This window comes from Erythrolamprus reginae, unplaced genomic scaffold (genome assembly GCF_031021105.1).
Source record: "Erythrolamprus reginae isolate rEryReg1 unplaced genomic scaffold, rEryReg1.hap1 H_24, whole genome shotgun sequence".
NCBI lineage: Eukaryota > Metazoa > Chordata > Lepidosauria > Squamata > Dipsadidae > Erythrolamprus > Erythrolamprus reginae.
The window spans coordinates 515384-579254 of NW_027248478.1; the positions used below are offsets into that span (position 1 = coordinate 515384).

The 63871-nt window shown below is 42.2% G+C and overlaps 2 protein-coding genes across 2 annotated transcripts; one reads left to right on the forward strand and one right to left on the reverse strand.

Annotated features, from left to right (window-relative positions):
* The first annotated feature begins 467 nt into the window (after positions 1 to 467).
* LOC139155503 (acid-sensing ion channel 5-like) lies at positions 468 to 23735 on the forward strand. The gene is made up of 11 exons (XM_070730655.1): positions 468 to 499; positions 2734 to 2798; positions 4732 to 5038; positions 5292 to 5523; positions 6961 to 7083; positions 10770 to 10919; positions 14528 to 14675; positions 15205 to 15261; positions 17000 to 17168; positions 21408 to 21499; positions 23545 to 23735. Exons 1-11 carry the CDS (start codon positions 468 to 470, stop codon positions 23733 to 23735), a joined length of 1566 nt encoding a protein of 521 aa, XP_070586756.1.
* An 8113-nt stretch (positions 23736 to 31848) lies between these two features.
* Positions 31849 to 60629, reverse strand: LOC139155504 (guanylate cyclase soluble subunit beta-1-like). The gene is made up of 6 exons (XM_070730656.1): positions 60622 to 60629; positions 57234 to 57471; positions 53507 to 53647; positions 51463 to 51617; positions 36608 to 36728; positions 31849 to 33991 (listed from the first exon to the last, which is right to left on the reverse strand). Exons 1-6 carry the CDS (start codon positions 60627 to 60629, stop codon positions 33968 to 33970), a joined length of 687 nt encoding a protein of 228 aa, XP_070586757.1. The 3' UTR covers positions 31849 to 33967.
* Positions 60630 to 63871: the final 3242 nt, after the last annotated feature.

Genomic DNA, 63871 nt, shown 5'->3' on the forward strand with positions numbered 1-63871 from the left:
AGCATATATAAAAGACATAACAATACAGTTTATCCAATCAATATACTTAAAAGATCCTTAATTCTAACTTTAAAACATTCATTAACATTCACTCAATAAATCACACTAAAGACATTCGTTGCTCACGGGAAGATCTAATTGTCCCCAGGCCTGGTGGCAAAGATGCGTTTTTAAGCTCTTTCGGAAAGCAAGGAGGGTGGGGGGAAATCTCCAGGGTGAGCTGATTTCAGAGGGCCAGGCCCCCACAGAGAAGGCTCTTCCCCTAGGCCCCGCCAGCTGACATTGTTTGGTCAACGGGACCCTAAGGAGACCAACTCTGTGGGACCTCACCGGATGCTGGGATTTGTGTGGCAGAAGGCAGTCTCGGAGATAACCTGGCCCTATGTCATGTAGGGCTTTATAGGTCATAACCAATACTTTGAATTGTGTCCGGAAACCGATCAGCAGCCAATGCAGTCCATGGAGTGATGACGAAATATGGGGATGCTTTGGAAGGCCTGTAACCATTCATGCGGCTGCATTTTGGATTATTTGAAGTTTCTGAACACTCTTCAAAGGTAGTCCCATGTAGAGAGCACTGCAGTTGTCAAACCTCGAGGTGATAAGGGCATGAGTGACCGTGAGCAAAGACTCCCTGTTCAAATATGGCTGCAACTGATGCACCAGGCGACCCTGGGCAAATGCCCCCCTTGCCACAGCCGAAAGATGGTGTTCTAAAGTCAGCTGTGGATCGAGGAGGACACCCAAGTTGCAACCCTCTCTGAGGGGGTCAATAATTACCCCCCAGGATAATAGATGGACAGATGGATGTGTCCTTGGGAGGCAGTACCCACAGCCACTCTGTCTTGTCTGGATTGAGCTTGAGCCTGTTGGCACCCATCCAGACCCTGAAAGCCTCCAGACACTGGCACATCACTTTCATTGCTTCACTGAGTGGACACGAGGTGGAGATGTACAGCTGAGTATCATCAGTGTACTGGTGGTAACTCACTCCATGCCCTTGGATGATCTCACCCAGCGGTTTCATGTAGATATTAAACAGCGGGGGGTAAGGACCTAGGAGTCAACCTCTGACCCCCTGCTAACACTGACTGTGACCGACCAGAGAGGTAGGAGGAGAACCACCATAGAATGGTGCCTCCCACTCCCAACCCCTCCAGTCGGCGCAGAAGGATACCATGATTGATGGTATTAAAAGCCACTGAGAGGTCAAGTAGCACCAGGACAGATGATAAACCCCTGTCCTGGGCCCAACAGAGATCAACCATCAGCCAAACAAAGCAGTTTCCTTGCTGTAGCCGGGTCTGAATCCTCACTGCTGTGGGCCTAGATAATCAGCTTCTTCCAAGGACCACTGGAGCTGGAGCAACACCACTTTCTCAACAACCTTCCCCATAAAGGGAAGGTTGGAGACAAGACAATAATTGTTAAATATGGCTGGGTCGAGGGAAGGCTTCTTGAGGATGGGACGCACAAATGCCTCCTTGCAGGGAGCCGGGAAGGACCCCTCCCTCAGAGAAGTGTTGATAATCTCCTGGACCCAGCTCTGTGTCACCTCCTTGCTGGCTGAGACCAGACAGGAGGGACACGGGTCCAACAAGCAGGTGGCGGAACTCACAGTTCCAATGGCCTTGTCCACTTCATCAGGTGTCACCAGGTCAAACTCGCTCCAAACAGGTGGACTAAGATGGGCCCATCACCTCGACTGACTTGTTGTCAGCCGACTCTGCATTCCAATTGGAGTCAAGAGCAGTCTGGATCTGAGCGATTTTATCTGCAAAAAACTTGTTAAATGCCTCAGCACTACCCTGCAAGGGTTCCTCAACTCCCCCTTGATTAAGGAGGGAGCGAGTCACCCTAAACAAGGCGACTTTACTTATTATTTAAAACTGGCTTTATTACTAAATAGTAATGATAATATATAACATTCATTAATTTCATTGTAATCTTCAGCATGAACTTTACTCAATTACAGATATTAAGAATTTTCATAATTTTTTAATGCAATGCTCCTCTCACCTTTCCATGTTTACTTTGTAAATTAAGAAGAGCAATTGTGATATCACTGCATACTGGCAGGCTTCTTCTTGTATAATAAACAGCCCTGTTTTACAGAATATTGTAACTCTATTCAGATTTGCTATGTATTTTCTCCCAATTGTATTTTACACATTCTATTACTACTACATATGTTTTTGAGTAGATTCTGAACATTAGAATACATGAAAATTACTTCAAAACACAAAACTTTGATAGAACTGTAACATGGATCCCTTGTGAAGAATAATGTGTGTGAATCAAATTATCAATCTGGATATTAATTGCAATAGCTGAGCATTCTGCTTTCACAGGAAAGTCTGTCAGCTAATGCAGTGAAATCACACAAAGCCTTCTATTCAACTGCATTAAAAAGTTTCCAAAAGAAAAAATATGAAAAGGCAAAGCCTTTTGCTTGATTATAACTACTAAGTTTTACTCAAAATCTGTCATTGCCTTTTTGTTTTATTCTAATAATTATCATTTAGTTCATTAATTATTATTATTTAGTGTTTTTTAAAAGTGGTCACTCATATTTTGTATGCTTAAATGCATGCATTTAGTCTTCTTGTCTGTGTATATATGTGTGTGAGAAAGAGTAGCAACAGGGATAGGCAAATTGCACGTTGCTGTGTATTTAATAGAATCCCACCCATTTCCTGATGTTATAAAAGCAATTAACTCTCCATGTTTTAGAGATGAATCTTCTAGTACTTGTCTAATGGAGAAGCTTAGAAAATTAAGGAACTTTCATGGCAAAGGTATGCCACGATTATTATTACACTGAGTTGGCTGTTATATTAGCATTATTTATTTTTATGGACATATTGAAAATTGTAAACTTTTGTTGTTGAGAATATACTGAATAGTTAATTCTTTTGAATACAATATGCAGGTAAACTGCAGTTGTAATTTTTCATATACTTAGAAAAAAACCATGTTACTTAAATCTGATTAACCAGGTATAGGCTTGGGCTGCTGCTTGTGGAGGAGATTAAGGAGAAAACTGAAATAATAGAAAAACAACTATATTCATAGGAAAATATTTCTGAATACATCTTATATACACTGCTCAACAAAATTAAGGGAATACTCAAATAACACATCCTAGATCTGAATGAATGAAATATTCTCACTGAATACTTTGTTCTGTACAAAATTGAATGTGCTGACAACAAAATGAAATTGATTGTCAATCAGTGTTGCTTCCTAAGTGGACAGTTTGATTTCACAGACGTTTGATTTACTTGGTGTTATATTCTGTTGTTTAAGTGTTCCCTTTATTATTATTTTTGAGCAGTATATTTGCATTATAATGCCATCCTTTATTATTGATATTTTTTAAAAGTAGCATAAACTATCTTCAGATAATTTTTCATGATTTTTTTGGCAAAACATTTGAATGGATTCTTTCTCTCTAATCTCTGCTTCCTTTTTTCTTAATATTTGTTTGTAAATACAGTGATCCCCCGGTTATTGCGTCCCCAACCATTGCGAACAGGGTAATTTGCGATTTTTGAACCCGGAAGTCAAAACACCATCTACGCATGCGTGCCCCTTTTTTCTATGGGCACGCATGCGTAGATGGGGCCCGGCAGATCAGCTGCTGGGGGGCTTCCCTGGGTCTTCCCCCTCTTGCTGGCGGGAGGGCGAGCAGCGGGCATCAGCAAGGAGTTTCCCCACCGCCCACGCAAACTCCTCGCTGCCGCCCGCCCTTCGTCCGCCCACGCCGTTCATTCTCGGCGCTTTCGAGCTGAGTCCTGAAGCGAATTCGCTCCCGGACTCAGCTCGAAAGCGCCGAGAGACAGCGTGGACAAGCCGTTCGCTGGCGCTGTCTCTCGCTGCTTTTGAGCTGAGTCCGGAAGCGAATTCGCTCCCGGACTCAGCTCGAAAGCGCCGAGAGACAGCATGGACAAGCCGTTCGCTGGCGCTGTCTCTCGCCGCTTTTGAGCTGAGTCCGGAAGCGAATTCGCTCCCGGACTCAGCTCGAAAGCGCCGAGAGACAGCGTGGACAAGCCGTTCGCTGGCGCTGTCTCTCGCCGCTTTTGAGCTGAGTCCGGAAGCGAATTCGCTCCCGGACTCAGCTCGAAAGCGCCGAGAGACAGCGTGGACAAGCCGTTCGCTGGCGCTGTCTCTCACTGCTTTTGAGCTGAGTCCGGAAGCGAATTCGCTCCCGGACTCAGCTCGAAAGCGCCGAGAGACAGCGCCAGCGAACGGCTTGTCCGCCGCCTGCCTGCCCGCTAGCGAGGAGCCGAAGATTGGGGGCGGCGCGGCTATTTTAAAATGTCGCCGCCGGCATGGGGGGCTTGCCAGCACCCCCCGGACCCCCAAGCCGGGTTTGGGGGGCTGCTAGGAAGCCCCCCATGCCGGCGGCAAACAGCCGCGCCGCCCCCAATCTTCGGCTCCTCGCTAGCGCTGTGGGAGTAAAAACACCATCTGCACATGCGCAGATGGTGTTTTTACTTCCGCAGCGCTACTTCGCGAAAACCCGCTCGTTGCGGGGGGTCCTGGAACGGAACCCTCGCAACGAGCGGGGGATCACTGTACATGCCAAATAAGTAGACAGCAAGAATAAATACATAAAATAATTGAAAATTGACATACTATGTTTTTATTAAGACGGGGGGTTAATGTATTCTTTGTCCAGCTGAACTCATTCTGAGTGGACCTTTTCATTATTTGTTAAATGTTAAGGAATTCTGGAAAAATCCAGGCTCTATTTCACAAGAAAGACTTTGCCATCTTTGGAAGAAAGGAAGAAATACGACAATGAGTTTGCAACTTCAACTTCCTTCCATGGGGTGCATAATATTATTCTTACCAAGAGCAAGACACGCAAGATTTTATGGATGGTAGTAGTCTTGGGCTCCATTGTCCTAGTTGCCTGGCAGGTTTATTGTCGCTTCATCAATTATTTCAGCTGGCCCACCACAACTTCAGTGGTCGTTCAATATGTGGAGAAGATTGAATTTCCTGCTGTAACATTTTGTAATCTGAACAGGTAAGACATTTTTTCTTCCATGTGTCCTATATTACTTTAAGCTCTGAAGATTACAATTCAGCAACCATCAAGGCTCACCATGTCAGCATTTTATAGTATGCATTTATATGAGTTAAAGGTTACAATATTATAGCCAATGTAAAATTAAATAACCTCTTTGTAATTCATCTTTGCTTTGGGAAAAAAATATAGACAGTCTTGGGCTACTCAAACATTCAGAACTTATATTTGCATTTCTGATTTATGTCTATAGGTTCCAAACTCAAGCAGTAGCTAACCTGAGCATCGTTTTCTTCTTATGGAGCATAGTGTCAGGAGTTCTTCGTATGTTCAGTACTGATGATAAGTTTAGTCAAGAACTACAAGATTTTTTGCAAGGGAATCAAAATTTCAGCATCAAAGAATTTACAAGAGATAATGGTTTCTATCTGAACAGCAGCACATTGCTGAGTTGTGAATTTTTTGGGAAAAAATGCCACCCAAAGGTAACATTTTTGTTTTTATAAAACATGTATTAGCTAAATGCTGAAATAAATACAGTCTTTATCTAACAATCCAAAAGGCAATATTGTCAGAAAAAATATTGTCTGAAAACTGAAAAACAGTTTTTCTATCAGGATAAGAGAAAGCATCTTTAGCTGTCAGAATGCATATTTTGATTTTTAGCAAAGAGCTATACAGTGATACCTTGTCTTACAAACTTAATTGGTTCTGGGACGAGGTTCGTAAAGTGAAAAGTTCATAAGACGAAACAATGTTTCCCATAGGAATCAATGGAAAAGCAATTAATGCATGTAAACCCAAAATTCACCCCTTTTGCCAGCCGAAGTACCCATTTTTGCGCTAGTTGGATTCCCCTTAGGCTCCCCTCCATGGGAAACCCCACCTCCAGACTTCCATGTTTTTGCAATGCTGCAGGGGAATCCCAGCAGGGGATCCCAGCATCGGAAAAACTGGTGCTTCACTGGCAACGGAAGTCCAGAGGTGGGGTTTCCCAGCGAGGGGAGCTTCAGTTGAGATTTTGCTGAGGCTCCCTTCGCTGGGAAACCCCACCTCCAGACTTCCGTTGCCAGCGAAGCGCCCATTTTTGTGATGCTGGGATTCCTCTGGGATTCCCCTGCAGCATCGCAAAAACACTTAAGTCTGGAGAGGAGGCTCAGGGGAATCCCACCAGCGCAAAAACAGGTGCTACACTGGCAACGGAATCAGAAGGTTTCAGGGGGGTGAGGGAAGCTGTTTTTGCTCTCCCCGTGCATTGAATTATGGGTGTGGGCACTCGTGCATGCATGATAGTGCACATGTATGCCCTTTTGGCACCCAAGGAAAAAAAAGGTTTGCCATCACTGCCCTAGACCAACCAGGCTCACAATACATCTTTTATTTTATTTTTTTTATATATATTTGTCATGCAAGTATAGAATTATAGTTTGTATTATAGTTTGTACAGTTAGTTTGTAGGTGATAAAAAGGATAATAGGACAGAAGGACAGGGACGGTAGGTTGAAAAACTGTTTCTCAGTGTCCCAAACAGCTCCCACAAACAAACAGCTCTCACAAACATATTTCACTGGTTTTATTTATACTAAATGAAAGCATTGTGTCTGAAAACTCCCTAATTAAAGTCTATTGATTTCACTGACGGGACCTTACTGAAAGCTGAAGCATGATGAGACTTGCACTGATTGCCTATTTTCAACAGTGAACTTTAGCCAGAGCTGAAATTCTGAGGGTTTTTTAAATTAGAAATTCTGAGGGTTTTTTAAATTAGAAATTCTGAGGGTTTTTTAAATTAGAAATAAGATACTTGCAAATCTGTGTAATACAAACCTCTTCATTAACTGATACTAAAATGCCACCTGACACCTAAAATATCTGTGAGAAAATACTAACTCAATTTTTCATTTGTTTTTTCTTTATGGAAGGACTTTGCACATGTCTTTACTGAATATGGGAACTGCTTTACTTTTAATCATATTAACCTTCCTACAAGAAGAAGAATTAGCCTTTCTGGAAGAGGCCTCAGTTTGATTTTTGATGTCAAACAGGTAGAGATATACTCATGATGTACTATTTTTGAAACTCCACTGGTTAGTGAATTGCTATAATTTGTTTGCTATTTCCTTGTCAAAGGTAGAAAGTCATAAGGAGAAAAAAACAAAGCTGGTATCTGGGATGTAAACTATCTGCTGTTTTTATGACTTTCTATCTACTGGAATGAAATTTAATGAGGATGGTTGAATTTGGGACAACTAACTTGAGGGGCAACTCCAATGGGGCAAAATGTTATAGCGATAGTACTTAGACTTATATACCACTTTACAGTGCTTTATAGCCCTCTCTAAGCAGTATTGTAGAGTCAGCATATTGCCCCCACCAATCTGGGTCCACATTTTACCAACATCAGAAGGACAGAAGGCTGAGAATTGAACTGTCAAATTGATATCAGTTGGCAATCAAAAGAATTAGCATGCAACACTTCATGCAACAGTGCGCCACCACAGCTATTGCTTATGTAGTTACATTTGGTATGATTAGCACAGTGTTTCTCAACCACAGCAACTGCTAGATCAGCAGTGTGGGTTGCTCCCAATTCAAACCGGTACTTAGAACCAGTAGTGCTGGCAGCAGGAGGCTCTGCTCAGACACTTCTGTACATGTGCAAAAGCTTCTGTGCATGCACAGGAGCATCATGCAAGTGTGCACATGAGCACACACATGAACCGATGGCAAAATTATTTTAAACCCACCACTGTCCTAGATATGTGGAATTTGACATGGCTGGTTGGGGAATTCTGGTAGCTGAAGTCTATATATTTAAAAGTTGCCAAGGTGGAGAAACACTGACTTAGCCCGAATAAAAAGTGGAGATGAGATAAAAATCTTTCCGTACATGAAGTGATGTCACAGGGTATAAGGCAGGAACTAATGAGTTGAAGCTGAAAGGGAAAGATCCAAATGTGGAATAAGAAGGAAATTCCTCATTATGTGAGCTAAATTATAGTTATTACTTCACTCCATGTCTTCAAGGAAGATTGAATACCCATTTGTCTACGATAAGGTGTGGCAATCTAGGCAGATGTTTAACTTCACCACTAGTCCTAACCACTAGTTTTATAATAGGTTAAACATAGGAAATTAACTAAAAAATTTCCTCAAATTAGACAAAATAAACAGAATAAAACTAAAATAATAGCTGGTGAATTATGTCTAACTCATCAAAAGGAACAGTGCTTTTCTGAGCAAAATTATACCATAAACCCACGAGGAACAATAAAGCAGCAACAACAACAACAAAGCAGCTGACTTCGCAAGAATCCAAAGCTACAAGACTTCTAGTTGAGGTACGTCCTTTTCCGGAATAGAGGCAGAGATTATATCCCAACAGGAGGGTGGGAGAAGATACAGCAAAGTGCAAACAGCTCTGAAAGAGACCTGAATCCATCTTGTCCCTGAATAATTCTTAATAACTCAACTCTTCTGACTCGAAGGGAGAGGAATCTTGCAGAAAGCGCAGCTAGCCCCCCAATCCTTCAATTTAACCTGGGTGGGTGGAAAAGCAAACCGTGAAGAGCTTCATTTCCTCCCTGATACTACACAGCCCTTTCAAAGTACCTTAGAGCTTTCAAAGAAGCACAGTCGATCCCCCCAGCCCGGCAAACTGACCTGAGTGGATGGAAGACGTAAAGAAAGCCTCCTGCAGATCATAACACCTCTGTACCTTCCCAAAGCTGGAAAGCTGATCCCAAAGGACTCTGAAGCAGCATCAATAGGAGTCCAACACCAAAATCCCAACTGCCTCCACACATAAACAGGGGATAGCCATCGCCATTACCATGTGGATAATTTAACAAAGACCCTGAGCTTCTACTTTCAAAACCACTCATCCAGCAGTGATGCTACATCTCCCCCAGTGGCTGTCAAGGAACCCAGCAGTCACATCTAAAAAAGCCTCCCTGTTTCAACAACTTTAAGATCACTACAGGACACTCCAACCACCACCCCCTTAGTGGCTGCAAAGGAACCCAGCAGTCACATCTAAACTTTCCTTACTCAAATCTCATATCAACATACATCCTAGTCAAACAATCAATAATCAACAAATAGATTATTAAGACTCACCCCAGCTATGCCAAGCAAGAAGAAACCCCAAGTAGATAATTCTGATAACTTCAACAACATTTGCTTTATATGCAACAACAATATTAATATACAAGAAGGATTTATAAAATGTCACTCATGCAAAAAATCAGCTCACCATACCTGCCTTAACATAAATAAACATGTTGCCACTTAACTTCAACAACATTTGCTTTATATGCAACAACAATATTAATATACAAGAAGGATTTATAAAATGTCACTCATGCAAATAATCAGCTCACCATACCTGCCTTAACATAAATAAACATGTCGCCACTTTTCTTCAAGATAATCCCTCATTCTACTATTTCTGCCCATCTTGTACTCCCAAACCAGACTCCTTTAGCAATTTGTCTGATATAATCCTAACAGCAGTCTATAAAACTCAACAATCATACACAGAAAGCATGGAACCACAGCTTGCCTCCATGGAAAAAAACATCCAAGATCTGATAAATGCTAAAACTCCAAAACAAGTACCCTACACCACCCCACCACCACCACTTTATACTCCACCTAGGCCACCACAACCTGTACCTCCAAACCCAACTACAGACATCCCCACTCTAGTTAAAGATACCATGGAGCGTGAACAAAAGCGTCAGAATGCCATCCTATTTGGCCTGGAGGAAAATGGGGAAACTGATTTAACAAATGTACGTAATATCATCCACAATCAGGATCCTCTAAAAATAGCCCCTGATGACATCTTAGAGGTCACTAGAAGCGGCCCTGTACTGAGGTACAGTGATGGATCAAAGGCTCCCAGATTTTGCAGAATAGTCTGCAAAAGTGAAACTACCAAACAACATTTCATCAAGACAATGGACTCCATCGCCAGAAATAACACCAAATACAACAAATTCAGATCCAGACCAGATCTAACTCTACTTCAACGCATCCGCTCTTGTGAACTACGGGCCGAACTTAAGCGATGTCGTGATCATGGGGAAACTAACTTATACATAGACTACCACCCTGAATGCATCAGAACCAAAATCCACAACCCTCCCTTCATCTCCCAACCCACCACCCCTCCTCAGCCATCCTACACTTCTCTACCTACCATCCCTCACCAACAAATGGACTTGGCTATTTGCTGGTGTTCTGTCTTAGTTATTCTTCCTTTTTCCACAGTTTATACTTGTCCTTTTTGTCTTTCAATTTGTCAGAGAGTTCTTTATGCAACCATGCTGGTTTCTTTTGTGACCTATTATTTTTCTTGCATTTGTTTTTGTTTGAACTTTTGGTCAGTGACCATAGTAAAAACTATTGGGATTTATACTGAGATTAATAAAATCATTTAAATAATTATTTAAAATGCATGAGTGCTCCGATCTAATGGGACCTGCTGTCCAACACATGTCAAGTGTGTATAGAATGGCAATCTTAACCAGTATGGTTGAAGGATAATTAATAATAAAAATGACATATTAACATAACTTAGCAATACTTCATACCAATACAATTTATGTTTGTTTCATTTTAATTCATCAACACTGTAGATCATTTTGAAGGAGAGCAATTAATAGATCACTCACATGGAATTTATCTCATCTATTTTACTATGTCTTTCTTTAAATCTTATTAGGGTCAATTCACCGATGATCCTAGTCTTGGTTTTGTTGATGCTGGCATAACCTTTGCTATCCATTCACCCAAAGAACCTCCCCGATTTGATGGTTTAGGTGTTTTTTCACCAGTGGGAATGCATGCCCATGCTGCAATCCAACAAGTAAAAGTAAGTATTAGCATTCAATATGCAAAATGGGGTTCAAAATAATTTTATTTCTCACATTTTAAACCAATCAATAATAAAATGTATGATTTGCATAGCTATAACAAACATATTTTAAAGATATTACAGAGCTTTAGGATTTATAAACAATAATAATTGTTTATCTGCATTGGTAAATCCTGATAATGAACTAATTTAGAAAAAATTAGGAACAAATAAGATTAGGGGATTAAGGGTGTTCTGCCTGGCCTCTAGCCAGGTAATGGTAATGGCCTGTTATGTCAGACTCTCTAGTCTTCGCACTCTTCGCACTTTATTTCTCAAATATTATTACTTGAACTGCACCAACATTGGACTATTATCTACTTTCTACTCTAGTACTTTGTCATCCCTCCTTATTAAAGGAGAGAGGATGCCTTTGGAAGAAGAAGGGAGAGGGGCAATATATATAAGTTTTAATTTAATATCTTTGGGGAATAGTAATTGTATTAATTAATTCATAGGAATTTTTAAATGTAGTTTAATTAAGGAAGAAAGGTGTGTGAATTAGATGAATGGATAGGGTGGATGCTAGTATAATATTAATATATATATTTATTTTTATTACTGTATTTTTAAGTAAATTAATTAATTCAAATTTATTAATTAACAAGACTGTTTTTAACTTGGATAAATGTATATGATTGGAAGTGTGAATGTTTGAACTGTATGGGATGAGCGAAATGTATAGGATGAAGGGAAGGGCCAGCTTACCTGGTGGCCTGAGGGCAGGAGGAGTGGGGGAGCCCATCTCTGGAGTGGTAGAGGGTCGAAATATCCCGGTCTTGCTGGGGAGAGGCAGATATGGTGGGAGACATGGGGTAGGTCGCTCTCGGGAAAGAAGGGACTGCTGCTTGAAAGCGGTTTATTTATTTATTTATTTTATTTGTCAAACAAATATAGTATTATAGCACATATTAACATAACATAACATAAGTAGAACATAGTAATAGAAAGGATAATAAGACAGTAGGACAGGGACATTAGGCACAAAAGTGCACTTATGCACACCCCTTACAGACCTCTTAGAAAAGGGGAGAGGTCAATTGTAGATAATATAAGGTTGAAGATTTTGGGGTTGGGGGAAGCAACAACAGAGTCAGGTAATGAGTTCCAGGCGGTGACCATTCTATTGTTGAAATCGTATTTTCTGCAATCAAATTTGGAGTGATTTACATTCAGTACATTCTATTACGTGCTCTTGCGTTGTTGTTGTTAAAGGTGAAGTAGTCACTGACAGGGAGTACATTATGATGTATGATTTTATGAACAGTTAGATCAGTTCGGAGACAACGTAGTTGTAAATTTTCTAGATGTAGTATTTGAAGTCTGGAGGAGTAGGGTAATTTCTTTCATGAGGAGGAGTGGAGGACTCTTCTTGTGAAGTATTTCCAGACTCCTTCAATTGTATTAATGTCTGATATGCAGTGTGAATTCCATACAGGTGAGCTGTATTCTAGAATAGGTCTGACGAATGTTTTTTATGCTCTGGTTAATAAATCAGTGTTTCTAGAGAAGAAGCTACGTAAGATTAGGTTTACAATTCTTAATGCTTTTTTGGCAATGTTGTTACAGTGGGCTCTAGCACTTAGGTCATTGGAAATGAGTACTCCAAGGTCTTTGACTGAGTGAGGGTCCTCTGTGAGTTCAGTTTTACCAAATATGTATTTAGTATTCGGATTCTTTTTACCAATGTGTAGCATGGAGCATTTATTGGTAGAGATTTGAAGTTGCCAGTTGTTAGACCATTCAGCTACATGGTCAAGGTCCTTTTGAAGGGTAGAAGTATTGTCAAAGGTATTAAATAGTTTAACATCATCAGCAAAGAGAACACAATTGCTTGTGATATTGTCACAGAGATCGTTTATGTAGAATATAAAGAGAGTAGGTCCTAAAACACTGCCTTGTGGGATGCCACTGTTAACTGGAGCAGGATTAGATATGGCATTACCTATCACCTCGAGGTTCAACTACTGCAATGCTCTCTACATGGGGCTACCTTTGAAGAGTGTCCAGAAACTTCAGATCGTTCAAAATGCAGCCACTCAAGTGGTTTAGGGCCTGCCAAGTCATGCCCATATATCGTCATCACTCTGCGGACTGCACTGGCTGCCAATCTGCTTCCGGACACAATTCAAACTGTTGGTTATGACCTCTAAAGCCCTAGATGGCATAAGACCAGACTTCCTCCGAGACCGTCTTCTGCTGCACAAATCCCAGTAACCGGTGAGGTCCCACAAAGTTGGTCTCCTTAGGGTCCCGTTGACAAAACAATGCCAGCTGGCGGGACCTACGGGAAGAGCCTTCTCTGTGGGGGGGCCGGCCCTCTGGAATCAACTCCCCACAGAGATTCGTACTGCCACCACCCTCCTTGCCTTTCAGAAGAGTTTAAAAACTCATTTTTGCTGCCAGGCCTGGGGTTTTTAGATCTTCCCCCCTGACCAATGAATGTTTTATTATGATTGTCGAATGAATGGTAATGGTAGCATTTTTAAAATTAGAATTTTTAAATGAATTGTTTTAAATGTATTATTAATTGGATTGCTTACTATTGTTCTCTGTTTTTTGTATATGCTGTGAGCCATCCCAAGTCCCCGGAGAGGGGCATCTTACAAATCCAATTAAATAAATAAATACATAAATAAACAGAGGGCTGTAAGCCTTCATGAATGCAAATGCAATGCTGAGTTATTCATCCAGAAGGTCAGAGCTACTCACTCAAGCCCACACAGTATTTTCAGGCTTGTGCAAGAGCAATGCTGAGTTGTTAGTCCAGAAGGTCAGAGTTACTCACTCAAGTCCACATGGTACTTTCAGCTTGAGTGTCAGAAAGTTCACAGAAATCCAAAAAACAAAACAAAACCACGACGCATCAATGTCTTTCTCCAAAGCTCAAATGATAATCGCCCACACAGCAAACTCTGACCCTCCCTTTTTTATCAAGGTTGCAACAGCGTCACTAAGTCATATCAGCTGTGTTCTATCATTTGTTTCTACACTTACGCAGCTGCTCCTGCCTTCCCAACATTCTCCACACCTGAGCATTCAGAATAGGGTTACTCATTAATTCTTCCCCTTCTGAGTCCGAGGAACCTCTGTCTGGAGGGCTGGCTGAATCAATTCCTCTCTCTGTCTCTGCTGTCCCTTCCTGCTCCCTGTCTCTTCCTGTCTCTGCTTCTGATTCCCTGTCTGACTTGTCTGACTCATGCTGCAGCCAGACTGGTCTTCTGTAAACAGACGACTCCCACTGCCCTTCGTCAAAATCCCCAGCCACAGGAGGCAAAAGGGATACAAAGGGGGTAAAAGGGATACAAAAAGGGATCCCTTAAAAGTTACATTGAGGTAGGACCTTGATTCTGCCATAAAACAAAATGTTTTTATTTATTTCAACCCAAGAATATAATCCACAGTATACACAGTTGTGTTTTGTATTTGAAGATGATTTCTGCTGAAAATGTTCATTTTACAGTGATTAATTTTCTGGGCTTAATTTTTAAAAGTTGTCCCGTCAATACTTTGCCATTGAAATTGATGCCATTTGTTCAAAATAAAACTTCCTTTTTTCACATCAGACAATTATCCAAGAATACCCTTGGGGAGAATGCAACCCAAACATTAAGCTTCAGCATCATCAAATCTATAGTACATATGGATGTCTACAAGAATGCAAGGGCCACCTTATACAAAAACACTGTGGATGTTTACCTTTTATGCTGCCAGGTACAATAAGCACATGTACTTTTTATTTTGCAAAGTCTGGGTTAAAAAAATCCAATAATACTGTAGGAATCATGATTGGAGAACAAAAGCTATCAAGATATTAAAAAGCATGGGTTCCAAATAGATATATGTAAATGTGACAAATCACAAGTAATGCAACAACGATGTATAAGAATATCTCTGCTATGGAAAAAGTAGACATTCTGTTTTTACTTCATATAGATGTTCTCTGTATACCATTGTCAGGCAAAACTTAAAAGGAGATACAAATACTGGAAATAATGGCTGAAATTGCTATTTCTTTCATAAAAAGAATAAGTCAATATTATTACTGTTATTTTCTTTCTTTCTCTCATATAAAGATGCATACAAATCCAAATAATAAATAAATAAATAAAATAAATACATATCCTGTGAGTGGATATAAAGCTCAATTGTTAGATGAATGGAAATATAAGATTGAAAGTGCTATTCGTATTTTTCTTTATATTTTCATTTACTGCAACTATCCCGTGCACCTGTTGAAAAGGAAATGGCACAGAATGTGACTTGGAGAAATTTTACAGCTGTGTTTCTCCTACCTTGTGTGAGTATAACCAATAAATATCACAAAACTAAAAACTGGTTCAAAAATTCCATTGTAGCTGTACCAAATTATACTTAGCTGGATCAATAAGATATGGACATGTTAGTAGGACCACTGGATGAATGATCTGAGTTTCTGCACCAATCTTGTGAGATTCACGAACCAGTGCAATTGGACATCAATGAATATTTTATTGATGTAAATGATTCAGATAAAGATCTTAGTTTTATCAAAATAATTTTAAATAGAATTGATTGTACTAAATAAGAATACTAACATTAACGTTGTAAATAAATAGAACCTTTCTGGAATCCAAGTTTTATTAATCTATAGGAAGTGTGAGAAACAGGCAGGAATTATAAACTAAAATAGTTACAGTTCTCCTTAAAACCATTACTTTAACATGTTAATAATATATCAATTAAGATAATACAATCCTTGGTTGTATAAACAGAGGCATAGAATCAAAATCAAGTAAAATATTAGTACAGTGATACCTTGTCTTACAAACCCATCATACAAACTTTTTGAGATACAAACCCGGTGTTTAAGATTTTTTTGCCTCATCTTCCAAACTATTTTCACCTTACAAACCCAAGCCACCACCACTGGGATGCCCTGCCTCTGGACTTCTGTTGCCAGCAAAGCACCCGTTTTTGCGCTGCTGGGATTCCCCTGCTGGGAAACACCACCTCCGGACTTCCGTGTTTTTGCAATGCTGCAGGGGAATCCCAGCGGCAACGGAAGTCCAGAGGTGGGGTTTCCCAGCGAGGGGAGCCTCAGCGAAATCACAGCATTACAAAAACATGGAAGTCCGGAGGTGGAGCTTCGAGGACTTCCATGTTTTTGCGATGCTGCAATTTCGCTGAGGCTCCCCTCACTGGGAAACCTCGCCTCTGAACTTCCATTGCCAGCAAAGGACCTGTTTCCTCTGCTGGGATTCCCCTGCAGCATCACAAAAACACAGAAGTCCAGAGGTGGGGTTTCCCATGGAGGGGAGCCTCAGGGGAATCCCAGCAGCAAAAAATGGGCGTTTCGGCTGGCAAAAGGGGTGAGTTTTGGGCTTGCATGCATTAATCGCTTTTCCATCGATTCCTATGGGAAACATTGCTTCGTCTTACAAACTTTTCACCTTACAAACCTCGTCCCGGAACCAATCAAGTTCGCTTTATAAAGGCTCAGTAAGACCTGGAATACGGCGTCTAGCTTTGGTCGCCACATTATAAAAAAGATGTTGAAACTTTGGAAAAAGTACAAAGAAGAGCAACTAAGAGGCCTGGAGACTAAAACATATAAAGAACAGTTGAAGGATTTGGGTTTGGCTAGTCTTAGGGAAAACAAGAACTAGAGGGGACATGATTTCCAGTATTTGGGAGGCTGCCACAAAGAGGAGGGGGTCAATTTATTTTCCAAAGCACCAGACGCAGGACAAGAAACAATGGATGGAAACTAATCAAGGAGAGATACAACTTGGAATTAAGGAGGACAATTAACCAGTGGAACAGTTTGCCTTCAAAAATTGGGAGTACTTTCTCATTGGAGGTTTTTAATAAGAGACTGGAGAATCACTTGTGTGAAATGCAACTCTATTATGATTGATTGAATTAATTTTACACTTTTAATTTAAAATCCTGCATTGGATAAAGCATCTATTATCTAAGAAGATAAACTAAATCAAAAAGATAATTTAGTGTTTCTCCCTCTGTATGTATGTAATATTTATTTCCCCCCATTTTAGATAAAATAGAGTTCATGGGGTTATGTACAGTAGGAACACATAATTCCACATGTCCGGTACCATGTGAAGAAACAGACTACCCAATCACCATCTCATATTCTACTTTTGCAAGTGAACAAGCCCTCAAATTCCTATCTGCAAAGCTGAAGAAAAAAACAGAATATGCCAGGTATTTTTCTTTTTATCATATAGTCAAACCATGGACAGATTTCAGACTTAGTTTCACTCTTTTCATGATTGTTGATGTCAGTTGGAAGTGCAATACCAGCTCATTCTTAGTGTGCTTTGTCCTTGAATCTCTAATATAAAAAGAAACTGGATATAAATAAATGTTTCCATCTGCTCTTTATTCTCTAGGTTAGTGGTGTCAAACTCAACAACCTGCAGGCTGGATGTGTCATATACTGGCCATGTCCACCCCCATTTTAGAAAAGAGGGAAAAAATTGAGATTTGTCATGTGATGACAATATGGCACCATGAGTTTGACACCTCTGCTCTTGGTACTATATGTTTATATTTTGGGCTAGTCTACATTTTTATTAGCCCCTGAAAGGACTATAGGCCAAACAGGTTTCCACCCTCCCAAAATTGTTTTAGAGTTATGCTTTGAAATATTACACATTTAACTCTTTCCTCAGTAAATTAGAATGCATTGTTGCATTCTAATTTACTAATATAGCATATTTTTCGGAGTATAAGACGCACCTTAGTTTGGGGGGAGAAAAACAAGGAAAAAAGGCCTCTGTCTCCCAGCAATTTGCCAAACAGCAAACAATGATATACACTCTTTGCTATGTATTTCTGTGTATGTGTGCCTGACCCACAGAAATAGCAAAGAAATTGAGAAATGAACATTATGGCAGTATATTAATCCCAGAAAGTTTTCTTAAATGTAATCACACTAACTCCTCCCAATTATTTAAATAGATCTACTTAAAACATGAGTAAGTCAGGGTCTAACTCACTGCCTTATCTTAATACTAATACTTAATATTAAAACAGGACATTTCAGATTACACTTTTACAGATCTTTATCACCAATGTGGCTTTCTGGAAGTATTTTCTGCTATTTAAAAGAAAATACACTAGCACTGGGACTCTTCAGATCAAGCATTTATTTTAAAAAGCTTCTTCATTTTGTTAAGTTCTCTAGAACGGTAATAAAAGTCTTTTAAAAATAAGTCTAAGAATTTGAACATTCTATTGGCATTTATAGTCATTTATTTACCTCCTTGCAGCAAAAAACAAACAGTTTCAGCATTTGCCTCTCCCTGCAGCAATTTGCTTCTGTGCAGCTTTAGTTACACTTTCATTTTAGCATCTGGACTTGTGGGCAACTACAATCACTCAGCTGAGTGTTGATTGAGGTAGATAATCAGTGGCTTGTACTAATCAGGCTCTGCTGCTGTTTGCTGCAAGGAGGTAAATTACTGGCAGGCAGAGACCAAAGAGTGGGGGTGACTGGGTGGGGCTACATTCATTGTATAAGATGCACCCAAGTTTTCACCCTATTTTGGGGGATAAAAAGGTGTGTTTTATAATCCAAGAACTGTTAATTCTGCTTAAAGAAGAAAATCAAGTGCTGTGCAGATTTTTGAATGTTTTATTTAGGAAAAGAAAATTGGTGTGAAGATTCAGGGGTGGGAAAGATCCAAAACATCATTTAAGAAAAAGCATCCTGCCCTGTCATTGCTATGATCAAAGCTGTATTTGCTTTATATCAAAAACAGGACGCCATGGATCTCTTTTGCAGACTGAGTTTCCTATTAACATTTTTATTTAATTTATTCTGACATTTGATTGTCCACAAATGGAGCTCTATCTTGCAATTACTCAGTGATGCTTGACAAATGACAGGAAAATATTTTGGTTCCCAAGTACTTAACAAACATGAATCTAGCAAACATATTAATAAGCAAACATTATAAACATTATAAATGGTCATCTAATTGTCATTCATTGATTAAAAAAACAACCAAAAGTAAAAAAAAGTTAAAAAGTAATATAGCTGTGAGCTAAAGGTATAGAATACTAGCATATCTAAGAATACTAGCATATCTATTGTGTCAGTAATCATAAAAATGGGGTCCATTAGCAAAGACATTAAGTAATTGTTCTGAAGAGAAAATGTTACTTAAGAATAGAATTGTTGCATTACTGAATCCTGAATTTTCATGACTAGACAAAAAATAGGTAAACTCTTTATTATTTAAGAATCTACAGTCAAAGAAAAAAAACTATGTTATAATACAAAATATCTAGGCTAAAAATCCCTTTAACAGCTGAAATTAAACATTCAATGGCATTTGAGCACCATTACTATGTCACAGAATTTGTCACCTTCCCAGATATTAATCAGTATTCTATTTTCCATTATTGGTTATGCTCTTCTGTTTGTCATGGCCATGAAGTCCAGGAGGAAACATCCAATTATGAGGCCACTGCAGTATCCCATAGAAGTTTTGTATATTATTATGTGGATTGTGTGCATATGTTTATTATGTTTTCATCATACGCTAAATAATTAACAATATTGGTTATTTGCATATTAGGATTGGTCTTCCAAAATTGATTTATAGGACGTTTTATGAATCCCCAAGCCAGGAAGTGTCCATCTTTAGTTCTAGATGGAGTGCATTTTCAAACTAGTGCACAATTTGGAGATCCTCCCAGATTCATGTTCAGAGACCAAGTGGAAAAATGTTGTAAGAAGGGCTACTGCCCTTCTATGTTTTAGAAATCACACTCTTTCCTGGACTAAAAGTATTGTACAGGGCTACTCATGATTTGGGCACCTCCCAAGTGGACAATTTACAAAGTGCTAAGGAGCACAGTGGCTTGCATGGTTAAGACATTGGGTTGGAGGTTAGCAAGTCCAAGTTCAAGACCTAAAGTGCTGCCATGGGTGAGCTCTCTTCCTTTGCTCCAGCTCCTGCAAACAAAATGAAATGAGCCTCCAACCGGGCATCTCCCAGGCAATTGTGATGTCACCAGCTAATCCTTTCAACCTGGAAGCACCACATGCTTCTGACAAAAGTGTGATTGCGATTACAAAATGCTTTGCATCAGGATGCTTTGAAGAGCATCCAGAAGTTGCAACTGATCCGGAATGTAGCAGCACAGATTTGTTATGCCTCTGCTTTGTGAGCAGCACTGGTTTCCATTATGCTTGCAGGTATACTTCAAAGTACAGGTTGTCAGCTATCAACCTTTGTGGCATGAGGCCAGGTGATTTTTAGGACTACCTCTCTCTGATTACTACTATATATCTAATTAGATCCAGGAATGCCAAGAGTCCTATTGATTAAAAAATGTTATGTATCTTGCAAAACACAGAAAGCAAGTCTTTTCTGTCACATCACCTCCACTTTGGAAGCCAATTAGCCCTGAGAGCTAATTGGTCCTGACCCTGTCATCCTTTCAGAAACTTTTGAAGATATACTGTGTATATATTTCTAGACAGGGGTTTGAATAATTTGCTGGAACCTCCCTGTTGTGATTTGACTTTGAATTGATTATGGATAGTTTTTTTAAAAAAAATCTTTATTGGTTTCATAGGTTTTAAAATATTGTTTTGATGTACAGTGGTACCTTGGTACTCAAGTGCTTTGAAACTCAACTAATTTGGTACTCAATGCATTTTGATGTGAAAATTTTGTCCTGGTACTTATCATTTGTTTGTTACTCAATGCACAAGCAAGAACTTATCAGTGTCAACTGTCTTGTGACTCACTACATTATTCCTTATGGGAAACATTTGTTTGGTACTCATCTTTTTTGGTACTCATCACATCTCCCAGAACCAATTAACAATGAGTACCAAAGTACCACTGTATTTTTATATGCTGTTGGACACTTAGCATATGGCAAATGAATAGTAATGTTAATTGAATAAATACATATTTCCATACATGCATATACTTTCAAGAGTGAAATTTCAGCATTTGAATACACACACTCTCACACCCCTTAGGAGATATTATTAAATCTCCTAGTCACAGATGGCAAAACATCAAAAAGCACTAGCAACTTCATAGTACCCAAGGCAATTCTCACTACACATAAAAATAAGGTAAAATATAATGGCTCTGAATTCAAATTTACAAAAAATATTAGTTTGGAATTAAAGATATATAATTCTTTCATTTTAATAACCAATTTGATAGAATAATATTCAAAGCCTGCCAGATATCTTTCATTTTAATTAAAATCCTGAGTTGATTGGGTTAGGCATCTCTCTCTCTCTCTCTCTCTTCCCCCTCCCTCCCCTTTCCACATCCCACTCTTCCAACAACAAATACATTACAGGTAAAAGCGTATTGTCAGGCATTAATTGATTCTTTTTCCATCTGTAGAAAGAAAAGCATAGTTAATTTGACAACAACACAGTATCTTTATAACCCTTAGGAATAATCTTGTATATATTGACATTAAATACCACAATTTGAATTACAAAATGACCCAGCAACAGAAGGCGCTGAGTGTATCAGAACTGTTAGGTAAGTATTCTATAATTACATTTTATATCTGGTATTGCTAGTTCAGATAAGGCTGAATAATATGTAATTAGCTTTATGGTTCTTGTTTTATTTCAATTTGCTTATAATCAACTATAATTGAGGCCTTCCCTGGACCCAGCCGTACTTAACAACTATCGTCCAGTCTCCAACCTTCCCTTCATGGGGAAGGTTGTCGAGAAGGTGGTGGCACTCCAGCTCCAACGGTCCTTGGAAGAAGCCGATTATCTAGGTCCCCAGCAGTCGGGCTTCAGGCCCGGTTACAGCACGGAAACCGCTTTGGTCGCGTTGATGGATGATCTCTGGCGGGCCCGGGACAGGGGTTTATCCTCTGTCCTGGTGCTCCTCGATCTCTCAGCGGCTTTCGATACCATCGACCATGGTATCCTTCTGCACTGGTTGGAGGGGTTGGGGGTGGGAGGCACTGTGCTTCAGTGGTTCTCATCCTACCTCTCTGGCCGGTCGCAGTCGGTGTTAGTGGGGGGTCAGAGGTCGACTCCGAGGTCTCTCCCTTGTGGAGTACCTCAGGGGTCGGTCCTCTCCCCCTTGCTATTTAACATCTACATGAAACCGCTGGGTGAGATCATCCAAGGACATGGGGTGAGGTATCATCAATATGCCGATCATACCCAGCTTTACATCTCCACCCCATGCCCAGTCAACGAAGCGGTGGAAGTGATGTGCCGGTGCCTGGAGTCTGTTGGGACCTGGATGGGTGTCAACAGACTCAAGCTCAACCCGGATAAGACGGAGTGGCTGTGGGTTTTGCCTCCCAAGGACAATCCCATCTGTCCGTCCATTACCCTGGGGGGGGAATTATTGACCCCCTCAGAGAGGGTCCGCAACTTGGGCGTCCTCCTCGATCCACAGCTCACATTAGAGAACCATCTTTCAGCTGTGGCGAGGGGGGCGTTTGCCCAGGTTCGCCTGGTGCACCAGTTGCGGCCCTATCTGGACCGGGACTCATTGCTCACAGTCACTCATGCCCTCATCACCTCGAGGTTCGACTACTGTAATGCTCTCTACATGGGGCTACCTTTGAAAAGTGTTCGGAAACTTCAGATCGTGCAGAATGCAGCTGCGAGAGCAGTCATGGGCTTACCCAGGTATGCCCATGTTTCACCATCACTCCGCAGTCTGCATTGGCTGCCGATCAGTTTCCAGTCACAATTCAAAGTGTTGGTTATGACCTTTAAAGCCCTTCATGGCACTGGACCAGAATATCTCCGAGACCGCCTTCTGCTGCACGAATCCCAGCGACCGATTAGGTCCCACAGAGTGGGCCTCCTCCGGGTCCCGTCAACTAAACAATGCCGGTTGGCGGGCCCCAGGGGGAGAGCCTTCTCTGTGGCGGCACCGACTCTCTGAAACCAACTCCCCCCGGAGATCAGAACTGCCCCTACTCTTCCTGCCTTCCGTAAACTCCTCAAAACCCACCTTTGCCGTCAGGCATGGGGGAATTGAAACACCTCCCCTGGGCACGTTGAATTTATATATGGTATGCTTGTGTGTGTGTATGTTAGCATAGGGGATTTTCTTAAATTTATAATATTTTAATTAATTGAATTATGTATTGGATTGTTTTTTCACTTGTTGTGAGCCGCCCCGAGTCTTCGGAGAGGGGCGGCATACAAATCCAAATAATAAAATAAATAAATAAAAATAAATAAATATAAAAATAGATGAAAATATATGGATGAGTAAAATATATAAAATCCATGGTGTACAGTGAATAGGTTTTTGTCATGTTTTGATCTCATTAACATCAAATATGTTCATAGGACTAAGGAGCCAGCATCATATCTCCATGTTACATACTGTGTCAATATGGAGGAAATGGTCAGCTGGTATGCATTTTCATTCTGAACTATAAACACAATATATTCTTTGCACATGAGAACGTTGTTAATACTGTATACAATATAGTATTAGATTATATTGACTCCAATATAAGTTATTTCTGATTAAATAAGTATAGAATTGCACTTAAGAACACTGTATTGATAAAATTGTTGCTTTTGTTTCAGCTGATATTGGTGGTCAACTGGGCTTATTTTGTGGAGCCAGTATGATTACCATCATTGAAATTGTTGAATATGTGTTCACCAACTTCTATTGGATGTGCATTTTTCTTCTACTAAAAGCACCAAAACTGCCTGACTGGAACACTTCAAATCAGAATGAACAGATACACAAGAAAAGAATACAAGAATGCTGATAACTTGCAGAAAACAAATCAAAAGTGATAAAGAAAACGTAACTCTTTCTCTCTGTGTATACAGGGCATTTATTTTGAACTGCTGTCTTTGTTACCAAAGAAAAGACAGCCTTAATATCATATTCATTTTTTATTAGGATAGTAGAAAGGCCACTTTATGCATCTATCTGACAAAGTGAGTAATAGTTACCTATATTTTGTTAGCTTATTACATTATACTTTGAAAATGGTCCAGAAATTTCAGCTGATGTGAAACAGCAGCCACAAAAATGCTGGGTCACTACAATCCCATTATGGCTTGAGTTGGCAATCTGTTGTCATTATCAAAGTACTGTTTTAATGTTCAATTTGTTTAAGAAAATCTTATTCTATACAGCTGGTGGCAACATTCCCCCAAAACAGTTCTCATTCTGTAGTTACTATTTGGTACTCATTCCTGGAACCCTCTCAATTATTAAGAAGTGGTAGCTACAAGGAGACGCTATTTCAATTATAACCTTTTTTTGAAAAATGTCTACTACCAAAAGGATTTTCTCCAAACTTACATTATAATCTTTTCAACAGCAAGTGAAAAGTTTGGACATGATTTAATGATTTATGATCTGTCAGTGGTCCTAATGTTGCTTTATAGATATGTTGTATTACTTTTTTAGCTTCAAGTGATAATTTATATTATTGCATGGTTATATTGTTTTTTTCCTTATTTCTCTATCTTAAGTATTTAATTCATATTTTTATATCACTAAAAAAGAATAGGTCTTTAGCCAGTTTTATTGAATTGTTATTAGATAGGATGTGGTTGGTGTACGATTAAGCATGTCATGTAAATCTAAGAAAAGGATCAAGTAAACTTTAATTAACCCTGATTAAATGGATTTTGTACATCCAACCACTATATGAGTTTGCATAATAAACTTGTGACTATAAGATTGTAAGACTTCTACATAACAAAAAAAAATTGGTCTGGAACATGTAGATTAAATTTGGTTCATTTCCATAAATTAACTTCTTTATATTTTTTGAAACAAAAATGTATACTTGTATATTGGATAGAATGTTTCCTCAAATATGCATTTTATTATTATTATTATATTATTTACTAGATTTGTACGCCGCTCCTTCCTCTGAAATGAATTTCTTTTAATGCATTTGTTTTCTAAAGTAATTAATTACTACAAATATATGCTCTTTGCACTGATATCCACGTCTTTATGTACTTGCACATAAATCTGTGTAAAGAACTTCACTGGTGACAAGGATTTTTATTAAATATCATTTAATATATAAAGTAGGTACTCTTGGTGTACACATTTTCTCAGATCAGAAGAGAAAAATATGCAGCTAAAATGAAATAGATTTAAGCATCTCTAATTTCAATATATTGCCAGCAGATGTCCTACTCGTCTTTCTTTTAATTCCTAGTATTTTAATAAGACATGACACAATGTAGAACTGACTTTTATTGATTTATGGAATCAATGAAATATGGAAATTCATTCTGTTAATTCCACCAGAACAGCTAATAGAGGAGTTCTTGTTTAGAATTGATATAAACTGATGGTGCATTTATATTGAAATACTTTCTGGCTGCTTCACATCTGTCTAGAACCCATACCACATCTTGGACATCAACACCCTTGAAAATGTCCAAAGATACTTCACCAGAAGAGCCCTTCACTCCTCCACTCAAAACAGAATACCCTACGAAAATAGACTAACAATCCTGGGTCTAGAAAGCTTAGAACTACGATGCCTAAAACACAATTTAAGTATTGCCCACAAGATCATATGCTGCAACATCCTGCCTGTGAATGACTACTTCAGCTTCAACCGCAACAACACAAGAGCATGCAACAGATTCAAACTTAATATTAACTGCTCCAAACTTGATTGTAAAAAATATGACTTTAGCAATCGAGTTGTCGAAGCGTGGAACTCATTAACAGACTCAATAGTGTCAACCCCTAACCCCCAACATTTCTCCCTTAGACTATCCACGATTGACCTCTCCAGGTTCCTAAGAGGTCAGTAAGGGGCGTACGTAAGTGCACTAGTGTGCCTTTCATCCCCTGTCCAATTGTCTCTCCTTTATCTCATATATCATATATATTTTCTTCCTTTCATATATCTTCTCCTCCATTTTTATATCTTTTCTTCTATCATTTTCTTTATATATATTGCTACATGTCTATTCTCTTCAATATGTATTGTTTATTGGACAAAATAAATAAATAAAAATAAAAGTGGTATTCTGATCCTTAGGAAAAAGGACCTATTGGAATTCTTAGTTTTAAGAAGAAAAAGACAATTAAGAATACATGTGATAGGAATTAAAAAATTCCCCTACATATAGTGGGGTAAAATTTACAATCATTTATTCCAGAACTTGTTGCATAAACAAGGTAATATCTGGAGGCTTATTCATGAGGCGCTGAAGATCTCAAGGATATTTTGCTTCAGAGGCAGTAGAAGCCCCTCTTCAAAGTGATTTTGTGAAGCAAAATTGCCTACTTTCTCATGAACATAAAAATGGTTTCACTTGGGAGACAGATTGGCTCTGCCTTGACTTTTGATAAACCATAATTTGAGGAGAAGAAATTATATTTTATTGTGGAAAGATTTTATATGTAAATAGTTCCTTGATCAGCTGGCAGACTGAACTGCTTAGAAACTGTTTCCGAATGCTATGTGAAAGAAAGAAGTAAAATTCTCTGATCGAACACCTAAAAAGTGAGGAAACTTTCATTTCCCAAATGTTGTATGTGTATGTTTTTGTGAATGTTTTTTCTTTTGTATGTTATATTTGAAAAAAACACATTTTTTTTTTAAAAAAAAACCTGTTTCCGAAGATAAGGCAATGGCCACTACCTTTGGTGAGTTAAAAGAATTTAAACAAATTAAAGAAGACAGGTTCATAATAGCTCAAAGGAAATATAATGGAGACAGACAGTGTGTTTCTAATATGAAGCAAAAGAAAAAAACCCCAACTGTCTTTTTACAAGTTTCTCAAAAGCAGCTAACTGGTCATTGTGAAAATAAGAAACTAGACCAGATGGAATGCAAATCTCATCTAGCATGGGTGTTGGTGTGTTTAACACTGCAAACTCTTAATATATCTTAAAATATTATTTGTAATTATATAATTATGTATATTTCAACCAACTAGCACATATCATAGCTTTTAAGTGCTAAATTCTTCTTTTGCTCTGTTTAGAAAATAATTACTGTATTTTGTTAAATTGTAATGCAACTTATTCAAATGTATTCACCACTTTAGTTTAATAAATTAAAACTGGGTGACATGGCAGAAAATGTTTAGAAGCTTACACAATGTGGAAAAATGAAGATATTACACCTATCCATTCTTACTTGATGTTAGTTGGAAAGGTCTCTACCCTGAGGCAGAGACAGATGCTTGCTTTTCCCGCTTGCAGATAATGATGAAGCAACATCAGTATCTGATACTTGGCATTTTTCCCAACTGAGAATTCCCAAACATCTGGACAGACGGCTGATATAAATAATAGCAGAATTATATTTGAAATAAGAATAATAATCTCTATTTTTTTATAGAAAGGTCTACAATCTATTCAAGTTAGTAATGATCTGAGAACAAAACAGTTTTGGTTTTCTTTTGCGGATAACATCTGACCAATTCAGCTTTAGTAATCGGGTTGTCGCAGTGTGGAACTCATTACTGGACTCTGTAGTATCATCCCCTAACCCCCAACCTTTTACCCTTAGACTATCCACGGTTGACCTCTCCAGATTCCTAAAAATTCTTAAGGGGCGTACATAAGCGCACTAGAGTGCCTTCCGTCTCCTGTCCTATAGTCTCTCCTATATCTCGTATTTCTTCTCTACTTTATCCTCTATAACCTTCATTGTGTATTATTGTGTATTGGACAAAATAAATAAATAAATAAATAAATAAAATTCTCTGAAATTCAAACACTGTAAACAAAATGAATTATATATTGAAACTCATAATTACAGACACAGCATTTGAAGATTCACAGAATCCAATGTGTTACCCAATGTTCAATGATGTTTCTTACCTTAATTACTCATTCTCACTCTGTCTTTCTGTGAGTGTGTGTGTTTAATCAGTGTTCACTACTTAAGACCTTGTCAACCTCCTGGAACAGTCCTTACATTTTTATTTCCCATTGCTTCTTCCTAGGCGGAGAGAGAGAATGATTGGGCAAAGGTCACCCAGCTGGCTTTGTGTCTAAAGCAAGACTAGAATTTACAGTCTCCTGGTTTCTAGCCTAAACTCCTGGTTTCTAGCCTAACATCTTAACCACTATACCAAACTGGAGCTCAAATTCCCATTCATCCAGGCATGGAACGCCAAGTCCTTCTCTCCCAAAATTCAAGTAGACAACCAAAATAGATGTTCCACATACCTCAATAGAAGGATCAATTATGACATTCTTGGTGCTCCTTGACCTTAGTTGTTAGCTTGCAGATTTTTCATTATCTAACCAGGTAACATTATCAGTGCTAGTGTGATTTACTCTGTTTATATATAGTAGCTTGTATTCCAGTTGGGGTGTGGCTTGCTCTTCGATAGTTCCTTGATTAATGTTTTCTGTCTCCTTGTTTGTCTGGTGTTAATTTAGGTACAGTCTGATGGAAAGCATATGTTCTGATCTTTTTGTTTCCTTACATTTGTATAAAATAATATTTATTGCACTAATTTTAATGTATCAATATTGCATCAATATTTATTGTAATGTATTTATTGTCATATTTTATTGTAATGTATTGTAATAATATTTTTATTACATTAGTTTTAGATTAGAATTGACTCATGGCTGAAGAGATAACAGCAGATAGGGTGTAAAACAAAACAATCTCTGACAAAAGCCTACCTAAATTGTTTTATTTAAAAAAAGTGCATAATCCAAATTCAGTCCAAAGGTAAGGTGAGATAGTCCATAGATCAAAATTTCATAGCAGAAGCCTTCCCCAAATGTAGATACAGCTTTTAACAAAATAACAGTTAGAAGAGACCTAGTCCAACCCCCTGCTCAAGCAGGAAATGGTATACCGTTTTAGACAAATAGTTGTCTAATCTTTTCTTAAATACCTCCACTGTTGGAGCACCCACAATTTCTGGAAGCAAGTCGTTCAACTAATTGTTCTAACTGCCTGGATATCTAAAACTTTCTTTGAATGTTACCATTTCATTTTGCTACAATAAAAATCATTTTTGTTTATGGAAGATATTGTAGTAAATTTTAAAACCTTTCCATGAATCAGTTATTCATTGCAATATTATATAATACTTTGTTTTACAAGAAATAGCTTTTAATGTTTTGATTTATTTGTGCAATTTTGGCTGTCAGGTGCATACTTTTATTTATCAGACACATAGGGAAAGAAAAATATTGTGTAGGCCAGCAAGAAAGAATGATCAATATACTGAGCAAAATAAAAACAACTGTTTCTGTTTCTTAAAACTTATAAATATGAAACCAGATATTTTTGTGATATCACTTCCAATTATTTTGGTATTGTGTAACTGCAGAAAAATGGACTTCTCAGTGATATCATGAGATTATACAAAATCAATCAGGTTTGTCAATCAAAATCAATCAGAATTCCGGTTCCGGTGAGGCAGCAGGAAGGGAGAGAAGATTGCTGCTCCGCCAGACTACAGTGAAACATCTCAATATAGGGAATTTAGCTGAATATAGCAGCTTGGGGTTTTTTGGCAGCTCTAGGAAGGTGAGAAGTCGCTGTGCCTGATGATCCTGTCTATCTGCCTCTTTGTGGCATTTTCCCATCGTTTTTGATGAGTAACGTCGGAGGTGCCGTGAGTCGACCAGCCGATCAGCTGAGGTTCGGAAAATGGCGGCCACAACTACAATCTGAGGCGCCAGAGCCACCTGCCGCCAGGGCCAGGAAACAAGGAAAGACCAAGATGTTACTTGGGATTTTGTTTGCTAGGCGAGCATTTGATTAAAGGCTGGTAATTCCTGCTTTGGAATGTCTTGTATCATCTGCACCATCTGTAGTTCTGTAGCACCTTTTGGGCCTGATCCTCCCACAGATTCCCCTGGAGTCTTGGGATCTAGTGCCAGGGGGTCCCACTCGGTACTGTCTTCCCTGGGTGCCATTTCTGCAGCAGCTATGGCCTCTCACAAATTCTCTGTAATTCCCTGTAACGTAGCTCTTCTGTCTGCCCTGTGGCCCTTGAGGCTGAACGTCACCTGGAATTACTAGAGGTAGCCTTGGGAGCCGCCTGATGGTGGGGGAAAGCGCGGTGAAGTTACTCAAGCAGCGCCAGTAGTTTTGCTTTTAAAAGTTGCCCTTAGCCAATTGTGGGGATAAGGGGTTCCAGTAAACCTAAGCTTGTCTGATAGTGTCCTGAAGATTGTTTCCAATGAACGATCCCTGTTCCGATGTCCTGGTCTGTCATGTGTCGAAGCGAATTCCCAGGTCCCGTAAGCACTGAGGGCTGTGTTTACTGCTATTGTGGCGTGTGGTATGTAAAGGGCTGTTGTGGCGAGTGGTATGAGACTAATTTAGGACTAATTTAGAAGTCAAGGAGGGAGTAATATAGAAATAATTTGAGGCAAGGAAGAGTTAAACTAATTTAGAATCAATTAGGAGGCTAAAAAGAGGTTGAACGGAAACTTAGAAACCTGAATCAGAGATTAAAGAAGGCCAAATTGTTAAAATAGCAGGAAGGAGACCAGCTACATCTTTCCTCTTGGAGGATTGAATCAGATCAGGGGCCTCAAGGGGGATCCAAGCAAGTATTCAAATTGACTGACTCGATCTTCAAGATGATTGGTCAAGGAACTCCCATTGTGAAGGTTGGTTCCACCTCAGGATGGAGAATGACAATTGGTCTGTCTCAAAACCTGTGTTCCGCTAAAGTGAAGATAGAGGCTATAAAGACTGTATGGAGAAAAAATATTTCAGCTTAACCCCATCAAGACTGAGTAGCTATAGATTTTGGGCCCCATGGTTCCTGAAATTGGATAGATATGAATCATGGAAGGATTACTCCCAGATTCAATGCACAATCAGGGGTTTTGATTCAATGCACAATCAGGAATAGCTAATTCTGCTTAGTGCAGGGGATAGCTATGGCCACAGGTGTCTTTGTACAACTTTATATTGTGTGTCAACTGCAGCCTGCATTCCTGAGTTGGGAGGACTTCTGCTGAAGGTCACAAATACTCTAGTCACCTCCTGTTTGGATTATTGCAAAATGATATGTATAGGAATGCTGTTCGAGGTTAGATACCATCCTTATAATTCAAATAACTGATCCTTAATTTCATGTGTTTAGAAAATTCAGCTTAATTATCAGGTCTACCTATAGAAATAGTGCATATTCTGCTTAAATATATAGTTTGGTTTTTTTTAAAATAAAGCATGTTCTATATATAATATTAAGAATAAAGTGTATTTATTATACTCTTTCAGAAAATTAACATATAATTTTTCACCAACATAAAGGAGAAAAAATAATATATTGGAAAAAATCTATGGGGAAAATCCGTACTTCAAAAACCTTCCTTGTGCACATTAATACAACATTTATGCATATATTCTGTGTGTATGTGCACACACTCTGTGTATGTGCATCAATGTGTGTGTGGAACTATAATATCAGGCCAAAGCCATTTTATTTGGGATCATTGGCCTGCCACACTTTATACTATTCCATTATACATTTTCTAATGTGGGAAAATGGGAGGGGGGATTGTATGAGGTTGTTAGTATGTAGCCATAACACATTCTTTCTAGAAAGCAAATGTCATCCTTTCTCTCTGCACGTACACAGATGGGTGGACTCTGCCAGCATGGCAAATAATGTACCAACATGGCTCTAATAAATTGGAACTTTGAGGAATACTTTGACTCGGACTCAGTTTTAATTTTGGATGTTATTTGGAAACTTCACACGCACACGCACACACACTATACATACATACACATGCTAAATACTAACACATTTTATTCATGACATTTATATATTTGTGTGTATATATATATGTATATATGGTATGTATATATATTATGCATACACGCGCACACACAAAATCATGTACATACATACTGCTATCTGAAATGACTCAAGCCAATGTACAATAGATTAAAAGCATCTTTAAACAAAACAAACAACAATGTCAGCAAATACAACAATGTCAGCAATTGGAGGATACACAATATTTAAATACAAGTCATTCAAGCAGTTCATTAATTGCCTTGATCCAGGGCCGGCTGCAAAAGTCAAGCTTTTTATATTTTCCTGAAGGACAGCAGGGTCAGGGCTAAATGCATCTCAGGAGGAATGTTATTTTGTAGGGCAGGGTCCCTAAACATAAAGCCACACCAGTGTTCTGAGCACAAAAAAAGCCAGCTCCAGCACCATCAGTACATCTTGGGATGATGGCCATGAAACTTTGAGTCACTTTTGAGCCATTTCAGATTTCACATGGGGGATTGCCCAAGTCTAGTAAACTGCACTACTACAAGCTTTGCCACAGAAAGCAATTGCACACCTCAGGCAGGAAGGCTAGTACAGTAACAAAAAAGTCCCAACTTGATTGCTAGAATGCAACTTCACAAAGTTTCACAATCAAAAATTAGGAAACGATTTGAATCTTCTGCATGACAGTAACAACTCCACTCTACCTTTCCCCTAACCTTATCATCATGATTTATTCATTTATACCTAGCACATTTAAATATCAAATTAATTTAAACTGATATATTATTCCCTACAATATATCTAAACTTCATTTATTAGTTTGACATGATATATGGATAAATAATCAGTACTTCATAGAAATATAAATGCTGTTTACATGAGCATTGTTTCCATATGAACACATAATGAATCTGATTCACCCACATATAATTTTATTATTTTAAAGCAAAAATGAAGATAATTTGAAAGATTTCACTACTTATTCACATGTGAAATGTTTTACTTATAAACAGTAGAAAAGATTTTGTAGAACTGCATCATCTTTAATTTGCTTATTCCATCCAGATGCAACTTGAAACAAAATTATATTTTTTCTGTTCTTGCCATAATAAGCTTGGAAAAATAAGAATACTGCAGTACATATGAAATGCTATGCTCTGAAGGTTTAGAAGCCTGTATCATGCAAACACAATAACTTTCTGTGCTCTGACACAAGTGAAATTCTCTCCTCAAGAAAACAAAACCAACCTCCCCCCCAGGACTTCTAGAAAGACTACATAAGAAAGGACCAATTTTTTCAAAATCCGAAAGTTTTCAAGTTAAAATTTTTTACAGATCAAAGCATACCGACAATCATATACTGTAATTTCCTTTAACATACATTTTTCCTTAGATGTTGTTAAAGCAACGCTTTAATGCAATTTGCTGCTTTCTGGTTTGTATAATGGCCCTTTTGTACATATTGAATGGATATGAGACATGCTTCCAAATCAGAGCAGGAATGAAAACATTTGCCTTAAGTATGATAAATTAGGGCATCTGTTTTTTCCTATGAAAGTCTTTCTATTCCTAATTTAAGCATTTGCAATATTTATGCACATAAATACATAAAACGTCTGGTAATTTATTACCATATGCATAATAATATGATCATCTTAAGAGTAGAAAATGCTTTTTATTTCTATAAACCTTACATTAAACAACCTTAATTTCTCTTCCATATAGAAAATGCATATGTTGCCTCAAATAACACCAAATACATAGTAAAAGACTAACAATGTAGAAACTATCTAATAGAATTACTGCAATACATCGTAAAAGCAGATTGAAATAAACAGATGGATTAGTACATTGATAATTGTCAAACAATGTTTATAAGTTCTCTGGGTTTGTGATTCTTGGTATCACAATTTCTCTTGTAGAAACAATATTGAGTACACAAGCATAAAGATAATGATGATTAGTCACTAAATATGGAGATGAAAAGGATGTGTGTGAAATATTTTATGATTAGCAAGCATTTGCATGGATTATTTATGTTCATAACAAGGGAAGGAAGTCAAAGTACTGTATATTGAAACACACATACAGCATAAATACTATAATATCAAATGTAAACTGAACAAAAGCAGGAAAAGCAGGAAACTTGATGTAGGCATTACTGCTTATTATGGAATTGGACATAAAATTGAACTCATATCTGATACTACCAGACTAGATAAATGGCAGGACAAGGTTCACTCTGTTCTTCTCCAGAATTTCACAGAATTTCTCAGTTAGCATCATGTGTTACTTCCTTGGAGGCATGCAAAAAAAGTTTAAAAAGTAAGGTACTGCAACCTAATAATAATATCTGGCATGTCAGAAATATACTTTAATTGGTGAACTACAGAAATTAAATAGTTTGTAATATTATCTCCTCCCTCAAAAAATTATTGATATTTTTCTTCCATCTACTATATAATGTCTCAAAAGTTAAAGTATTTTTTAGTATTTTGGAGGGGTATAAAACGCACCACCCAAAAAGTGGGTGGAAATACAGTGTGTGCATCTTATACAGTAAATGTTGCCAAAGTCTCGCCCACCTGCCAGACCCCATCCTTTGACTTCTGCCTCCCAGCAATTTGCCTTCTTGCAGCAAACAGCAAACAGCAAACGGCCTGGTCATCTTCAGCACAGTCTGATTTAGCATGAGCAGATGATTGACAGTTGGATCTGCCTCCTGGAATACTGCCTATCACCTGTTCCAGACTGCGGGAATCACCCCCATTACCACCATCACTTGTTGCCTATCGCTGCCTCTGCATGCCTCCATGTCCCATTTTAGCCCCATTTTCAGACTCGACACATCCCATTTTCAGCCCGCTCCAGGCAGTGGGAATCATCACCATTATCCCTGCTGCCTAGAACGGGCCAAAAATGGCATGCGCAGAGGCTGAAAATGGGCTGCGCAAAGGCTGAAACTGTGATATGTGTGTAGGTTGAAAATGAGGCACACAGAGGAAGCAATAGGCAGCAGCAATGATGAGAGGAGACACTGGCAATGGGGAGTTCCCACAGCCCGGAACAGTTTATAGGTAGTATTCTGGGAGACAGATCCAAACACCAATCAGCTGCTGAAGCTGACCAGGCTGTTTGCTACAAGGAGGAAAATTGCTGGAGGCAGATTTTTTTTCTTGTTTTCCTCCCCAAAAGTTAGGTACGTCTTACAGTTCGAAAAAATATATTAATACATGAGTTAATTCTTTCTCCTCAATAATACATCAAAGCATTATAGTCTATTTATTTTAATGAAGGGTAGGCTAATCTTGTTTATTCATCTCTTAGCTGGATATTTATTATTTACTACTTCCAAGAATGATGCTATTTTGCAGTCATTATATATGATAACAGTTTAATATGGCAATGAAAATAGATTACTAAGGATTGAATGTAAATGTTCCTCATATCCTTGGCAGAAGTTGGAAGTCATTCCTTGAATATATCTTTGTTTTCCTTTCTTTTTCTTTATATCTTTTTGCATTTCCATCCCTATTTTCTTCTTTCTCTTACTCTTTTTTCTTGATTGTTAGTTTATGTTGGTTTTTAAATATTTTTAAGCTTCACTTTAAAAAAGGGTGCCCTTTTTTATTTTCAACATATAGATTATTAAAAAAAGAATGCCACTTCAAATTTGCTATTTTATGTTCTGAATCTCACGTTATTTATAGTATCTATGATTGGCTTTAAAAGGAAAAAAACCTCCAAGCCATGGAAACTTGAAGAACATCAGCAATTAAAATTAAGTAACTTTAAAAATCAAAGAAATTAAAATAAGCATAGAATCCATCCTTTCTGTCATTTGTTGCAGCTATTAAGCAATAAAAAAGTATATAAAATATGTTCAGAAAAAAATGGTTTCTTTCCCCAAGGTGAAAGACATAAATTAACAGTTGCCTGCTTGGTAGTAAAGAGGTTTCAAAGGGAGATGGAGATATATGGAGAAGAAGAGAGAGAGATGTTACATCATCTTATAAGCACATGTATGGAATTTTAAACATATATATATTATAAAATATAAAATATCTATAGAATATATGGTACATACTGCATTAGAAAGAATCCAGCATTCTACAATTTCAGATTTCTTGTGTATCAGAATACAAAACACTTGAAATTTTCCAATCAAAAGATTTAACAGCAGTGGTTTTAGCTGAGCTGTGTAAATGAATCTACTATATCCTTAATTAATTAAGTACATATTAAGATAAATACTATTTCTATAGGCAAAACTTTAAATGCTCTTAATAAAAAAATCCAGACAAGTAACATTTTAGATTATTTATAAATTCTATCACACCTTTATTTCACACACATTTTAATCTTTGAAAATAATGTAGTATTAACTGCTTTCTGCTCTGTGGCTTTGTCAAATATTGGGCCTCAATCTATGTGCAAATATATGAAAAACTGTAACCATTTTTGAAAATAATTCTAAAGTTTAAACTATGTAAAAAGAGCTTTTGACTATTATGTGAAAAACAGTAAACTCTAATATCACTAGGACTAGACTTTAAATAAATACAAATTCTAGTGCAGGAGGGGAAAATATTAATGTTTAATAATTTGCCATTTTCTCAAAGATTTCTTGAAATACAAGTACATAAAGTCTGGTAATATATAATAGATAGTAATTGGCTGTCACCATAACAAATATATTAACATAGCAATATTTCTAAATGGCTCATTTCTTCAAGAGGATATTCAGTTTTGCAATTAGAAAGCCTGATGTAAAATTCATATATAGTCCTTGCATCATTTTTTGGGGTTGTTTTTATTTTGATGAACATGTTTTGATTACTCATACAATATTTAGTCCTCACATCACTTTTGTTTTGTTTTTATTTTGATAAAATGTTTTGGTTAGTCATACCTCTGTGCCCTTCCTGGACAAGAACCAAACTTGCATTGGTTCTTTTTTACCCTTCATGGAAACAGGTCCTCTGTGTTCTAGATGAAACTGTGGATCTGAATTTTCTGGAGTCATCAGACATCTGAAATTAAACAGATTACAATTAAATAGGAGCATGAATGAAATATAAAGTGTAGAACATTGAATTTTGGAAGATTTATTAACACTATTCAGGCTGGTTGTGATTCAATATAAAGAAATATGGAACAGTGCTGGATGTTTAATCCATAAGAAACAGCAATTCAGTCTCTTGGGCTGCTAAAATCTGGATGACCACAGAAGGGAGCAGAGAGTTGAAGAAAAGTTTTATTGTTGGCTGTCATCTGGATTAGTACAGTTTAGATCTGGTAACCTCAGCCATAGCCTTATTTGGAGCAACCATTTGTCTGGCGGCTGTAGGATTTCTAAATGAAAAGAACATGAGGGAACATAGATTTGATTCTGAAGGCACAGCCTTTCAGTTAATCGTTTCCTCCAAGAACATGACCACTTGCTATAAAATATTAAATCACATTCACATGCTCAGAAGCATAAACAGCAAAAGGGTGATTAAAAGTCACACACATAACCTTGATCAGCAGTTCAACTGCTTTTTCATAACTGCATCAAATGTACCAAATCAACAAGTTCAAATCATCAAGTTTTGCAGCAAAATATATCATGGACTGAATCAACAGAGCATAAATGCATAATCAAAATGAATACATACACCTAAACAAAGCAGACTGACAAACATAGCTTATTCTTGCATCTTTAGCGGTCTCTGTAAGCAAAAAGGCACAACAGAATGCCTATAGTCCAATGATGAATGTAGGACATTCAAGTCAATTTTTTTTTTTAAAAAATCAATCAAATCAAAACAAACTGCAAAGAACTTTTTTGGGGAGGACACACAATAGCCACCAATAACGTTGATGATGGCTTGAGATTTAAAGTATGCACTAGCACTTTGTTCTTTTGTCTGCTGACTGCAGACTATTTGAAGGACCTTTAAAGATAATAAACATATTGCAGCAGATATTCTGAATGTCCATGTCAGGTCCAAACTGGGTCCTGCCATTCTGTTGAAAGGGGGAGGGGAGGAGGCTTGCTGACATTTTTCACATGCTTTTGCTGTAGCTGCTTGGGAATTAGGGAGGGGGATTGTCTTTGGAAATGGAGCAAACTCTATCCCAGCCTGAAGGTAAACTGTTATCTGCCTAGTTAATACCTTGGAGTTCCCATAAAAACATTGTGGCATCACGTTGGTTGCCTGTAGACTGGTCACGAGGGGCTTGGGCTTGGCAAAATAAAAGAATTGCTACTTTTCAGATTCCGCCTAATGTAAGGACCTGCCACTTCAATTTCATGTTGTGCTATCTCCTAAAACCTCTTGGCTGACGCTTGTTCCCCATCTTCCTCTTCTTGGTTTTTCTGGTAACAGCCCTGGCATGTGCCTCATGTGTTTGCGAGGCAAGCTATGTAGTTCATGAAGGCTTTCCAAACTGTGACGACACGCGAGACAGATGCCAAGGCTGCTATTAGCAAGCCCCGGCAAATCCAAGAAGATGACTGAGTGTCAGCGCTAGACACCACAGTAGAGTTTCAGTACTCCAGCCACTGCCTCGATCATTGCAGGTGGGGCACATAACGGAGCCGCCAGGGCTACTGCCCTGGTGGGAAGTGGCCAGGTGAGAACAAAGTGCAGAAAAATCCCACCCCTTGACATGAAATTTGATGGAGATCCCCAGCAGTTGGGATTCTTTCTGACCCACGTTCTAATATACATGCACAAATATGGGAAGGAGATCCCTACCGAAGATGCCAAAGTGAGAAGTGTCACCCTGGCATTGGAAGAGGCCACAGCCTGCTGGATGCTGATCTTTGGCAATGCAAATGCATTGGAGTTGAGAAACTTCAATAATTTTATGACGAAGACCTCCTAGCTGACCGCAAAGAGCAGCAAAGTGCAAGACTGGTCACCAAAGCCAAGAATCCCTCCCTAGGTGTCCCAGAAATACCTCACAGTCAATGAGGAAAATGGCATTGAATGGAATGAAGATTATCGAGTTCATCCCAACACCAAAGCAAGATTTAACTCTGACTCCACCAACCGATGACCAGGGGCTAACTGACACCAACACCAACAATGATTCCCTGGTAAGGTCACACCAGTGATTTTCTGCATAGAGATACTTTTCCAAGCCTCAGGGTTGAAGGCCACTTTATGGACCCAGCCAGCAATGTTCCCTCTAATTTTTTTCGGTATGGACAGAAAAGAATAGTGTTTAAGTGGCACATTTTCATGTCTGAGCACCCAATTTTTTTCCACAGATGTCACGCAAGACAACTTGCTGTGTAATTATTTGGGGCTTGGTGTGTCGCAGAATAAGGTTCCTTCCCACTATGTTATTCTGTTATTCTGGTTGCCTAATTATTGACATCACTAGTGAAGTGACTCGAGACAGCGAGTAAACGAGACGGTTCCTTTATTCAGCTCTTTCGTAAGTGACAATCAGCTGGAACACGTCTCAGCTGTTACAGGGAGAAAGCTCTCCTTTTATACAGTTTTGGTTCCCGCCTAAACCGAGCTGTCAGCGCCTCAAACAATCAGGCGCAACCTCCTATTTACATAATTTCCCTGGTTACAACTATTTACAGAGGAGGATTCAACACCCCTCCCTCTCTAGAAAAAAACCCCAGTTTAGTCAGTAAGCCATGTGATATAGTCCTCCAATCGGCGCGGTCTCTGTATAGTCCTTGCTGACCTGCGCAGTTCAGTTGAGGTTTCGCCGTCGGCAGAAGAGGAGGTCGGTTCGTCGGTACCTCCTCTGGTTTCTAAGGGCCGAGGCTGAGCCCTGGCCCCCAGAGTCGAGCTGGCTGGCACATCACCGACCTCTGCTGACGAAGGTGGCCCTGCGGTGCTGGTTGAACAGCTTCGTTGTGGTGAGTCCAAATTTAAATCTATTACAGTTGGTAGTGCGTTGGTTACACGCGGGGAAAAACAACCGGTTTTAACATTTTGAGTAGACTCAGTTTCTGGGCACCTCCTTAAATGATCGATGTGCCTAGTCCATAGTCGCCCATCGTTTAACCTTATTACATAAGTTTTAGGTGCTTTTTGTTGCACCACGGTTCCCCTTAGCCAATTCAGGCCTCCATCAAAGTTTCTTGCAAAAATACATTGCCCCAACAACATATGTCATTCAGCTTTTTCTGACATGAAATTATTTGTACAATACATAGGGTGTAACCTATCTAGGGGTGTCCTGAGTTTCCTCCACCTGAGGATTTCTGCAGGGCTTCTGTGGCTTGATGCATTTGGAGTTATATGCTGGGCCAATAGGAATTTATCTAAATGAGCTTGCACCTCTCCAGGGCCAGCCCTACGTAAGGCTTCCTTGGCCACACGAACGTACCTCTCTGCAAGTCCGTTCGCCCATGGCGAGTAAGGTGATATGAGGGCGTGTCTGACCCCTAACTGGTCTAGAAATAGTTCAAATTGTCTGGCTGTCAATTAAGGCCCATTATCAGATACCAATATGTCTGGACAGCCATGGGTGGTAAAAAGATGGCGCAAAGCTTTTATAGTTGCACATGTGGTGATATTATGCATTACAATTATTTCGACCCACTTAGAATAAGCATCTACTACAATTAAGAAATACTGTGAGCCAATGGGGCCTGCGAAATCAATGTGTATTCTGGACCATGGCCCCTTGGGTTGCTCCCAATCCATGGGTGTCGTTTTGGGGGGTTTTGGCCTTGACTCTTGACAGGGGTCACACTTGGCCACCCACCCTTCAATTTCGGCATCCAGTCCCGGCCACCAGAAATGCCCCCTTGCTAACCCCTTCATCCTCACAATGCCTGGATGTCCTACATGCAACATACTCAAAACTTTAGTCTTCAGACTGTCAGGGATTATTACCCTGTCACCCCATAATAGACATCCTTTAACATAAGATAGCTCAAATCTCTTACTCTTAAATTCAGACAGGTCTTTTCCATCAGGTTCATTAATCCACCCTCTTAATACACAATTAACTACTTTTCTGAGTATCGGATCTTGTTTAGTATGTTCAGCCACTTCCTTGGCAGTTGTCAGGGGGTTATCATCTAACTCTATAAGCAATACATCAGCGGAAGGGGCAGGGTCCTCTACTATTTCTGGAATGGGGCATCTGCTAAGGCCATCCGCATGGTTTATGGTTGTACCTCCCCTATGCGTTAAATTATATTGGTAACCTGATAAGAATATAGCCCACCTAATTAACCTTGGTGACATAAAGGGCGGAGTTGGTTTGTCTGGGGCAAGAAGACCTAACAAGGGTTTGTGATCGGTAACCAACTCAAACTCCCTCCCAAAAAGGTAATTGTGGAACTTTTTAACTCCAGCCACTAATGCTAAAGCCTCTTTGTCCAGCTGACTATAGTTTCTTTCTGTGCTGGACATGGTTCTTGAAAAGAATGCTATAGGGGCCTCAGTGTTGTTAGGCAGCACATGAGCCAGGACACTACCCACCCCATAGGGGGAAGCATCACACATAAGACGTAGGGGAAGCAATGTACTATACTGTACCACTACGCTGTTGGAAGTTAACAGATTCTTTATTCGTGAGAAAGCTTCACTTTCAATTCTCCCCCATGTCCAAGGAACTCCTTTCTGAAGCAGCCGGTGTAGAGGTTCTGCTGCTGTGGCCTTCTGCCTCAAAAAAACAGAGTAAAAATTTAGAAGGCCTAAAAACGCCTGCAACTCTGCCTTGCTCTTGGGCTCGGGGGCTTCCTGGATTGCCTTGACCTTTTCAATAGTGGGATGGATGCCTTTGCCATCTATTCTATATCCCAAAAACTCGACACTACTTGTTCCCCACACGCATTTCTCTGATTTAATCCTGAGTCCTTTGTCCCGGAGCCTAGTTAACACCTCCCTTATCCTTAGGTTTAACTGGGTCTGATCCTCCCCTGAAATTAAAATGTCATCAAAGTAGGGTATTGTTCCCCCAATTCCTGTCAATAATCTCTCCATTAGACTTTGGAAAATTCCCGGGGCTACACTTACGCCAAATTGTAACCGGGTGCATCTGAAAGCCCCTCTATGGGTAACGATGGTTTGTGCTAGTGAGGTAGGTTCATCGACAGGCAGTTGCTGGTAAGCCTGGGCCAGGTCGATCTTTGCGAACACTTTCCCTTCCCCCAGGGAGTGAAGTAGCTGTTGTACGACTGGTATGGGGTATGGATGATGTTGCAACGCTTTATTTAGGGTGGATTTATAGTCGGCGCAGACTCGTAAGGAGCCATCTGGCTTGAGCGGAGTGACTATGGGTGTTTCCCAAGGAGCTTGGTCCACTGGGACCAGAATGCCCTGATGGATAAGTTTATCTAATTGAATATCCAATTTAGGAAGCAATGGCAGGGGAACTCTCCTTGGTTTGAGGTGGACAGGGGGCACCTTAGGGTCAAGAGAAAATGAGATTGGTGGGCCTTTATAGGACCCCAAAGTTGAGCTCAAAACCTCTGGAAATTCCTTTAAGAAATCTGGGATAAAGTTGTTGGTTATTTTGCAAATGCCAGAGATTTCTATCCCTAGGGGAGCCATCCACTCTAAACCCAAAAGGGAGTGTCTAGGTCCCGATACCACTATTAATGGAAGATCAATTTTAACATGTTTAAAAACAATTGGTACATTTAGTTTTCCCATTACTGGAATTGACCCACCTTGAAAATCCTTAATAATTAAATTTGTAGCTATTAAATCAGTTTTGACAATATGTGGCATATACAGTTTGACCTTTTCCCAAGGCATTATACTATACCGAGAACCAGTGTCCAGTTCCATCTGGCACGGGTGCGAATTTAGCAGTAAAGAAATAGTTATTTTGGCTTTGTTAGCCGTTACCGTGTTATTGATAGAAATGTGCCGGTTACCTCTTGAGCAGTCGTGGTTAAAGTTGGAGTGATTTTTCCGGCCGAAAGACCGAAATCCTCTGTTGTCGCGCTGTTGGGGCTGCTGGTTTTGAAATCTTGGCGGCCGTTGTGTGGAGAACGTTTCTTCCGGCATGGGGGCTCTGCAGGCTTCGGCGATGTGGCCATGGCGGCCACAACGGTGGCAATTGGCATCCCGAAAAGGGCAGCGTTGGCGCGGATGGTTCCCCCGGCAGCCCGAGCATGTAAATGTTGAGCGAGGTTGCCTCAGGGAGCGTGAGTGGTCTTGCTGGAGTAAGAAACAGTCGTCTTCGGAGGGTGTAGATGGACCCAAGTTGCTTGGAGACTCTGCGCGGCGAGTAGGCGAATTTATGTGAGCAACGACTTCTTGTCGTTTTGTTTTAGCTCTTTTGCTGCGGCTTCGGTGACTTCAGCAGTCTGGGTGAGCTTGATGACTGTTTGCAGTGAAGGTTCCTCTTCGGTGAGGAGCTTGTTTCTGACGGTAGAATTTCTCATCCCGAAGATGAGGGCATCTATTAGGCGTGCTTCCGGGTTGTCAAAACGGCATTTTGACAGTACCGTTCGTAGGTGTGTAGCATATTAATTGATGCTTTCTGACTCTAGTTGCCCCATTCGCGAGAACTGGTGTCTGAAGACGATCGCCGGCTTCGTGGGTTTGAAATGTGCAGACAGCTTGGTCTTCAATGAGTCCCAGGCGATGGAGTTGGCAGGTACCGGGTCTGTCAATGTCTGGGCGAGATCGAACATCTCCGAGCCGCAGAAGTTTAAGAAGATCGCTCTTTTCCGATCGTTGTCGGCTTCTCTCATTCCAGCAGCCTCGAGGAATATTTCAAATTTTGCGAGGTAGGCGTCCCATGTAGATTTCTCCGGGTCGAAGAACTCCGGAGCTCTCCCGACAGGCAGGGAATCCATAGCGGCAAGCGAAGGCTCTTCTTCTGTCGTCGCCAGGTGAAGTGACTCGAGACAGCGAGTAAACGAGACGGTTTCTTTATTCAGCTCTTTCGTAAGTGACAATCAGCTGGAACGCGTCTCAGCTGTTACAGGGAGAAAGCTCTCCTTTTATACAGTTTTGGTTCCCGCCTAAACCGAGCTGTCAGCGCCTCAACCAATCGGGCGCGACCTCCTATTTACATAATTTCCCTGGTTACAACTATTTACAGAGGAGGATTCAACAACTAGCATACAAAGATTCCAACTGAAATTAGCATGATCAATAATTTAAAGAACAAAAGACTACAAATAGGCAAACTTAGTTCAGCCAATGTGCAAGGCAAGAAACCATGTTAAACTTGTTTATATCTTATTTGTTAACCAAACTAATTTATGAGTGGAAATAATAGATTTAAAAGATATATTTGCTCCCAAATAGTATATTATGTTCACAGAAGGCTTCATTTTAATGGAAGGCTACAATAGTTTGCATGTTTCTTTGTTTATAAATGCCAACTAGCAGTGGAATATACTAAATATCTTGTTTAATATTGGTCTGGACACTAAAGTATCATATATTTGCTGATTCCTCCAGTTCAAAGTTTGAAAATGTAAAATAGCATATCTTACTTAATGTTCAATTTTATAAGAGCTCTGTTTTAAGAGAACTGTCTGAGACAGCTTATCTACAAATTTGTTCAGGAAACTAGCTTTACTGCCCAAAAGCAATATCAGTAAATCTGACTAAGCCCAATAGTTTTTGAGTTTATGGAGAAGGGCGGCATACAAATCTAATAAATAAATAAATAAATATATTACAAAAGTCAGTATTTCAATATATTTTTTGTGATAGTTTCCATCATTTTCCAACCATAGATGATAGGAAGAAAAAGTTTCCTACTGTTTTGAGCCTAGAAGTGAAATCTGTGGCATCTCACTATGATACTATGCAATATTCCAAGTGTAAGGCCACACTTGGAATACTGCATTCAGTTTTGGTTGCCACGATGCAGAAAGGATTTTGAGATTCTAGAAAAGGTGCAGAGAACAGCGACAAAGATGATTAGGGATCTGGAGACTAAAACATATGAAGAACTGGGCATAGCTAGTTTAATGAAAAGAAGGACCAGTCTTCCAATATCTTAGGGGTTGCCATAAAGAAGAAGGTGTCAACCTATTCTCCAAAGCATCTGAGGGTGGAATAAGAAGCAATGGGTGGAAACTAAACAAGGAGAGAAGCAACTTAGAACTAAGGAGAAAATTCCTGACAGTTAGAACAATGAATCCGCGGAACAGCCTGCCACCAGAAGTTGTGAATGCTTCAACACTCCAACAGTATAAAGGCAGACTAGATGGACCATGAGGTCTTCTATGTTTCTAACACTGGAAGTTTATAAGCAGATGTTGGATACCCATTTGTCTGTAGTAGTGTAGGGTTTCCTACCTAAGCAGGGGGTTGGACTAGAAGACCTCCAAGGTACCTTCCAACTCTGTTGTTGTTGTTATTATTATTGTTGTTGTTGTTGTTGTTGTTATGATGATGATGATGATGATGTAACTTTTCGTTCCAAAATGGTTTTTATTTCTTGCATCTTTCCATTTGTGGGCCTACTACTTCCTCCCCTTTCTAAATCTTTTCCTCAGTATCTTTGTTTTATCCCTTCTTTTATCATATCCAAAAACCTTTCTTTCTTCCTTTCTTTCCTTCCTTCCCTCCCTCCTTTCTTTTCTTTCTTTCTTTCTTTCTTTCTCTCTTTCTTTCTTTTTCTCTCTTGCTCTCTTGCTCTTTCATTCTTTTTTCTTTCTCTTGCTTTCTTTCTTTCTCTTGCTTTCTCTCCTTCCTTCCCTCCTTCCATTTCTTTCATTCCCCCTCTCTATTTTTATTTCTCTTTCATTTTCTTTCTTTCTCTCTTTCTTTCTTGCTTTCTTTCTTGCTCTTTTTCTTTCTCTCTTTTACCTTCCCTTCCTCTATTTTTTCTTTTCTTTCTCCTTCCTACCTTCTTCCCTCCTTCCCTCCCTCCAGTCCTTCCTCTCTTGCTCTCCCCTTTCATAAGTTTCCTTGCTTCCTTCCTCTGTTCCTGTCCCTTCCCCCTTTCTTTCTTTCCTTCCTTCCTTCCTTTCCTCCCTCCATTTCTTGCTTTCCTTTTCCTTCCTCCCTTCTTTCCTCCCTCACTCCCTTCTTTCACTCCTTCCTCTCTTCCTCTCCCCTTTTTGGCTCAAAATATTTTTTTTCTATTTTCCTCCTCTAAAATCTAGGTGCGTCTTATCAGCAGGTGCGTCTTATAGAGCGAAAAATACGGTATTTTAAATGGAAAATCTAAATATTTATCATATGGAAGTTTGATTTTCAAAATAATTACTTAAATCAAACTTCCATATGATAAATATTTAGATTTTCCATTTAAAATACCGTATTTTTCGCTCTATAAGACGCACCCGCTGATAAGACGCACCTAGATTTTAGAGGAGGAAAATAGAAAAAAAATATTTTGAGCCAAAAAGGGGAGAGGAAGAGAGGAAGGAGTGAAAGAAGGGAGTGAGGGAGGAAAGAAGGGAGGAAGGAAAAGGAAAGCAAGAAATGGAGGGAGGAAAGGAAGGAAGGAAGGAAAGAAAGAAAGGGGGAAGGGACAGGAACAGAGGAAGGAAGCAAGGAAACTTATGAAAGGGGAGAGCAAGAGAGGAAGGACTGGAGGGAGGGAGGGAGGGAAGAAGGTAGGAAGGAGAAAGAAAAGAAAAAATAGAGGAAGGGAAGGTAAAAGAGAGAAAGAAAAAGAGCAAGAAAGAAAGCAAGAAAGAAAGAGAGAAAGAAAGAAAATGAAAGAGAAATAAAAATAGAGAGGGGGAATGAAAGAAATGGAAGGAGGGAAGGAAGGAGAGAAAGCAAGAGAAAGAAAGAAAGCAAGAGAAAGAAAAAAGAATGAAAGAGCAAGAGAGCAAGAGAGAAAAAGAAAGAAAGAGAGAAAGAAAGAAAGAAAGAAAGAAAAGAAAGGAGGGAGGGAAGGAAGGAAAGAAAGGAAGAAAGAAAGGAAGAGAGAGGGAGAGAGGGAGAAGAAAGGAGGGAGGGAAGGAAGGAAAGAAAAACGGGGAGTGTGGGGAAATACCGGGGTAAGACTCGAGTTTGATACGTGTGAAGGGAAGCCCCCTTTCCCTCTCTCTTTCTCTCTCTCTCTCTCTTGCTATCTCTCCCCCCTCTCCCTCTCTCTTTCTCTCACCCCCTCTCTCTTTCCCCCTCTTTCTCTCTCTTCTTCTCACTTTCTCTCTCTTGTTTTCTTTCTGTCTGGGCAGATGGCTTTGCTGAGAAGCGAGCGATGGCTTTGCGGAGAAGCGAGCGATCCGGGAGTCCGGGACTGTGTGGCTTTGCGCCATGAAGAGGAAACGGCTCCGGCCGTTTTCTCTTCATGGCGCAAAGCCACCCAGTCCCGGACTCCCGAATTGCTCGCCCAAGGCAGGAGGCGGCGGAGGGGGCGGATCGCGCCCCAAGGCAGAAGGCGGCGGAGGAGGAGAGGGGGCGGATCGCGCCCCAAGGCAGAAGGCAGCGACATTGGAGAGGGGGCAGATTGTGCCCCAAGGCAGGAGGAGGCGGCGGAGGAGAGGAGGCGGATCGGGCGGGCAATAGGGCAGGGTGGAGAAGCCAGGGGCGCATTTGGCCGGAGGGTGCGCACCGTGGGGAGGCAGGGACGGCCGTGGCTCCCTTTATCCCTACTGCCACACCTCCCCGCCCCCGCCCACCTCCCTGCGGGCTGGCAGGGGGGTGGGGAGCCCGTGGAAAAGGGCGCGCACGGGTGTATTTGGGGGTGCGCGCAGCTTATGGGGAACGGTGGGCCAGGCAGCAGCTAGCCAGCCAGTCGACGGGATGGCGCTTCCGAGTTCGCAGCCTCCCCCCCCTCCCTGCCTGCATCTTCGCTCCATAAGACGAGGCTGATTTTTCAACCTACTTTGGGAGGGAAAAAACTGCGTCTTATGGAGCGAAAAATACGGTATATTTCATAAGTTAAAATCATTACTATCTCAATAGATTAATAAATAACAATTTGGGATTATTCAATCATTAATTGTAAAATCTTTCTTCTACTAGATGATATTTATCTTGTATAAGGAGGAACTACACTCTCAAAAAAAGTTAAATATATTCATATTAATTACAGTGATCCCCCGATCATTGCGAGGGTTCCGTTCCAGGACCCCTCGCAATGATCGGTTTTTCGCGAAGTAGTGCTGCGGAAGTAAAAACAACATCTGTGCATGCGCAGATGGTGTTTTTCCTTCCGCCCCCGCCCCCGCCGTTTGCTCGCGCCGCTTCCCAGCTGAGTCCTGAAGCCAATTCGCTTCAGGACTCAGCTGGGAAGCCGTGCGGCTGTTTTAAAACGTCGCCGCCGGCATGGGGGAGCCCCCCATGCCGGCGGCGACGTTTTAAAACAGCCGCGCGACTTCCCGAGTCCTGAAGCGAATTGGCTTCAGGACTCAGCTGGGAAGCCGCGCGGCTGTTTTAAAACGTCGCCGCCGGCATGGGGGAGCCCCCCATGCCGGTGGCGACGTTTTAAAACAGCCGCACGGCTTCCCAGCTGAGTCCTGAAGCCAATTCGCTTCAGGACTCAGCTGGAAAGCCGCCCAGCAGCTGATCTGCCCGGCGCCATCTACGCATGCGTGGCCATAAAAAAAAGGGCGCGCATGCGTAGATGGTGTTTTTACTTCCGGGTTGAAAAATCGCGATTTAGCCCATTCGCAATGATCGGGATCGCGATACCCGGGGGATCACTGTATGTAGAAAAATGATTAATGCCAAAATTCACACTATTATAATATTATCCTAAACTTTGTATTGTTTTAAACAAGTCAGCAGGACTTACATTAACAATACTCTTGGGGGTGATGATAAGTATAGTTGGAAGAAAAAGTTTAATTACACAGGGTTAATTAAGTATGTTTCCATTGGAAGTAACATTTTATTACAAAATTACCTCTTCTGTTACTAGAAATGAATCAAATTTAAATGGGTAAGTTATTTTACTTGCAAAATATGTTGCTGGCTTGCTGGAAGGGACTTCTATTTCTTAGCAGGAGAGAAAGCCACAGTCACCTGAAGCAGCTCCCCCCAGAGAAAGATCACGTTTTAATCCACTTTACTTTACTTTCGAAAGTCCCTTCTATCCTCCCATCCCTTCTCTCAGTGCCTCCTTTCTGCACAGAGGAGGAGCCATGATTGGTTCAGTCTGCTGCCAATCAGGTGGCTGAGGGGCGTTGCCACCTAGGCTCCAGCAAGAGCAGAAGTGGCCATCCAAGTAAAAGCCTCTTGTTGCCAGAGCCTCGACGTTTCCTTCCTCCTCACCCTTCGCATCCCGACTGCATAGCTTTAGAAAATACTGTGTGGGAGTTTCCAGTGCCAGCCAGACTCAGGCTGCACCAGGTGCCTAGCTAACCCAGCTCTGGTTGAAAAATTAGGAATCCGCTCGAGGCAGCTGAAAGTACCCACTGCATTTTGCCAACTGGACAGATCCATAGCAGGGGGAACCCCAGTAACATTTGTCATCAATCCCATAGAGATGTGGATGTGGCCCATCTAGAGACTTTATAGCTTTATAGTGGAATTTATAATGGAATCAACTCTAGTTTGACTTAGCAAAAGAAATGAAATTCATACGTAAACTGGAAATGGGAAACACTAAAACTCAAAATGAGTTGCCCTCCCTGAGAGCAAGTTGGAGTCCAGAAGGCAGCTTCTACATGGTGGGAAATTGGGGCAGAAACATGATAGAAGGACAGCCTTGCTATCCCCAAAGAATACCAGGACTTAAGAGAGGTATTCTGCAAAAAGGGTTTGGACCAGTGGTAGGATTCAAATTTTTCTACTACTGGTTCTGTGGGTGTGGCTTGGTGGGGCAACATTTTGCTATGAGCGACATAGAGTTGGCTGTGCCCACTCAGTCACATGACCTCCATCAAGCCCACACTCAGAACTGGCAAAAAATGCCATTCCTGTGGCCTGCCCCTTTATGGTCCTCCTCCCCTCTGCATCAAAGTATTTTAAAAGGACACTGCAGTCTGGCTGCAGCTCTGTTGCAATGACACCCCTTCAGTGCTGCAGGTCGTACTCCTAGTCGGCTCTGGCAATGGGGTGCAGTCGCACCGGCAGCCAAAGGAGTGTGCATGTGTGGACAGCAAGAAGAACAGGGTGGTGATGGAAGCGACAGAAATTCAGGTCTCTTTTTTGGCCTGTAATAAGCCTGCAGCCACCACCTCTTTTTCGGCACAAGCCTGCAGCCACCACCTCTTTTTCGGCACAAGAAGCCTCTTTGCCAGCTGGAACTGGAGCTACTGCTGCCATCCAAAAAAGAAGTTTGTAGAAGTTCTGTCACTGCCATCACCACCCTGTTCTTCACACCAGCTGCGCATGCACACCCCATTGCCTGCCAGTGCTGCTGATGGACAGACCCAGCCAGGAGAATGGCCTGCTGCTTGGAACGCAGCCAAAAACTACCGGAGGCTGGAGGCTCGCTGGATGAGCCTCACTGGAAATGCCACTGAGGCACGGACGAAGGTGATTCGGGCGGAGGGCAAGCAGGTGGCATGTGGGCAGAAACTCTGCGGCAAGGCCAGAGCCAGGAAATGGTGCATTCTCTGACCTCGTCAAGGCAAACAGCAAACAGGTAGAGGCTCCAGGGAAAGGTTGGAGTCAGTGAATGGTGTGTTCACTGACCCAGCCAAGGCAAGTGGATGGAGGCTCTGGGGCCTTGGGGAATGGCACATCCCTGGGCTCTAGGCAAAGGACGAATGGGTGGCATGCTTAGCTTTGGTGAGCAGAACGGGTGAGGTGTGGAGGTGAAACAATTAGCCAGACCACATAGTGAAGGAAACATATATAGGGTGACCAGGCAGGGTGGGATGAGCGGGGCGATCAAGGATGAGAGGCAACCTGGCGACCAATTAGAGATGGCATTTGCCACTTTGGCAAACCAGTCCAAATTTCCGCTGCCAGTTTACTTGAACTGGTCCAAACATCCGGTTTGGACAAACTCCCCCTTCTCTAGCTGATAAACTGTGCTATAAAATTACTTCCCAGGGCTAAACTACCTAAGCCAAAACGAGTGCTTCGCTGGCAACGGACGTCCAGTGGTGAGGTTTCCCAGCGAAGGGAGCATCAGTGAAATCGCAGCATCGCAAAAACACCGAAGTCCTTAAAACCCCACCTCCGGACCTCTGTGTTTTTGTGATGCTGCAATTTCACTGAGGCTCCCCTCATTGGGAAACCCCACCTCTGGACTTCCGTTGCCAGTGAAGCACCCGTTTTTGCACTACTGCGATTCCCCTGCAGCATCACAAAAACACAGAAGTTCAGAGGTGGGGTTTCCCATGGAGGGGAGTCTCAGGGGAATCCCAGCAGCACAAAAATGGGCGCTTCGCTGACAACGGAAGTCAAGAGGTGGGGCATTCCAGCAGCAGCGGTGGTTTTTGTAAGATGAAAATAGTTTGTAAGAAGAGGCAAAAAAATCTTAAACCCGGGGTTTGTATCTCGAAAAGTTTGTATGACGAGGTGTTTGTAAGACGAGATATCACTGTATATTTATGATAGCTGTTGCATGTTCCAGGGTCATGTGAACCACACAGCTGGCTTCTGACAAACAAAGTTAACATGGAAAGGTTGATTCGCTTAATAACTATGTGATTCACTTAACAATTGTGGCCAAAAAGGTTGTAAAATAGGGTGCAACTCACAACAACTGTTTAACCAAGCAGCAGAAATTCTGATCTCAATTATTGTCATAAGTTGTCATTATTTGTAACTTCCATACAGTTATGACAAAAATAACAAGAATCTATCTATATTTTACCAAGAATTTATCTCAACTTAAAACTAAACTTTATTTAGTAAAATTGAAAGAAAATATACTTAGGGTAAATTTCATAAAAGCACCTTGTGGTTACAATTTGTGGTTTGGAAATACAATGATGCAAGTAAATCTCACCTATAAGTATATTCGGAGACATTGATCTTTCCTTTTTCACCCGTCGTTTCTGTTCTACTTGTGAGATTTACAGTGTTCCCAAAAAGACAATAACGTGGCATCCTTTGTCCAATGACACCTGTGACCACTTCTCCAGTGTGAATGCCTATAGTTATCTATAAAAAATTAATAGAAAAGAAAATGTTATAAAGTTGATTTAATATTAGGTCAACAGTATTGTTAGTCAGTAATGGGAATGCACTACGAATATGAAATTAAATATTAGCTGTATATTTAATTTTAACTGAATATATACACCAAAATATGTGACACAACACTACAAACCTAGAACAAATATAGCATAATCAGTCTACTTCAAGTTTTTACTTTTACAACTAAACTAGATTTAACATTAAATCATTCAACGTACTTCTGAAAACATCTACACTTTCTCTAAGAATGGCAAAATAAAATTATGTATTTAGAAATGTAACTAAATGCCTGGTAAGGAATTGCAAAGGAATGTTAGTCTATTGGTCCATCTGTTTCCAGATAAATTAGATTATATTATATAGGCAAGTTAAATACATAGGATTTCTTCTCCTTGTCCATAATTTTATACTAATGAACCTTCAATTTTAAGAATTATTTTATCTATAGCTGTATAGCTATATACAGTGGTCCCTTGACTTTCGCGGGTTCGACTTTCATGGAAAGCCTATACCACGGGTTTTCAAAAAATAAAATTTTTGAGAATCCGTGGTATACCCGTGGTATTTTTTAAAAAAAATATTTAAAGAAGCCATCTTTAAATAAAAGCTCCGCTTCCGTCCCAGCCTCCCGATCCTTCCCTTTAATTCTCGGAGTGTTGGTATGCTCCACTTGAAGCCGAGCCTTACTGCCGCCCGTTGTCACTGCCAATGTTGCTGCTGATAATTTCGCCGCCGCCAGGCCATCTCAGCTGCTCGTCGGCCCACGCATTCCTGCTACTGCCGCCACTGTTGATTTTGCCGCCACACGGCCCACGTGACCCCAGCCGCTGCCTCCGGGCCATCTCAGCTGTTCAGCGGCCCACGCGTTCCTGGTACTGCTGCTGCTGCTGATTTTGCTACTGCCGAGGCCCTGAGCTATGTGGCAGCCCACATGACCCCAGCTGCCACCACTGGGCCATCTCAGCTGCTTGGCGGCCCACACATTCCTGCTACTGTTGTTAATTTCGCTGCCGCTAAGACCCTCAGCTGTGTGGCGGCCCACGTGACCCCAGCTGCTGCTGCCACCACCGATTTTGCTGCTGCAGGGCCCCTCAACTGTTTGGCAGCTCGCGGGACCCCTGCCACTGCTGCTGCTGCAGATCTTGCCACCGCCAGGCTCTCAGCTGTCTGGTGGCCCACATGTCTTCTGTTGGCTGCCGCTGCCCAGATTGAACCTCCTGCCACTGCCACGGCCGACAGAAGACACCAGAAGAGGCCCAGCGGCAGCAAGATCTGTGGCAGCAGCAGGGGTCCCATGAGCCACCAAACAGCTGAAGGGCCCTGCGGCGGTGAGATTGGTGGTGGCGGTGGCTGGGGTCGTGTGGGCCGTCACACAGCTAGGGGCTCCGGCAGCGGCAAAATCGATGGCGGCGGCAGTAGCAGGAATGCGTGGGCCACCGAGCAGCTTAGATGCATGGCCTCCACTCCAGGCTCTTCCGTCACTACCACACCCTAGAGTGCAGTGAAGCCCCCAGCTTGCTGCCCCATTGCCCCTGCTGGTTCTGTGGGTAAGTAAACCAGGAATGGAGGAGGGGGGGGAGAAAGGAAGGAAGGAAGGAAGCGTCTCTACTTCATGGAAATTCGACTTTCGTGGGCGGTGTTGGAACATATCCCCCGCAAAAGTCAAGGGACCACTGTACTATGTCTATATAGCAACAAGTTAAATAAGTAGCAGACAGATTTCTCATAATATGGGTCATCATCTTGCCTATTTTTATGAAGTTTAAAAACCTGAAAGTTGTTTCTACATTATGTCAGGACTGAAATTCTACCACAATAAAATTCCTAAATCCCATAAGTTGCCAGTCACTGACCTGAACAGATTCTCCATCAACTTGAACTTGTCCAGCTATTTCCATCATATCCAGTGCTAAGTGGCAGATAGAACGTGCATGGTGAATGCACGGTTCTGGCAAGCCACTTACTGTCATATATTTGTCTCCAACTGTCTCAACCTAGCAAAATATAAATCTGAAAGTTATGATATTCCCTTTCTTTGCTTTCCTCAGTAAAATAATAACGTAATAATCTTTCTCATTTCTCCACAAAAACCTAAGAAGCTAACATTTTCAGCACAAACACCTAGATCAATATTTATGGGAGATGTACTCTTAACAAATATAAATATGTTGCCAGGCTTGGGGCGATTAGAGCCTAACCTCCTGGCTCATGAATATTATGTATGATTGTTGTCTGAGTGGAAATGACTGGTTTTTTAATAATACTAGGTTTTATAGATTAGTACACTTAGTTTTAAATTAATTGGATCTAGACAATTATATTGTATTGTTCTTTTTATATGTTGTAAGCCCCCCCCCCCGAGTATTCGGAGAGGGGCAGCATACAATTAAACAAACAAACAAAAACAAATAAATACTGTAAATGAAATCAAGTTGTGTAAAATTGTATTAACTTCTCATCTCAATGTATTTTTGCTGCAAAATAACATAATTTCATTCTTAATATACCCGCTGGCTTTCATTTGCCAATATATATATATGTACACAAAAATATGTAACCCTTCCCTGGTACAGAGCTGAAGGGATTAGATACTGTAGCCACCGTTCCCTGTAAGGTGCGCACCTGCGCGCGCGATCCAAAATATCTCCGCGCGCACCTTTTTCCTCGGGCGCGCAGTCCCCATCCCCCTGCCAGCCTGCGGGGGGGGGCGGGGGGGCGGGCGGGGAGGCACGGGCAGAAGGGAGCCGCAGCCACACCTGCCTCTCCATGGTGCCTCCGGCCCCCTCGCGCTCCTTGCCTCTCGGCCCTGCCCCCCACCCGCCCGGCCTCTCTTTCTCCTCTGCTGCAAGAGAGGGGGGAGGGGCAGGCGTTCTCCGGAGGCTGGCGGGTGCGTGGGCCGGCATGCGCTCTTCCCATCTCCCTGCCTGTGCGCCCGCCCGGAACATTCAAAGTAAGAGCGAAGGGTTTTCTTATTTTGAATGTTCTGGGCAGGTGGGCTGGCAGGGAGATTTGGGGAGCGCGCACCGGCTGCCCCCCGAACACCTGGCCACCCGCCCGCCGCTTGCTGCCCGCTCCGCCACTTTTTCTCCTCCGCTGCAACACGGCGCCCGGCCGACTTTTGGAGCTGTTTTGTTTTCGGCCGGGCGGAGGCGGCGCGTGGAGGCGAAGACACGGTGCCCGGCCACGCTCCGCCTCCCGGGAGCCCAGCTGAAAACAAAACGGCTCCAAAAGTCGGCCGGGCTCCCGGGAGGCGGTGCGCAGCTGCTTCCTCTTCACTGCAGAGCCACCGGGCAGAGGCGAGGACAACGGCGCCCTCCACTCTCTCTCCATCTCTCTCTCTCTCTCTTTTTCTTTCTGTTGCCGGCGTGGTGAACGAGAGAGAGAGAGAGAAAGGAGGGGAGAGAGAATGAGAAAGAAAGTGAGAAAGCAAGCAAGAGAGAAAGACAGGAAAAGAAAGCAAGAGAGAGAGAAAGAGAGGGGGGAAGGAGGGGGAGGGAAAGACATAGAGGGAGGGAAGGAGGGAGAGAGAAAGAACAAAAAAAGAGAAGAAGGAAGGAAGAGAGAAAGGAAGAGGGATGGAGAGAGAGGGAATGAAAGATGAAGGAAGGAAGAGAGAAAGGGGGAGGGAGAGATAGAAAGGAGGGATAAGGGGGTAGTTAGGGAGAGGGAAAAGGAAGGGCTTGGAGAAAGGGGAAAAGAAAGATAGAAAGGAAAGAGGGAGGGAGAGATAGAAAGGAAAGAGGGAGGGAAAGATAGAAAGAAAAGAGGGAGGGAGAGATAGAAAGGAAAGAGGGAGGGAGGAAAGAGGGAGGAAGACATAGAAAGGATAGAATTATGGATGCAAGAACTTGCTCATGTGTGATAGCGCACGCCCACACTTACTTACTTACTTACTTACTTACTTACTTTATTTATTTATACTTATATGCCGCCCAGTGCCAAAGGGACTGCCGCTCAGACACTATACTTTTCCGCTCACCCCGAAAAAAATTTAGAGGGAACACTGACTGTAGCCTAGAGGTTAATTCTCCGCCTTACAAGGCAAAGGTTGCAGGTTCAAGTCCTAGTTGAGGGTATGGCTAACTGATCTATAAATCTATCCTAGTCTCCCTTAATTTTCAAATTCAGACAAAAGATGTGACAGACACACACACACACACACACACACACACACACTCACTCATACACACATATATATCCAGTGATGGACTGTCAATTTTTTTACTACCATGCTGTGGACATGACTTATTTTGTGGGTGTGGCTTGATGGTCATGTGACTGGGTAGGAGTGGCTTGCCAGCTATGTGACCAGGTGGGAGTGGCTTGACAATCATGTGACAGGGGTGGCTTAAAGGTCGTTGTGACTGGGTGGGAGTGGTTTACCGACCAAGATGAGTTTTCAAATAGGTGCTTGAACTATTTTTCAGTTGATTAAGTCTCAGTATTTGAATAGCCACAAAAAGCACAAATGATAGACAGCATTTATTTATTTATTTATTTATTTATTTATTTATTTATTTATTTGATTTTTATACCGCCCTTCTCCTTAGACTCAGGGCGGCTTATAACATGTTAGCAATAGCACTTTTTAACAGAGCCAGCATATTGCCCCCACAATCCGGGTCCTCATTTTACCCACCTTAGAAGGATGGAAGGCTGAGTCAATCTTGAGCTGTGATTTGAACCGCTGACCTACAAATCTACAGTCAGCTTCAGTGGCCTGCAGTACAGCACTCTACCTGCTGCGCCACCCCGGCTCCTCCTCCTTATTATTTGTTGAGGAGCACAGTAACATTTTAAGGTTATGTACTGAACCCACAAGGTTCAGTATGATAACAGATTAGGCTGTAGCTCAATTTTCTTTAATTGCTTAAAGTTCAGTTCTAGATAATGATTAAAATGATTGAAGTGTTTATCGGTAAAAACATACTATTTAATTATTTCCTAATTTTAAAGTAATTAGGGATCAACTAAGATACTAGAGAAGGAAGGACAATAAAAAAACTATTAAGTATTCAATAAATAGTGCATAAACTTACTACGCCCACTGCGCCCACCACCACCACCCCAGTAGGGGCAGCAGCCCATTACTGTATATATCCCAATAAGCCACAAAAAGAAGATTAAACCTATTGTTTATATTATTTTATAGCAGTAGTTAAAACAATTTTCCTGAATAGTATTTAGCCCACATTGACATATAATATTCAAAATTATCACTTTTGTATGGTTAAACATAATAAAATAGTATATCATTATTATGTTTATCTGTATACAAGGCTCTAACAATCTGTTGAGCAAAACTGATTTCTTTTTATTTCACGATAAACCAATCAGGAATTTAACTTCAGATTGTAAATACTGTGCCTAGCATCAGTGTATAAGCCCATACTAGGAAAGTTGCCAAGAGATAGTTTAAGACTTCAATAAAATGTTTTGGAATCTGTAATCCACATACTAGCTTCTGTTGTTTGTAAATCATAAAGAAATGTGTTCAGCCATACATCTTACTCTATTTGTCATAAGTGGTCATTACAGTGTTACCCTCTTCACAGAACAGAAATGAAATATCATATTTACCTTATAAACAAATGGGTTTTTTCGTGAATCAGTCAAAATATCAAATCTTGTATAAAGATCATTTAAAAGATTAACAATTTTCATAGCTCCTTCTCCAGAGGCATGTTTACTGCAGAAGGCATTGAAACCAACAATGCCACTAAACAATATAGTCACATTATCATAACGTTTTGCTGGTATAGGACGCTTGTGTCTCAGTTCATTGGCCACAGATGGAGGAAGCACAGAATACAATAATCTATATAGGTTTGTATAACAGTAGCAAAGGAAAAAATAGAAAAGAAATAAATTGATCATATTTCAATACATTTATCATATTCATGTCTAGTATTCACTAATTTAAAATCTTAGCATATTCTACGGCAGGAATAATTTTCATTATAATGTTTACTTCTAAACAAACCACACAAAAATATATATACAGTAAATTATTTTATATATTTATTTATTTATTTATATTATTTTATTATTATTAATTATTTATATAATAATAATAATAATAATAATAATAATAATAATAATAATAATTTATTGGATTTGTATGCCACCCCTCTCCGCAGACTCGGAGAGGGGCGTATACCATTTTAGCCCATTGTTGGCAAATTACATTCTATTCATATGCTTCTTCACAATAATTATATTATCAAGAGCTAACAATTTTTATAGTACTTCATTTGGATTTGTTATATTTTTTTTAAAAACTTATCTGAATTTAATGCAATAATCTCCAACCTTTCCAGCTCTGCAAACCAGCAGGGGCAGGAGGTAGAAGAGTGGTTGATTCTGCGTAATCAGTAGGCACATGCGCTCATGAAGCCCCATTTGCACAAGCGGTGGGCACACAAACTGCCTGCCTGCAGAAAAGGACATTTGTGTGCTTGCTTGCATGGACTATGGACTGATAGTGAGTTGCAGACCGGGGTTTAGGGACCCTTGCTTTAATGCATATTGACTTTTGTAACAGAAAATACTGTTACAAGATAATAGCACCGGCGGACTTACCCGCCGGTGCCTTTTGCAGGAGGGTCGGGACGACACCGGACACATGGCAGCCACCATCTTGGATCTCGGCTGAAGTCTCGCGAGATCGCGAGACTTCGGCCGAGAATCAGGCCAGGGTGGCCTGATTGCTGACGTGTCCGGGCGGGGCTTGCCAGCCCTATAAAAGGGCGTGCAGGCCCGGGTTCGGCCTGTTCGCCCGGACTACGTCAGCAGAGCAGACATTTGGATGTTTGCTCTGGGACCCTCTTTCGGCGGCCGCGTGGTCGGCCGTCACTTTGGAAGCCTTGTCGGAGGATTGAGGAGGCTGCCCATCCGAGGCCTGCGGTCTGCCCCTCTTCCACCTGGAGTTCTCGGGCAGCAACCAGGCTTTAGGCCCCCTCCCCTTAGTAAAAGGCTGCCGCGTGTTGCGGCCGCCATTTTGAGAGCCTCATCGGAGGCTCGTGGAACGGTCTGGGGGCTTCGGGTCCGGCGGGAAGGCTGGGCCTTGTGCCGTTTCGGCTGTTGCCCCCTGTATTTCGTCCGGGGGGATCGTTCTGGTCGCCCCCTCGGGAACTTGGGGGATCGGGCGGCGGGCTCGCGTGTGCGCCCCCCCGGGTTCGTGGCCCCTGTACGGAGGGCAGTTAGGCCCTTGGTGGCAGCTTCCTGCTGCTGCGCTGCCTGTTTGGGCAGAGGCCATTTGCTGCCCTCTTTTGGGCCTGGGCGGCCCCGGTTTCATTAATGTGTAAAAATAAGAACGATAGTGTAAAACACAAATAATAATAATGAGACTGATAATACTGATAATTATGATCAAAATTAATTAATATATTTATATATATATCTTATAGTCAAACATTAATTATTTACATATTTTGGTAGCCCAGCCCGTAGCTGTGCCTAGGAGGGTGATGAGGCCCTCGGCCAGGGCTAACCAGGAAGGGCCCCCCGGGGGGTCCTGCTGGAGGGAATGGGGTGGGTGCCACCCGGTCCCAGTTTCTTGGTGTTTTTTTGGGGGGGGCACCTGTAACCAGGTTTGGCCCCCGCCGGCTCCTACTGCGGGGGCACAGGCCCCTGGGGCAGCTTTTTTGCTAGGGCCTGGTGTGTCGGGGGCGGGGGGTTGGACCCCGCCAAAGCAGGCCGTGGTGCCTCCGCCCCTTTTGACGGCTTACCCGTCGGGGCCAGGGGTATTAGGTATGGGGGCCACCGCAGTGTGGGACCCGTTCACCGCATGTCATGGGTTTGCTGCAAAGGGGCTTGTTTTTCACCCCTTTTGTAAGTACAGCCATGCGTGCGAGAAGGCGGGGGTCCCATGCCGTTTCGGTGTGCCCCTGCCCCTAAAAGGGGATGGTTAGGAGTGGAGGGGGTCCAGGGAACAACCCCCATCTACTGGGGGAAAAGGGGCCCAGACCAATTAATTTAAACACACTCGAGGGTTGGTTGAGGGACTACCACCCTCGCTCGAGAGCGGCTGCTCTCTTGCTTGGTTTCTCAAAGGGATTCAGGATCCCTTACATGGGGTTAGGCAAGCCTTCATGTCCAACAACCTCAGGTCGGTTATAGGACATGAAACATTGTTCGGTCCAAAGTAGCGAAGGAGGTGGCCGAGGGGAGGGTCCTGGGGCCCTTCCCGGAGCCGCCCTTCCCAAATCTGGGGTGTCCCCATTAGGGGTGGTCCCCAAAAAGGCGATTGGTGAATTTAGGTTGATTCACCACTTGTCTTTTCCTAAAGGGGAGTCGGGAACGATTTCGTTCCTGACGAACTTTGTTCAGTCCGGCACGCATCCTTTGATGCGGCCGTGGCCATGGTAAGGGAGTGTGGGGTTGAAGCCCTTGTGGATAAATGCGACATTAAGTCAGCATCCCGGCTCCTCCCCATACACCCAGACGAATTCGAGCTGTTGGGCTTCCATTTCGAAGGTGGTTCTTTATGTGGACAGGGCTTTACCCATGGGTTGCTCTGTCTCATGCTCTCTTTTGGAGAGCTTTAGCACCTTCTTGGAGTGGGCGCTCAGGAGGCGCAGTGGTCTGGGCTTGGTCGTTCACTACCTTGATGATGTCTTGATGGCGGTGCCTGCGCGTTCAGAGCCATGCTTTGCTTTAATGCGGGACTTTGAAGCCCTTTGTGCTCAGTTGGGGGTGGCTTTAGCCTCTGAGGAGACCAAAGGCCCCGCCGCCAAGATTACCTTCCTTGGTATTGAATTGGACTCAGAGGAGCAATCTTCTAGACTGCCCCTGGACAAGTTGACTAAAATCAGGGGTAAGCTCGATGCGGTTCTGGGCTGCAGGAAGATCACTCTTCGGCAGCTCCAGGAACTAGCTGGGATACTTAATTTTGCCTGCCGGGTCATTGTGCCGGGCAGGGCCTTTTCTATGAGGTTATACGCTGCGCTGAAGGGGCTCCGTTTACCCCATCATCGTACCCGCTTATGTGCAGGGGTCAGGGCTGACCTCTGCGTGTGGCGGGAGTTTTTAGACCAATTTAATGGGCTGTCTTTTTGGAGGCACAAGCTTCTTTTGGAAGCTGAGTTGCAGCTCTGCTCCGATGCCGCAGGGACTTGTGGTTTTGGGGTAGTGTTCGGTGACCAGTGGTGCTGGTCGGTTTGGCCTCAGGAATGGAGTGCCTCTTCATTGGTTAAGGATTTGACTTCTTTTGGAGCTCTTCCCCTTGATAGTGGCCCTAGAGCTTTGGGGTGAGCAGTTTAGGGACAAGACTGTGCATTTTTGGTGTGACAACCTAGCGGTTGTCCATGTTGTGAACGCCCTGTCCTCTGAGAGCGACAGGGTCATGCGGCTTGTCCGCCATTTTGTGCACAGGTCCTTGTCCCTAAACACATTGTTTTTGGCTAGGCATGTCCCTGGATTGGATAACGGGGTCGCTGACGCCTTGTCCCGTGGTCAGTTGTCCAGGTTTCGGACCCTGGCCCCATGGGCACGTGCGTTGCCAGAGGCTTTTCCCGACCACCTTTGGAGCCTGAGTGGGCTCCTGGGCAGTGGAGTGTAGAGGTCTGCTGGGCTACAGCCCTCTCAGTGGTGCCTGGCACTCTGGGGGGCTTAGCAGCAGGCAGGTGATGAGTTCGGGGATTTCAGGCAGGATACGGGTTACCCCTATACCTGGCCTGCCCCAGTTGTGTACCTGGCCATATTTGTGTCCAGCTTAGGCAGCGTGGCCTTTCAGTTGGGACTTTGAGGTCCAGGTTGGCCGGCCTCGCCTTTTGTCCAAGGCGGGGGTGGGTTTATTGCTTTATGGTGACTTCCGCATTGTGAGGATGCGGGAAGGCTGGGCCAGGGCCTTATCGCAGGCTGCCAGGTCATTCCGTGCCTTCCATTTCATTGCCTTCGTTAGGTGGGTTTTAGTGTACAGGGTTTGGCCAGGCCAAGTATGGATCCCGCCGATTAGGGAACGCTCGTTCCGTAGCGGCGCTGCCCACTAGTGCGGTAACGGCGTTCTCGATATGGAGGATTCGGGGACGGCGACCGCTGGCAGTCAGCGGCCTGTTTTAGGGTACGAACGGCCGGTTGACAGTCTGGGGTAAGATCTTAGGCCAGGTTCCCCTTTGGTCCCCCTTCTATTCAACGCCACCAGGACGCGACCGGCGGTGTTGCTTTGGGTCATGGAGCGCCCGCTGACCACTCAGCAACCAGGCACCACCGGGGGTGGGGGTGGACCCTGCCGTCGTGGCAGCTGGGTCACTGTTGTCTGGCTGGGGAGAAGGGGTGTGCGGTGGGACGGGTGTTTCTACCACTATGGCTGGGAGGGCGGCATCCCATTGCTGCGCCCAGGTGGTCCTGGGAGGGCGGCATCCCATTGCTGTGCCCAGGTGGTCCTGGGAGGGCGGCATCCCATTGCTGCGCCCAGGAGGTGCTGGGAGGGCGGCATCCCATTGCTGCGCCCAGGTGGTGCTGGGAGGGCGGCATCCCATTGCTGTGCCCAGTTGGTCCTGGGAGGGCGGCATCCCATTGCTGCACCCAGAGGTGTGCTGGGAGGGCGGCATCCCATTGCTGCACCCAGTCGGTGCCAGGGGCGGCATCCCATTGCTGCGCCCAGAGGTGTGCTGGGAGGGCGGCATCCCATTGCTGCGCCCAGTTGGTGCTGGGAGGGTGGCATCCCATTGCTGCGCCCAGTTGGTGCGGGGGGCGGCATCCGATTGCTGCGCCCAGATGTGTGCTGGGAGGGCGGCATCCCATTGCTGCGCCCAGTTGGTGCTGGGAGGGCGGCATCCCATTGCTGCGCCCAGTTGGTACTGGGAGGGCGGCATCCCATTGCTGCGCCCAGGTGGCGGGTCTTGCACCTCGGTGGCAAGGACCTGTGTGGGCCTGGGGGTCTACTTTAGATCTGCCAGGCTCGCGAAGCCTGCGGTGGCTTCGCACTGTGGGGCCCACCACGCAAGTGGTGTGGTCGAGATCCTCCCGGGGATCACTTGGTGGGACGCCATTTCCCTTAGGGCCCTTCACCGGGTTAGACGGGGAGTTATTAAGGCCCTGGGTACGGTAGTCAGAGAGTTAGGCGGGGTGGTAGTGGCCCATCCCCGCATCACCATAGATCAGCTGTGGCTTTACCTGGCTGCTGGTCTTCCTCTGTCAGAATAGAGGAACACCATTTTTCTTACAGGACCTGCAGTGGTTTCTGCGTAGCTGGCGCAGTTAGAGGGGGGAGTCGGGGGGCCAAGATAGAGATCTGACCCCCGCTCCGTGGCAGGTTAGGGGCGGAAAACTGGGTGGTGGTTTAGCAACTGCGTGTTCTCCGTTGGACATCTTTGGGGATGATTGACAGGTTCTCTCCAAGCTTGTGGTGGAAGCGACCTGAGCAGTTGGGGGGAACCTGTCTTTGGGTCCCGCACCTTTAAGTCCTCTGTTAGGGGTTAGCCGGTGGGACCCCCCTCATGCAAGTGCATGGCAGGGTCTCAGGTGAGGGAGGGGTCCCTCACCTGGACTAGCATGGAGCTACGCCCATATGTTGCCCAGGAAGTTTATGTGATGTCATTTTCCGCCCCGGAAGCAATTGTTTGACCCTGCAGGTCCATTGTTGGGTCATAGTTAGATATGTTAATTTATGCTAATTTAGTTGAATAAATTATGCTAATTTATTTTAATAAAAATGACCCAGTTTAAATCCAGCTCTTGTGTCCGTGTCATTACTCCGTCTCTTCTGCAATAGCACCGGCGGACTTACCCGCCGGTGCCTTTTGCAGGAGGGTCGGGATGACACCGGACACATGGCAGCCGCCATCTTGGATCTCGGCTGAAGTCTCGCGAGATCGCGAGACTTCAGCCGAGAATCAGGCCAGGGTGGCCTGATTGCTGACGTGTCCGGGCGGGGCTTGCCAGCCCTATAAAAGGGCGTGCAGGCCCAGGTTCGGCCTCTTCGCCCGGACTACGTCAGCAGAGCAGACACCCGCCCGCCCTCCCTGTTTTGCAGTGTGCTATTATGGGTCGCCCTAGGGGGCCGAATGGGAATTTTTTGCGGCCTGGCCTTTTAGCCGGGCCGTTTTTTCACCCATTCCACACTGGGGAAAGGGGTAAGCGGTTAGGGGGTGCTTGCACCTTTTTTAGTCTAATTGGCTTACCTTTGGTCATTTGGGTAGGCAGGTTAGGGGCGGAAAACTGGGTGGTGTTCTCCGTTGGGCAACTTTGGGGATGATTGACAGGTTCTCTCCAAG

Excerpts from the sequence above, each read along its gene's own strand:
- LOC139155504 (XM_070730656.1), bottom strand. Across the intron at positions 36,729-51,462 it reads GTCTCCGAATATACTTATAG|ATGTCTGATGACTCCAGAAA; the intron begins GTGAGATTTACT and ends GTTTAATTTCAG. Across the intron at positions 33,992-36,607 it reads TGTCCAGGAAGGGCACAGAG|GAAGTAACACATGATGCTAA; the intron begins GTATGACTAACC and ends CATGCCTCCAAG.
- LOC139155503 (XM_070730655.1), top strand. The coding sequence starts at position 468 with ATGACGAAATATGGGGATGCTTTGGAAGGCCT. Across the intron at positions 5,039-5,291 it reads ACATTTTGTAATCTGAACAG|GTTCCAAACTCAAGCAGTAG; the intron begins GTAAGACATTTT and ends TTATGTCTATAG. Across the intron at positions 15,262-16,999 it reads CTGTGTTTCTCCTACCTTGT|ATAAAATAGAGTTCATGGGG; the intron begins GTGAGTATAACC and ends CCCCCATTTTAG.